This window comes from Centrocercus urophasianus, unplaced genomic scaffold (genome assembly GCF_019232065.1).
Source record: "Centrocercus urophasianus isolate 14NV4802_14NV808 unplaced genomic scaffold, USGS_Curo_1.0 seq_12, whole genome shotgun sequence".
Taxonomy (NCBI): Eukaryota; Metazoa; Chordata; class Aves; order Galliformes; family Phasianidae; genus Centrocercus; species Centrocercus urophasianus.
The window spans coordinates 710,650-779,747 of NW_024884364.1; the positions used below are offsets into that span (position 1 = coordinate 710,650).

A 69,098-nucleotide genomic window follows, 5' to 3' on the forward strand; every position below is an offset into this window, starting at 1 on the left:
CTCTTCCTTTCTTTCTTAATCACATAATTCGTCTCTCTGGCCGCGCTCCTTGTGGAACTACAGAACCACAGGCTGGGACTCCGCACTCACTTTGTACATGAGTATGCCTCAGTCGCGCTTCACACAACAGTCTCATCTGACCCCCAGTGTAATACTTTATTTTTCTTACTTTGGTCTGTGCATAGAGTTGCTGGGTCAGTTTCCCAAAACTGTACTGTCTGCTGTGCTTTCTTTCTCTCTACATCATTGTTCATGGATCCTGCCTTTATAACCAGTTCTAGTATTTTTTTTAATTTGTTTTGTTTTGTTTTTTATCAGCTCCCTGCAGAATTGCCACTATTGTAACATATAGGACCACTGAAAATATAGTGGAGTGTCACAGCAGTGAGGACTCCCCACTAGGGTGATGGTATCTGGATGAGCCCCCAATTGCGAGAAACACTTGCAAGCGAACAGGTTAGGCCCAGGCAAGGATCTCAGTAAACAGTATTTTATTTCACGATTGCAGTAGCAGGCATCCTGCAAGCAGAAGAGCCTGCTGTAAGAAAAACAAGCTCTTATATCTGCTATATCCTGACACTGAGTCCGTCCCCTGGTGCGGGTTCACATTCTTTGTGTACACATCCTGTAGGTAGTTGACAAAGTTCCATCTCTCTGTGTTTCTCCAAGTAAGCAGAATCTGCAAAATAGTTGCCAGGCCAGTATCTTCAGGCCAGTATCTCTGGCCATATGTCTTGCCAGAGAAGTTCATTTCTTCTTACATAGTTCTGGATGCAGATGTATGTTTTACAGTCCTTACTGTTGGTCATCCCCTCAATCTCCCATTGTGATTTCCCCAGGGGAGGAGAGACATGAATTAACACACCATACAGACTCTCCTTTTATCTCTCCAGAATGTGCACACCCTATTCTTTAACCACAGACAGAAACTTATCTTGTTTATGGATTTTGAGGTATACCCCTTTGGTACAACATTCTATTATGCAAAAACTACATGTCATCTCTCACACCAGGACACCACATAGTTTCTAGAACATGTTAGGTATCATTTAGGAGTGTTGAACACTGGTGTGCTTTTCTTTGTAGCTTCTTATTTCTCGTAGAGTCTTTAAAAGTAATGTGTGGACCTCAGGCTGGAGATTCAGAACTGAGTTAATGCAGATGGGAAGTAGATCAAACGCAGAAAGTGAAAAATATTTTGGATAGATTGGAAAGTGTCTGGTTGAATAGAATGGTGAACGGAATCATCTGGCTGATGAAGTCCTAAGAGAAAGTTTTTAAATCCAGGCAGACAGCAGAGATGTGCAAGCTTCTTCCAGTGGCAGAGGCAAAGTCATCTGACTGTCAGTGTGTTGGTCTGTCATCAGAGATGGAGATGAGGCTGTAAAACAGCTTTTGCTGATCTTGAGCATTCCCAGCTTTTTGTTATAAGGAGGAATTTCACCAGACTTTTTCATACGTATCATAGGCATGCTAGCTTTTGGGAATTGGATATCAAGAAAGAGAGCTGAATGTTGATACAGAGCTGTTTATATGGAAATTAACTGTAGCACCTGCCTGCTAGAGTGGGTGATCATGTGAATTAGAGGCGTTACTGAACTGAGTTTAAATGACAGTAATTCTTGGTAAGAACAGTTGTCCATCTAGGCCTGAGTTATAGAATAGCTTGGATTGGAAGGGACCCCAAGGATCAAGTTCCAATCTTCCTAACAAAGGTAGGGCCACCAACCTCCAGATCTGGTACTAGACTCAGTTGCTCAGGGCCCCATTCAACCTGGTCTTGAACACCTGCAGGGACAAAGCACCCACGGCCTCTCCAGCACCTCTCCACTTTCTGTAAAGAACTTCCCCGACACCCAATCTGAACCTTCCCTCCTTAAAACCATTCCCTCTTGTCCTGTTGCTATCTACTGAGTTAAAAATTGATTCCTCTCCTGTTTATAATCTCCTTTTAAATACTGAAAAGCTGCAGTGAGGTCTCCTCACAGCCTTCTCGTCTCAGGCTGAACAAGCCCAGCTCCCTCAGCCTGTCTGCATAGGGGAGACCAGAACCTGTAAACTTTTGCTTCATAGCAGTTCTAGAAAACCATGGTATAGGCCTAGAAATGTATGTAAGATTTTTTTAATGAGTAGGGAGACTGTCTTAGGTGAGTTAGTCAGCTATTCAGGAAATATTTTTGAGGGGATGTAAGACATGCGGGAATTTAAGAGCACTTTCACAGTTTTACACGTGATTCTTAATACATGATGGTATTTTTTTTCTACTACATAAACAGCAAAGCACTGCATTCTCTGCAACTCTCATCTGGTGTAGATTTGAAGAGGAGGCATGAACAGTATTTCCCGTTCTTATTCATAGACTTCCATGGGTAAGGAAGGCTTGGTATATACGTGAAGGGAGGAAAGGACAAGTTCCTCGCTCTGGAGGAGAAATGGATTATGGCTTAGGTTGCTAGAAAATTTATCATTTACAATGAACTTAAGCAAGACCATTTTGGGGACATTTCTGCATTTCCCTTATGTGCCATTTAAGAAATGGTCTGAATGTTACTAGAATATACATTCTGGATAGTAGTATGTCAGCATACTAAACTCTGTCTAGGTTGTGGTGGAGAAAGGGCTCATGATATGTAAATTTCTGCTTGTCTGCTTTATTATTTGGAGGCATTAGCTAGATGCAGTTAAATGTAGTAGTCTGTCTCAGCAATAGATTTGGGTTTTCGTTTGGAAAGAAATGCATTTGGGGAGTTAAATATGTCTTTCTGTTGTCCATTCCTATGGGAAGCAGAATTGTTAAGGAAAAGCAGTCAAAATACGTAGGAACTACAAGACTGTATTCAAAGTCAGGTCTCAGTTGAACACTTGTTGATGTTGCTGGGAGGAAGTGAAGAAAAGGGAACTTTGAAAGTACTGCACACAAAGGAACCTTTTTTGTTGCTTTCAGAACTCTTTGATGTTCTTCTGTATGCATAACTTACTAAAAGGAGTGCTGCTAAAATGGTTCTTAGAGCTGAGGTCGTTTGAATAGGAATACTCTTTAATCTACAGTGTTTGTTGCTGAGAAGCTCACCGTGAGCCAGTGCAGCCCAGAAATCCAGCATCTTTGGCTGCATCAAAAGCAGCATGGCTAGCAGAGCAAAGGAGGTGATGATTTGCCTATACACTGCCCGCATGAGGCCTGGAGTAGGGCCTCTTAAGGTAAGAAGGACACAGACCTGTCAGAATGGATCGAGAAAAGGGCAATTAGGATGATCAGAGAGCTGTGGTTTAGCATGTACAACGTGTGCAAATCAAGGACTGATTTTTTGTTTTAGGCGGATTGCAATACAATTATATTTTAATATAGGATTGGAACAGGAATGGAGTTTTGTTAGGGGTCATTGGAATTTTTGGGATTAAAGTATTGTAATCAGAAAAAAAAATATTGGTAATTTACTACATCAATAGTTTTTGGGGGATAGAATTATATACAAAGAATTATATAGATGATAATATAGAATTATATGTAAAGAATTAATGAAGATAATATCTCATGTACAAAATGGCACTTGTTGGAGACAAAAACAATAATCCAGTTATTGTTGCTCTTTTGTCTGTGACATGTATTTGCTATGTGTTTTTCTTATGTATGGTGGACTAAGCTTCCTTGATACTTAGTTTAATCAGTGTCATTGAATACTTACAACTTGGGGAGAAAGGAACTGGACAGGTGAGTACTGCACAGAGTGTTACATGGATGGAACAGGAAGGTGCCATGAAGCAGGGAGAGAAAACTGAGCAGAAGTTATGTACAGGTTCTATATAGTGTATAGTGTATACGTCCATTCAACTCTGTCTAATCAATGTAGTGGGAGTCCAGGAATCGAGATGACTCAGTTATACCAAGATGATGAATGGGACTGTTGCATTGACTGTGCAGCTACAAATTTAAGAAGTGTGGTTTGCTCAAGGACACGTGTATAGTTTTTTTTTTTCTTTTCCTTTTCCTCACTAATACTGTGCAAAGTACTGTCTGCTGGTAATTATTGTCTGGATTATGTCTGCTGAATGGCATTGTGTATTAAGAAAAAAAAAAAAAAAAAAAGTATTTTTTGAATGTCAAGAGAAAACTTTGAATGTTTATATTTTCCCATTAATCTAACAGTCAGAAGGCCAACAGTAACAACACAAGTATTTGTTGCTTTCCCCACCCATTCTGACAGCAACATATGGGAGGAGTAGTGCAACTGTAATATGTAGGAATTTTTGTGCATGCCTGAGTGGAAATGTTTGTTTACCAAATGACAAATATGAAAGTGTTATCTCATGAGATAGTAGACAGAAAAAGCTGCAGTTTTACTTTGCTAAACTTTTGCACATTTTTTCCTCCACATGAAATATTTCCACAGGAATGTAACGCTTGTGAAAGATACTGGATCAACAGTTGCAGAGACTGAACTCCTCTACCTGAAAGAAAGGTAACAGTATCTAGATTCCAGCTTTAGAACACTGCATCTTGCTTCCTGATCTGGAAAGGCATTTCCCAAAGTCAGAAGATGAGTTTGGCACCCATGACTAAGTTTTCAGTGTGTCTATAATGCAAATATTAAGGAAGCTAGATAGATGTTAGTTGCAGAGATTTTTATTATGATGACTGCTTGAATTTCTGCTACTCAATTTTGGGAAAAAGCAACTAACATTTCAGTGATTTGTTTCTCTAGGTTGTTTTTTCTTTTTTTCACCAGTAAGAGACATATTCTCCCTCTTTTGGGGACACTTGTTTCTTGATAATGTCTCTTCTGTAGTGGAAGAAAGAAAGGATTAACCAGCAGCAATGTAGAATGGGATGATGTCCAGGCTTGGACTAACAGTCATAATGAGCACCATCTCACTAACTTCAAGATCTGAATAAAAGTTACGTGTTCTAATTCATGAGAGTGTCCAGTTCTTCATGTTGTCTTCTGTGATAGCCTTTCTTCAAGTGCTGCTTAACTTCAAAAGTCTGTTAATCTTGCACTTTTTATTCAGCTGAGCCAGAACCTGTTGGATATTTGCCATTACCCTTCTACCCCATTCTATTCCTTCAGAGAATTCCTAAGAATTCTGAAATCCTTTCTATTAGCAATTTTCCCAGATGCCTTGGAAGCCCTGGATCAGGCCTTTGATTTTGTCAGTCGTATTGCTGAGAGTACAAGTCTTTTGTGAGTTTTTAAAGGAAAACCATTCTATCCTGATAACATTGGTGACTGCTAGGGAAAAACAGATCTGCACCTCTATTAACATATTAGAGATTCTTTGTTAAGGTAATGTATGTTTGGATTTGAGCTGTTTGGCAGTTATGGACATGAGCATGTAAATTAAAAATACTTTTTCTGAAATGAGCTAATCTTTAAAACTATGGGCTATAGATCTTGTATGTATCCCTTTACGTTTGTTGTTAGTGAAACACTGTAAAGAATTAGACGTCTATCAATACTAGTTCTATAATGTAATTACTTGAAGCATGTATTTTAAAAAAAATCAGTAAGTTCTTGGCTCCTGCGGTCATTTAATCTATCTCTTCAGTAAGAGGGATTTGTCTCCTTACAGTCCATCTCGTCATGTATCTTGGTTAAGAGCTCTCTTTAATAAGAGCAGTGGTCAAGAATGTGCGAATAACATGCTAAATTTTACTACTTTTTGTCTTTCCCTTGTTCCTTTGAATTATCAGTTGGACTTGTATACTAGATATCAATACCTTGATATTCATAATTTGTATATTACTTTTTGAGTGTTAAACAGTACAGTGGAAACTGCATGTTAATATGTCTTTGATGTTAGCACTGACTTGTGCTGTGATTGTTAGGAAGAGCTGGTACTAACAGTTCACTTTGCACTTTTGTTGAATTTCCTCTTAAGTGGAATTGTGTTTTTATGCTGGCTACAGAAATTGAGCATTTGCAAAACTCTGATATGCTTAGGGTAATGAAGTTTTGTAGTGGAGTATGTTTGTATCAGCATCATGCAGGGAGAAAGGTTGTAAATTTGTTTGCTATAAGCCTTTGAAAACCTCTGTAACTTGGGCATTCTCAGTTGTGCAAGATTTAAGCTGACAGCTGTACTTTTATGACAATCTTTTGTATTTTCCTGGTCATTTCCCTTATTTTTTGTTTTATCACCTCGATTGCTTCTCCAATGCATACTTTCCACCTCTGTACAGCTTGGTTTATTACTCTGTTTATCTCTAGGTTATCTCAAGCTCTAGGTATCAGACTAGAACTACTCATCATCAAATCATCTTCCCTTCAACTTTCTCATCCCATGCAGACATCACTTGAACATTTTTCCAGACATACTACTTTGGAGGGCTCCCTCTGTTGAGGTGGTAATGACATTGAGAGAAGGAAGAGTGTGCAATACAGTGACAAAGCTGACTCAAAAATCTCAAAGGTGGAATCCATGGGCAAATAGACTGCTGTTCTCTACTCTCTCCGCACCTCCCCAGTTTAGCTGTTGGTGTACACGTATGTACATGTTGGTGTACAGTGTGAAATGTGAAATAGCCATTTGATTCCTTCTTGTTTTGCCCAGTCCTGTACTTCCTTGCATGAGAAATGGGAGTCACTGTCACTTTGGATGACATCAGGGGTAGATAAATTTTTAAACTCAGATGTTAATCCTCCAATTGTATTTTGCCCATGTGCTTTCTGATGCTTGGTTGCTACAAGGAAACCAGAAGCTATTTTCACTTCTGTAAGGTCATACCAATAGCCTGCTGAGGATATGACTGGTCCAGTGTTAGTCATGATTAGCCACGTGGACCATAAGGTTTTCCCTCATAGATGTGTAGGGTTGGTGCCTTAGCAGGATGATTTGTTTGCAGTTTCAATCTACACTGGGGTCATTCTGTAAGAATGACTTCACAAGTTTTCCTGTTTATAGGTTTGCCTCTACTCTGTGCAGCTATGTGCTTCCTTGCCTGTGTGACCTCAGTTCTGATGTAACCATTCTACCAACTGATATCATTTAGGATCTAAAACAATTTTTCTAACTCTTGTTAACTCATCCACTGTTACATTCTATTTTGTGGCTGGCTGATTATCCTTAGCATGGGCTTTTACCCATCTAATATTAAAAGGTGTTTTCCTGGCCATGTCTAGTAATAATTGCCAATTCTTTTTCCTGCATACTAGGGATCTATTTACTTCCCAGTTCAGGGCTTCCCATTGACAGAGACACTATGTGTCACAAGCCCACATAGTATAAGAATCTACATGTATGATTTTTGCTCCACTGTGTGCTGCTTGGACAGCTGCTCTTATTTTTCCTATTTGTGTGCTACCTTCACATTCCTCTATTTCTTGCTTGCCAATGGTAATATCCAATGCAGCAGCTTTATATTGCTGTTTGCCATTTTTCCTATTGACTGAGGCCACTTGTTTTCTGTTGGTATGTCTCAGTAAGGTGCATTTCAATTGGTGAAGGCTTAAAGATAGCTGTAATGCTAAAGATACGTGTTTATATGCATCTATCATTTGAAAACTTTACTGTGTCTTTCAGCTAATTTCTGGATGGTATGTTTTTGTGCAATTCCTTTTCAGGGAGCAGTCCCCTTCAGGATTACTTCCATTCTGATTTGTACAGGCTGTTCCTTACATATTTTCTCAACTTGCTTAACTGCTCAGACTAAAGATGATAGAAATCTTTTTTTTTCCTGTTCAGAATATTGTTGTTCTGTTTCTTTAAATGTGGTTGAACAAAACAGTCAAGATCTTTTTCACCCCCTGGGGCCAGTTTGGAACAGTAAGTAGCATGTTCAACAAAACTCCATTCAGCTATAGCAGTGTTGAAGGGTTGTATTGACCTAGTGACTGATATATTTTTAACTCTTCAGTTAGAGTTTTAACTGCCTCTCTATGTTCTGATTTCCACTCCCATGGCTTGCCTTTCCGTAGGGGTGAGTATGATGGATAGGAAGTGATAGAAAATCCAGGTACGTTTCCTCTAATACCCTAAAGTTCCCATTAACTGTTGTAATTCCTTCCTTGATTGAGCTCTACAATTTTTCATAGAGTATCTGGAGGAATCACTGCATTATTATCAATCAAATATCTTAAATTTTTACTTCTTTACTTGGTCCCTTACATTTTCCAGGTGGAATCTCAACTCCTGCTTTATCTAGTGTTTGCCATACTACTGCTGCCACTTCGAAGTCCCTTCTATTATCATCTATATATCATTTTGAGGAAGTGAGATTGTCTATAGAAGTTCAGTGAGTCCAGCATGAGCAATTGTGGGAGAATGCTTGTACTCCTGTGTGAATCTGTAAAAGATATATTGTATTCCCTCCCAAGTGAAAACAAACTTTTATTAATCTTCCTGCAAAGGAGCTGTAAAAAACATATTCTTTACATCAAAAGCTGTCATCCATGGTTGTGTGTCTGGTTGCAAAGTAGCTGTTAAGTTTGTGGTGCTTGAGATAGCAGCAGCTAGGAGGGCTGTATTAGCATTTAGGTGCCAATAATTGATTGTTAATTGCCCCCTCCCATCTGCTTTCTGGACTGGCCAGACAGAGGAGTTATATGGGAAGGGAGTTCTGGAGGGAATTTGTCTTTTCTTCGAATCTGCTTTAACTTCAGAAACTGCATTTCATACTGCAGTAGAAATAAAGTATTGCAATCCATTAGTGATCTTAGATTCAGGGAGTGCAGGGGCTGTGTGAACCGTACACACTGCAGCACCCCTATCCCTTTGGGGTTCAAGATTGTTATTTGAGCCAAAAGATGTACGCTGCCTTTTGGCTGGCATTAGATTCACCCATCGAGGACATCAAATCCTAAAATATTTTCATGATGGTTTTTAATTGCAAAGTGAGTAGGTGATGCACATTTCTCACCTGGGAGTTATAAGTTGACCCTAGTGGATTGACAACAGCACTCGTGCCATTCACGCCAGTAATCTTAACCCTTTGTTATCCAGATTACACTTCTTGGCATGTTGCTATGTTAGTATTGAAATTTGGACTCCCGTGTCTATTAGAAATGTCACCAATTGTCTTTGAGGACTGATTGGTCTCAATATGTATGAGCCATCATAGTTTATTCATTGATATGTCTCCACTTGTCAGACAAGCAGACCCAATTGCTAGCCGGCCATTACTAGTCTTTTTTTTCTTCATGACCTTTGATTCCTCTTAGGGAATGAAGAGATTATCTCACTTTCTCTGAACTGGTGTTGAAGAAGCTGACATACATTCCTTTCTTTCACTACTACTCAATCTGTATCACTATGCCCGTGTCATTTCTGAAATGCTTCAGTCAGACCCAAGATAATGCTAGTAGGCTCACTATGCATTGCAGCTCTGGGAATGCCCAGAGCTAATGCCCTTTTCCATAAGTCGGTTTTCTATCCTCAAGATCTTGTTAGCACATTTTCAAATTTATTTCCTTTTGGTTTACCCACTGTTCCTTGTTCCACAGATCCCACCTTATGATCTCCACCCCAGAACTTTAAACTTTGTCTGCCAGTGCATCCTCCCAGCCCATGACTGTAGTTAACTGTGCCATGCATTAATTCTTCCCATGTAGGGAGTTGATTAAAGGTATTGTGTGCATTGTTATTTTGTACTGAATTATGTTCTGTGTCTCTTGATCACATTCTGTTTTGCAGCTAGATGGGATTTAAGGATAGCTGAGGCTCCTCTAATTAGTGATTTAAGCACTGTTAAATCTAATGAACAGATAATGGCACATCATGGGCCCCTCCTTCTTGTAATACTTTTTTGCAAGTTACTTTTGTGAAGACTGTGAGGAGCTCACTTAAGAGATTTAATGGGAATTACCAGGGGTTCACTTCACTCCATGGGGCCTATTCCCCCAGCCCTATAAGCTACATGGCTGGTGATAGGGTGAAGTGTATCTGCAGGCCCAGGTCTTAATTTAAGAAAACTCATGGTGCGTAGTAGTTATTTGCTTCATTCTGACTCTTCGTAATATGGTCTCCATCACTTAAGCATACTTGCCACAAGTATTCTGTTTTTTTCTGCTATATCTCTATTGGAACTTTGTCAATTGTAATGGATCCTAGGGGCAGTTCTCATAGTATATTGTGGCTGACCACCTCGGGGTGATGTAGATTGGTTTGCTTAGCAACAGGGATTAGAACATTAGTTTAAGAACCAATGTATTAGTTTAACAGAAGGAATTCGTAAATTGATAGTTCTGAAACTTTCCATTTCAGCTCTAGTGGGTGAACTGTCTTGTTTTTCCTAAATAATTTTGCACTGGGGACATAATAGAATATACGTTTATCTTCTGCCTCAATGATTTTGCCTCATGAGAAGTGCTGGAATCACAACAGAATACTTTTATTTTTTGCCTCAAAACGTGCAAGGGCATTTTGATTGTGTTCTACATAGATTGTTTTAAAAAGTGGCTCACTATGGCCTAATAAGCAATGGAAATTATCCGAACTGGGGATAAGTGCATGGAAATGAGTCAAAGGTTTCAGTGATGAAGCTGGTGGTAGAAAAAAGTGGAAGTAGGTGGGCACTCGACTACTGTAAATACCACTGAGCATACCCAAAGGGACATGTGCACACATCTATGAGACCTTGAAAAAGAATGCATGTGTATTGCAGTGTACTGCATGTGTATGTCTTAACTGTATAAATAGAACCTGAACTCTGAAAGGGTATGCTTGCTTGTCAAGTTGCCCGATGTGCATCATGAGGAATAAAAGGAATGTTGCTTTCTAACACCACATAGGAGTTAGAGAGTTTTCTTCCTGGATTTCGGATGACAATTTTAGCAACCCAGATGGGACAGTGAGACTGAAATCTCATGGACCAAAGGGGCCTCTGTTCAGCACACATCCTGAGTGATTCTCTGGGAGATCCTGCAAATCCCAGCTCTGTCAGGACCAGCCACAAGTTCCCTGGAATAGGGTAAGGCATTCCTTTTTATTGCCTCGGGTAAAGCATGACAGGAGTCTGTATCACGTATGGAGAGCAAGGGTAAGGGGATCCCCAGGTAGGTACCCCACACGCAAGCGGGGAGATCTCCCAAGTGTGTGACAGGTTCCGCGTTTCCTGGAAGTAACACAGTGAGAGGGAGCTTGAGACCAGCCCTCCAAGAGAAGTAGAGTCCAAGTCCCTGTTAAAGGGGGTACTTGAGAGATTCAAGACCCTCTGGGTTCTACGTTTCCTGGAAGTAACATGAAGAGGGGGTGCTTGAGACCAGCCCCCCAGTAGAAATGGGGTTTGAGTCCCTGTTAAAAGGGGTGCTTGAGAGATTCAAGACCCTTCATGTTCTACATTTTCCTAAAAGTGGTTTATTGATAATTGCGTTGCATTACAGTTGCTGACATTGTGATTTTGTATGTGAACATGGGTATGTGACTATTATTGTAGCAAAGCCAAGCTTTTTATTTCTTTTCTCCATGGTGTGTGTATGTGGTGGATCTGCAGACTGTGTTAAGCTTTGCTTTTTACTTTCATAGCTGCAGCAGTGTGTGTGTGTGTGTGTGTGTGTGTGTGTGCGTGTGTTAGAGTGTGTGAAGGCAATTTGCACATTCCGGACATTCCAGACATGGTGTAGTCGGTTGTGGAAATTGCAGAGGAAACTTGTTGAAAATTGTAATAATTGTTGGATTGGAGAAATGATTAAAATTACTCATGTAAACCTGGGGTCTGTGGAAAAATGACAAGTTCCCATCTTGCTGAAGGATATTGATCATGGCTCTCCCAGGAGGAATTCAGTGTACAACTATGCCTTGAGGGACTGGCAGACACAGTCACCTAGTAATTTGGGAAAGGACAATTGTCCAGAATGAAGTGTATTTATATTCAAGTGTATTTAGATTGTTGTGATCGGTTGCAGTTTGTGCTGGGCCAAAATAGATGGGTACTGGAACAAGAAACAACCTGCCAACCCCACCACGAGACTCGCATAGTGCTCTGAGAAAGAGCCAGGGGAGAAACACTTGCAAACTCTTGTTGTAAAATAGTATGTTACCTCAAGGATGGGGAGGAATACACTGGAAGTTGGAATGTCCTTATCTGCAGAAATCTAGGAAACCTCAGTGTTAGCATTGAAAATCTCCGTGGCTGGAGATGAGACTGAAATAGAATATTTGGTAGTCACAATTGGTTTCTGTATTCACAGAATATATGTTTTATACAGATATGTATTTTAAGGGTACCAAAGCCCTTAATTGGTCAAGATTGGTTGGAGGAATTAGAGGGGAAAATAAAATTTTAAAATTGGGTCTTTTATAAACAGGAGAGTTGCCTGGAAGATCAGAGGCAGTTTGTAATGAAAGTTTTGAGAGATTAAAAAAAAAGGGGGGGGGGAAGAAAAGAAAAAGAGAGACGGGAGAGGCATAGGCCATGGAAGGCACAGGAGGGAACAGAGAGGAAATTGAGAAAGGAAAGAAAGGAGAAGGATAGAGACAGAAGATTATTGGCATTGATCGTAGTGCAGGGAACTGAAAGGGGGATGAAGAGGGGAAAAAAGGTGTAAGAGCAGTGCTAGAACCAAGAAGAGAGAATACAAGGCCAGAGATCAGAGTACTGATGGATGTAGAAAATGTTAGAGGTTTGGATTGTTAAAGCGATTGGATTGCCACAAAAAACAGCAGCAAAGATCCAGATCAAAACCGCTCACTCAAAAGCCACAGATATAATGGCAGTAAATACCGAATGAAGGGGACCAGGGGTGAGACGTCAGCCAAACCCCTAGTTACAATAAGGCTACAGAATGAAGATGTAAAATTTCTTGTAGATGCTGTTGCAATGTATTCAGTTATCAATACTTGTAAGGCACAGTTAAGCAATCAGACAACATCAATAATTGGAGCCACTGGGAAAGCTGGAGTGCAACCATTCTTCCATCAGCCAAAATTGGAAAATGTATACATATCAATTTCTATACATCCCTGATTGCCTGGTGCCATTAATGGGGAGAGATATCATAAACAAACTTCAGGCCCAAATCATGTTTGGTAAAGGACAATTCGTAATGCATTCTTCAGAAAATAAAACTGTGGAGACTCAAGTTCTTATATTACAGAGATCATTCCCTACTGACCAGACAGTACCAAAGGACTTGGAAAATGCTGTAATACCATGGATCGAATCATCAGAGACACCCAGACAACCGAGATGAGCTGAACCAGCAACGGTAACTATCTAGCTGATGCCAGGAACAGCACCGGTAAGATGAAATGTTTTCTTGCGAACTAAAGACCCTAGAGCCTTTGACAGAGTATTTTAACTTGCTAAACAGCTGCATGAAGACTTAAAAGGAGAAATGGAAAACCTAATGTGGACGCTGGAATGTGGAAGTCCTTCAGAGTCCTTAAGTTAAAAAGCCCTTGTTTAAAAACTGTAGCAGCTACAATCTTGCTTGTACAGGAGGCCAGAAAATTGACTCTGGGAAACAGAATAACTTTGTATATTCCCAGTATGGTTACTGCAGTACTGAATCAATCTAAAGAAAAGTTGTTGGCCATCTCTGAGCAGGATCATGAAGTACAAAGTGTTCCTGGTAGAATGAGATTAAAGATATGAAAATGTTTGTCGATGATAGCAGTTTTGTGTGAGATGGCTTAGGAAGGCCAAGTATGCTGTAACAACCAGAGATAAAATAATAGGCTGGTTCTCTGGCACTACCACCTCAGCAGAGAAAGCAGAACTCGCAGCCTTGTTAAGAGCACTGGAGTTAGCAAAAGGGAATAAGTGCCAATATTTGGACAGACTTAAAATTTGCATTTGGGATTGTGCATATGGATGGTGCTATCTGGAAAGAACAGAGGCCATTAATCTCCCAAGGAATACCTGTAAAATATGGAGAAACAATAATAAAACTGTTAGACCAAAGGAAATAGCTATAAAACAGTGCAAAGCCCACCAGTCAAACATTAGTGATATCAATATGGGCAACAGTAGTTCAGATACAGCTGCCAAAAATGCAGCAGAAGGAGCTTTCCTCCAACTCATAACCCTGAGATATCAAAGACTGATGAATGAACATCCGAAGTACCAGACAGAAGCTGAAAAACTAGCTTTCTTGCTAAAAGCTGAGAAAAACAAAGCAGGATCATAGAATCATAGAATCACCAAGGTTGGAAAAGACCTAAAAGATCACCCAGTCCAACCGTTCACCTATTCCCAATAGCTCCCACTAAACCACGTCCCTCAACACAACATCCAACCTTTCCTTGAACACCCCCAGGCTCGGTGACTCCACCACCTCCCTGGGCAGTCCATTCCAGTGCCTGACCACCCTTTCTGAAAAGTAATACTTCCTAATGTCCAGCCTGAATCTCCCCTGCCGTAGCTTGAAGCCATTCCCCCTGGTCCTATCACTAATGACACGAGAGAAGAGGCCGACCCCCAGCTCACTACAACCTCCCTTCAGGAAGTTATAGAGAGCAATGAGGTCTCCCCTGAGCCTTCTCTTCTCCAGGCTGAACATTCCCAGCTCCTTCAGCCTCTCCTCATATGGCCTGTGTTCCAGACCCCTCACCAGCTTTGTTGCCCTCCTTTGAACACGTTCCAGGGCCTCAATATCTTTCTTGCAGTGAGGGGCCCAAAACTGGACACAGCACTCGAGGTGCGGCCTCACCAGTGCTGAATACAGGGGAACAATCACCTCTCTGCTCCTGCTTGCAACACTGTTTCTGATGCAAGCCAGGATGCCATTGGCCTTCTTGGCCACCTGGGCACACTGTCGGCTCATGTTCAGCCGAGCATCAATCAATACCCCCAGGTCCATTTCCTCTACGCAGTCCTCCAGCCACACCGCCCCAAGCCTGTAGCGTCGCCTGGGGTTGTTGTGGCCGAAGTGCAGGACCCGGCATTTGGCCTTGTTGAAACTCATCCCATTGGCTTCAGCCCAGCTCTCCAGCCTGTCCAGATCCCTCTGTAGGGCCTCGCTACCCCCAGGCAGATCCACACTTCCAGCCAATTTGGTGTCATCTGTGAATTTACTGAGGGTGCACTCAATGCCCTCATCGAGGTCATCAATAAAGATATTGAAGAGGATGGTGGGCAACTCCAAACAACCAAGTAATAGTTCCCCAACCAGTAAGGAGGAAAATAGTAGAGGATAATCAAACTATATGCTGGGCATCAGATGCTATCATCAATAGTCTAAGACTCAAATTTTAAGTGTGTGAATGGGAGAAATTGTGAAAAGCATGGTGAGCAAAGTGTGAAGTATGCCTGAAATATAATCCACACTATACAAAAAGACCACCTCCTGGAGTTACAAGGAGAGGATGCAGCCCAGGAAACTATTGGCAGATAGACTATTCTGAGCTACCATGAAAAGCTGGCTACAGGTACTTACTGGTATTAGTTGATACTTTTTCAGGACGACCAGAGGCTGATTGCTGTCACACCAATGAAGCAAGAGAAGTAGTAAAGGTTATGCTAAAAGATGTTATCTCTAATTTGGGGTACTAAAATGGATATCATCAGATAGAGGTTCATATTTTGTAGCTGAAATTGTTCAAAACCTAGGAAAAATCATTGGAATAGAATGAGGTTTGCATACTCTTTAAAGGCTGCAGTCTAGTGAAAAGATGGAAAAAATGAATAATAATAATAATAAAAAAATTAGTAAAATCTATTAAGAAACTGACTTGAAAAGGCCTGAGGCTCAACCTCTCACCTTACTATATGTTCTGATAAAACAGCATGCTGAAGAGAAAATTAGTCCTTATGAAATTATGTATGGAAGACCATTTCAGGTATTGGTGGATAGTATTGATGTAAACCAATTAGGTGAACTAAAGCTAAGAGAATGTCATCTCTTTGGGAAAAGTCCTATCTTCTATCCACAGGTTTGTGGCTCCAGTAGCACCAGCACCTCTGGAAGTCATAGCACATCCATTCCAACTTGGTGAGTGGGTGTATCTATGGACTTGGAGCTCCGAACCACTACAGGAGAAGTGGAAAGGACCATATCAAATACTACTGGCAATGCACACTGCTATCAAAGTAGCAGGAGTAGACTCTTGAATTCATTACAGAAAAACAGAAAGTGCACAACCCACAGTGGCAAGTAGAACAGACTGCACTGATGAAACTGAAATTTTCATGTATATGAATACAACTTGTAAACGGGGAAATGAAAAATCATTTTATGAACTTGAATATAGTTATTGAGATACAGTTACTTTTAGAGTAACTAAATTGTTTGTCTTATATTAACTGCATTAATTGTTTGCTTATATTAATTGTTTGGGGAAAAAAACACCTCTTTTGCAATTCTTAAGGGATGTATATTTTGTTTGTCTAAAACGATAACAATAATTTTTGCAATATGTACTTATGCTTATCAATTGCATGCATGGGATCAAAATAAGCACATGAAATTGATGAAAAAGGGGGCTGACGCTAACAGTTCTGGTTCTTGTTGGATATGCTCAGAATTGCCAAAATATGAGACAAACCCATACCCATTATGAGGATTACCACTACCAAAACTACCAAAACAGAGTTGGGACACAGTATTTGTTAACATCCATAGCGTACTTTGCAGATAGATATGAAGAATTACAAACATGGATTGTAGGAATTCAGCCTATGAATGATACCATTTGTCTGACAGATGCAGAGACTAGTCAAGTAGGGAAGGCTCCAGTAGGAAAATACCCACACTATAAATGCACTATAAATGATAAATAAGTATTTTGGGAAAAAACAAACAAACAAACAAACAAACAAAAACAGGAATAAATGTTGGATCTCAGCTAAAAGGAAAGATACTGGCTATGTGGAGATCGAGCTTGGAGGGTATTAACTTCATGGTAAATCATAACTTGTACCCTAGGAATGGTAATACCATAGATGATAGTAACAAATCAGTTATCTGGGGTAATACAGGCCTGAGTACTCTCCGAAGTCAAGAGAGAAGTCCTTAATCCGCTAATAGAAAAACCTAGTAGTTTTCATTCATTCGTTAAGTGCTTTATTCCCTCTTTAGAAGTTGCAGAAAGGGCCATCAGTACATATCTATGAGAAAAATCTTTTCTTGAAAAAGAATGAATGTGTATGCCAATGTACTGCATTGTACTTCCAGGCCCCCCTACTTCTTCCTCAAGGGGATCTCTGGGTCTCGGGCCCTTTTCCAGTGCTGCAACAGTAACAGCTGCTATTGTTCTTTCCAATTTCCTTGCTCCTCAATCAATTTTCCAGGTCCCTCACCTCTCTTCTGGGTCCTGACATCCCTGTTACACTTCGCTCATCTCTGCGTTCCTCAGCCCGTGTCTTTCCGAAACCTTTTTCACTTTCCAAACTTTCATAATTACAAAAACATATCATTAACAGTTACACTTTCATATACCATCAAAACAGTTTGTCCCCCTCCCTTCAAAATCATGAGTCAAGCAATTCAGTTCTTCAACTTAGTCTCTCAATTAGGATACTCAGTTATAAGAACTGGTTCTGTTACTTAATTTATGTTCTCAGTTTCTTTCTCAGGGTCTTCCCTGGCTCACCAGCGATGTCCTTCTAGTGAGCTAAAATACAACTCAGAGGGGTGTTTTTTGGAATTTTCTTAGATGCTCTCTATCCAGTGATAACCTTTTATATTTGTCCAGTTCTAATTGCAGATGAAAGTCCTTCATGCGTGGCTGGGTAATGGAGTCTACCTGCTTCCCCAGGGTACGGTATCAGATCGAATTCATTATCCAAGAGCCATAACCAACATCCCCCAGCAAGACAGGAATTTTTCAATGAGGAATGTATTTCCACAACTATCACTTTCACAGCACAAGCATTTAACAATCTGCAGGACAATAACAAAAATCAATATAGTTGCCACAACCAAGAAAACCAGTTCAGACATTTACTCTTTCCACGTGTTTCCACCTGTCACATATGTGCAGTGACACATTTTATTCCAGACTGTAAATGTCCTACCAAATACAGCTGCTGTGCCAGGGCCTTACCCAGTTAACTTTCAGAGAGATTGATGATCTGTGTCCCATGCCAAAAAATTATGGTTTTGTGCCTTCAGGACTGATACATGGTTTTATGGCTGTGCACTATGTGGTGCCCACCAGGCTTATGTGTACATCTCTAAGGCTTTATTCAGAAAAAATAATCCAGACTTCAGGAATATCTTTGTCCAGAGGGTCTTGTCAGTTCCCATAGTGATCCACCTTAGAGTTGGAGTTCTTTCTGGACAAGCTGCCAGCAGGCCCAAGGAGTCTGCCTCTCAGAGGGTCCCACAGCTAAGCTGAGTCTCTTGCCTGGCTTATCAATTGAAGCTGAGAAATCCAACATTAACTTGACACAACAATGAGTTATGTTAAGCAGGTATTCCTTCGTTACAGTGCTGGGTGCATGGGGGATCACTCCACCAAACATGCACAGTGAGGAAATTGGCGACTACACATTTGTGGGTATAGCATGTATGTATTCATTACATTTCTGAGAAATTGGTTACGTATGCATTGGATTTCTGAGTACTCGTTAACATGTTGTCCTACTCTTCTGAGCATGTGTCATAAAATGTGGGGAAGATCTACGAGCCCCATCTGGTGGTTGTTGGATGAAGACTAGTAGTCATCCTCGCTGTGAACTTCTTACCTTCGGGGGGTGTTGCAGCCCCGACTGGTTTCTGCTGGTACTGTACTGAGGCATCTGTTCTGCTTTCTTATCTTTACTTGACCGCAGGTTCTCTTGGCCTCTGCATTCTGTCCTTAAGCCTATATTTATAAGTGTTCTGTCCTTCAGCTAATGTCTGCACAAGTTACGTGATAAAATTGTTCATTGTTCCTGATTCACCTAACACTGCACTTCTTTTTTACATTGAAAGAGTGTTCAGGATGGAGATGGCACTGAACTGATGCATGAGAAGTATTCTTAGAGCTTGCCTATTGTGTTTGTTCATGCTGTTTCTTTTTTTGCAGAAATGGTTTTATCACAAGCATCTAGTGCTGTAGTGACTTATGTTTGAATGACGTATTTAAAGAAAGATGTGTGCAGAAGTCACTTCTAACTATGCTTGCTTGCTTTGGATCATATTTTGCTAAGTGCATTCTAGATCCATTAACTACACGTAAAGTGGAAGCACTTGACAATTAAAAAAAATATATATAGACAAAGATATCTTAGTCATATATTAACAAATGCAATACAAATCAGAGATCCTTTTTTTTAGGGTTTTTTTTTTTTTTTTTTTTTAATTTCTGTTGATATACATAGAATAACAGGATAGAAGATGACATATCTTACCACATTTTAATAGAGCTAATTCATCTGTAAGTAAATAAGTCAGTTTTGATGGTGAAAACATATCCAAAAGGTTTGAGTTAGTTTTCTTGAGTTTCTGTTTCCCTCTGCTGGACTGTAGTTAGAACTGCCAACTTTTTTTTTTTTTTTTTTTTCTTCTCACAATCAATCTTCTAAGGTTACTGCTTCCTTGTACTTTCAGGTGAAACACTTGAACAGTCTTCTTTGGTGGCCACATCAATAGGGCTGATCAACTTATTTTGTAATAATATCTTTAAATAAATACCGCAAATAAATACAAGTTTGAAACAGTAAGGAAAAGACACAAAGACACTTAGAAATATTTTAAGATGAAACTAAAATATTTCCTTGAAATATTAAATATTAAAATGAATGATTCCAATATAATTATCAACTGAAATAAAATTGATGTAATTGATTTTATTCTCCATGGTGTCAAGTATTAGCTGGAGTTTTTCTTTTAGGTGGAAGTTACAACTACAACGACAGCTAGGAAAATATGAACTGGACGTGGGAAGAAACTGTGAAAGTAACGTAGCACAGGAGCAGGTATCTGAAGGGAGTGTGGAATCTCCAGGCCCAGACAATGTTGAGATTTAGCTGGTCTGGAGTAACCTGCACCAGATATCAAGTTGGCTCTGCTTTAAAGCAGTACAATGGACTAGAATGACTTGCCTGTTTTACTGTGTGTGATATGCAGGCTAACTGATCTGGAGTGTGGGCAGGCTGAAGAGATGAAATAACAAAACTTTCAAAGTCTCCTGCTTTTATTCAACCAGGGTAAGATAGTAATACTTTGCTAAAGCTCCAAATAATAATACTTTTTGAAAATTCATATTACTGTCTGGCGTGATTAGCTAGTGTGGTTTATAAAACATGTCTGAACATTTATTATACTCATATGCATGCTAAGATTAAAAAAGTAATCATGAAATTACAAGTGTTGCTATTTTGTAAGTCTCTCTTATGAATTTTAATTTGTAGCATTGCTATAGATTAAAAATAAAAAGGAAGCCAAGGTCCTGGGTTGCATAGATTTAGTAACAGTACTGATTTCCTGAAACTTGGGTGAAGTTACTGCACAAGTATGTTTACATAATTGGAAACTAACATGATCCTTCGCATCTTCCTTAGAGGCAGCAATGGCTAGTAACTGTGTTGTCCTCATGTAAGATTCTAAGATTATGTAGTCTGAGTAGGCAACATAAAATCTTTAAAATTTGTTCACAAGAACTTTAAAGTGTGCTTTTTCTATCTTAGCTAGATTTTTATGTTTACAGTGAAACTTAGATCAGTTTTGCAGGTGTAAGTTTAAACTTGTAGCTGAAAAAGAGTTGGAACAAAGCTATTTAAAAGCTATTTGAAATACCACCGAAATTTTAAGTACAGTCCAGTTTTAAGCCCTTACAGCTTCCCTGCTAGATGTTCCTAATCTGTGTATGTGACTTAGATGAAATTGCGGTCTAGGTATAGTGAACGGATCTGCAAAAGTTATGCTTCATGCCTGAGATGCTCAAGAGGATGAAGTCATGGGAATGAATGCCAGATACTTGTCACCAGAAGTTTTGTTGTGCTATGTTGAGCATCTTGCTATTTATCTTAATAGGACAAGAGTGTAAGATTTGCTAACTAAGACCCATGATTAAGACCTCATGTGGCCCAGCAACACTTCTTATTCCAAAATTGCCGAATGGTGGAGGAAAAGGAAGTGGTGTTACTCCCTTTCAAGATGGGACACTTGCTGTGAACCTTCATCTCTGTTTACACCTTCGGGGGGGGTGAGGGAGGGGGGAAGATTTGAGAAAGTGTCTTTGTTGGATCTACTATCGCATGGAGAGAAGAAATGTAAAAGAAGAAACAAATAGGAGTTCCTAGGATGAGGACACTTCCTTATTGCAAATAATAAAGCTCTGAATTTATCTAAATTTCTCTTAGAATGCCCTCCTTAACAGGTTACAGAGTCATGCTTTTTCTTCGCCGTAACAAATTTTGCATTCTTTTTTTCCCCACTTACTAGTTATCTTCATGGAGATTATCTTTTTGGGCTGGTAGCTCATGGGAGATTCCTTTTGCCTTTTCCTTCAGAGGATGTTCTTCAAGCCATTTATTGCTAGTTAATAGCAAAAACAACCTTAGAAAGTATTTTGGATTCAGAAAAAGGATGTGGTATCAGAAATGCAACAGACTCTTGGAATGAACCAGGACCTTGGATAGACTTGGATCTTTGTGGCTTTGATGGTTTCTTACACTCCAGGAGTGCTGTAGAGATTGTCCCTTCAAGAGCTTGGGGTTTTGTATCTGAATTATGAAGAACCTTCCTTTCTAACATCCACAAGCTTTCAAATAATAGGACTTGCAAACTGATAGAAGTTAAGAAGAAATTAAAATAGTCCTTTAGGATATCCAGCAGCTTTCACATTTGTGACAGTTCACTTGATCATACATTAGGCAGTTTCAGATATCAGTACAGTCAGATTATTAAAAGTACCAGTCTTCTAGTAGGAATCTGCAGTTCTTTCTTATCCTTTCTGCAGTGAAATATACAGTAACATTTTAATCTATAAAGTACATTGAAGCCTACTAATCTTATGGTCATCACTGCCTCAATTAGTATCATTTTCTAAATCGTGGAGTTATAATCAAAATCCATTTCCAACCTTTACAAAGCTGTTTGTGAACTGAAAACCATGGTGGCTGCTGTATAAATCTTTTACTCCATTTGAAAAGCAAATATTTTGTGAAAGAGCTTAGACTATGTAAGAGCTTCAGACAAAGCAAGGGGAATGCAACAATTTGTGTTACAAAGTTAATCTGTTTTGAGAACTGAACATTCTAAATCAAGTAAATTCTCTGGCTGTGCATCTCTTCAGGGAGTGCTAGCGGTTGGCAGACTGAGGAAAAGGTCATTTGTTTCCCACAATTGTGTCTGCAGATATATGTTGATCATCAGTTTAATGTTATTAAGAATCATTAAAAGGGTTTATTCTACTAAATTCAGCCATAGGACAGCCTGAAATAAATTTAAAATGGTTTTTAAGTGGATCCTTACTACCACAAATACACCATAGAAAATCTGTGTCTGAAGTGAACCTCCTTGCAACCAAAGACAAGACCAGAGAGCATACACTCTTGTTTAATTTCATGCAGTTGGTGATGGTCCAGTTCTCTAATTTGTCTAGACCTGTCTGCAAGGCTTCTCCACCATCAAGGGAGTCGGCAGCTTCTCCAAATTTATTATAATCAGCAAATATTCTAAACAGCTTCTAGTCCTACATCCAAGTCATTTATGAAAACATTAAGGAGAACTGGCCCTAAAACGGAGCCCAAAGAAGCCCTGCTTGTGACTGGCTGCCAGCCTGACACAACTCCATTTACTATAGCCCTTTCAGCCCAATCCATCTGTCCGTTGCTCACCCATCACATTATGTTTTTATCTAGCTTTATGCTGGACCTTTTGTCCAGAAGGATGTTGTGAGAAATAGTATCAAATGGTTTACTGAAATCCAAAAAGATAACATCAGTTGGCTTCCCCTGGTCAACCGGATGGGCAACTCTGTCATAAAACAAAATTAACTTAATTAGACAGGGCTTTCTCCTCATGAAACTGTGTTGGCTGTGACCAATGACCATATAGTTCTTCAGGTGTTTTTCAGTAACTCCCACCATAATTTTCTCCATAATTTTACTGGGCACTGAAATGAAACTGACAGGCCTATAATTAACAGGGTCTTCTTTCTTGCCCTTCTTGAAAATTGGAATTTTTGCCAGCTTTCGGTCAAATGGGATCTCTCCAGATTCCCAAGACCACCGAAAAATAATTGAGAGGCTCACAGTGTCATTGGAAGACTCTTTAATTAACCTGAGATGAGTCCCATTGGTCACATAGACTTATATGCATCAAGGTAAAGCAAGGTAAATCCTGCACAAGTTTGAGGTTGGCTGGAAGCTGATTGTTCCTGCAGTCACAGTCTTCCAACATGGGACACCTGGGTGTCAGACCCCATCATTAGTGCTGAAGATGGCATTTAATGCCAAGAAGGCATTAAATGTATCTGCTTTGTCTATGTCCCTGTTTGTAAAGTGATGATTCTCATCAACTAATGAACAGCTCTAACTGAGCTTTGGCCACACAATTTTTCACCGTGCGAAGACAAACAGCATTTCTGTAGTCTTCCCATGTTCCCTGACCTTGTTTCCAGAGACCATACGCTTTCTTTCTCTGCCTGAGCTCTAGAAGAAAATCTTTGTTCATCCAAGCCATCTTTCTGCTCTGCCTGCTTGGCTTCTGATGTTTCAGAATTGCCTGTTTCTGTCCTCTCTGGAAGTGATACTTAGAAAATAACCAGTACTGTTAGACTCCAATGCCTTCAAAAATAGTTTCCCAGGGGACCTTGCTAACCAGTTTCATGAATAGCCTAAAACCTGCTCTCCCTGTATCCAGGGTTCAGGTTTTGGTGGCACTTTTCTTCCTGTCATCAAAGATTTTTAATTCAACCATATCTTGATCGCTATGGCCAAGACAGACGTCAATCGCCACCACAGCCACAAGATTTTCTCTGTTTACAAGCAACAGGTCTAGGAGAGCACCATTCCTCCTTGTCTCCCTTAGACCAGGAAGTTGTCATCAACATCAAGAGTCTCCTGGGCCTGTTTCTATCAGCTGTGTGACATTCCTACTTAATGTCTGGCAAATTAAAGACAAGGGCAGTTGATCTAGAGGTCTCTCTTAGTTCGTTTAAGAGTAATTCATTGGTATCATCATCCTGGATGAGTGGTCTACTCCCACAATGACATCTGCCTTATTTACTTGTCCTTTGTCTTTACCCAGAGGCTCTCAACTATGTCATAACCAACTGACAGCTCTGTGCCGTCCAACCCTCCATTACATACATGCCCCACCTCTCCTGCTCTGCCTGTCTCTTCCAAAAAGCCTGTAACCATCCATCACAGCATGGAATCCTGTGAAAAAGTATACAAAACAATGCTCAGCTAATAGCATTACTTTCCACTTAACTTCTGTAGTTCTTTTTTTAAATATTCTGTTCACACAGTCACTAGAAGTCAGTATTACTACCCCAATTAATGGCATATTGCAGCATTTGGAATTGCTGCTCCATCAAGGTGAATACTCCTCAGCTCATGGTATGGAGTATATCTCAACAACATCTTCTGAAACTGCTTGTTTTTCAGGTCTCTTGAGAAAGCTACTTGCAAATTTTTTTTGTTGCCAAAACTTAACGGCTGTTAAGTGGAAATAGTTGTCAGAACCAAAAAGCATGTGTCTTAAACAATCTTCACTTTAGTAACTCTGGAGTGTTTGGCAATGTCAGAACAGCTGAATGTATTTTGAAATAGAACAGAGGGTCTAACTATTGTCTTCAAATCAATGAAATATTGTCCCACATTTATTAAAAAAGTAAAAAAAATAAAATAAAATTGGTGCCTGATTTTCATTATGAAGAAGACTTAAAAACACCTTTGATTTTTAGTGATTTTTTTTTCCTCCTGCTTAGTCATGCTCAAATAAAGCAAAACTGTTTCATTGGTGTAGTGATATTCTAAGCCCACATAACTCACCAGAATAACATCCCTAAGCAGGTTTCTTTATATACCTTATTCTAACAGCATAGAAAAAGTGGATTGAAAACTAAAATGGACTGTAAATTGAAATGATTTGTGCTATAAGTAAGCAGGATCTTCCACAATATGGCCCCCAAAGCAGTGCAAAGAGCTGCTGCAAACCCTTACAAAATGGTTTAGGGAGGGTAGACTGGGGTGTTTGCTCACTACTGCACGTTGCATCCACGCTTACAGACACTTAAGAAAAAACAACAAAAGGTCAACAAAAGGTCCCATAACACATTCTCCTCAGCCACAGTCTATTACATTAGCATTAGGATTCTAAAAAATCAAATGGAGACAAATGAAGTCTTCTACTACATGTCCTTTAAGTGTGTTCCACACTTACAGGTATATAAATTGTCCTTGATGTGGATGGCTACAGAAACCTTAAGAAATTATTGTGCAGGGAACTCCTGTGCAGCTGCAGATGCTCAAAAATCAGCAGCTGAATATTCAGACATTTCCTTTTAGAGTGATCATTTTTCTATTCCCACTGGTTTCCAGGCTAGGAGCTCCCCCATACTCTACATTGTTCCCCACCTTCATATGCTTTTCCCTTTTTTGACTTCTGGACGTATGTTAAAATTCTCAGCAATTCCTTGCCCTGCTTTAATTTCAGACCCACTGTTCTGTTTTTTATCCACTTCTGTGGCCTAGTTCTTACCCTCCACTTTCAGGCTAAGCTCCTGTACTCTTTGCGTACTTTAGGATGGTGTTTTTGATTGCAAATTGAATGACATTTTCCATTCATATACCATGTGTATGGTAATGTAAAGAAATAAATGTTCAGAACAGACAAGGCCAACACCTTGCTAAACACTAGTGTTTACTTCTTGATATTGAAACTGCATCTATCTGCAGTTCAGAACACAAAAGAGATTTTGTAAGTTGCTGAATGGGAATTGTACAAATGATGTGTTTGCACTAGCAGAGAGGCTTCACCAAGTTTCCAAACTGCAGACCTAATCATAGAATCATAGAATGGCTTAAATGGGAAACTGCCTTCAGAGACTAAGGAGCAAATGAGAGCAGGGAATATATACAAACATTTTTCTTAGGATGCAGGCACTCAATCCCATCATACAAGATTTTGAGCAGTGGGTGCTGATAAAATTACTGGTCCTTAGGAATATTTATCATCACAAGAGATACCAGTTAGAAATGATTATTAATGATTATTAATGATACTCCATCATTTAGCTATAGTTGCTGACATGTATGTGTGCATAAATGCTCTCTAAGAATGGTCTGTGTGTCTTTTTTCCTCCCCTTTTTGAGTGTCTCAATTCGTGGAAACTAGGTATCAAACACAAGTAGCTACTTTTTAAGTGGCAAATGTTTTCCATTCCCTCTTACAGCAATTACAATGGCTATGAGCAGAGTTTCAGAGCAAAGACCACCTGGAGATCTTGGTACTGAACATGCCAGATGAAGATCTGTCACTGGGTCACATATCCCTGCACAAACTGGGAATCCTCCCTTAATGCTTTACTTTAGTGGATCCAGAGATAAAGAGATGATATTTTGGAGGAGACAGAAATAAGAGAAAACGTTATCGGGAACAGTGGGATTGCCTCCTAAGGATCTGATGGATCAAGATTATCAAAATAAATAACTGAGAAGGTCTTTGTTTAGAACATTGACAGCAGCATTTTTGTGTAAACTGACAAGCCCATTTACATGCCAGGACAAGAAGGTAATTCTGAGTACACATATAAGCTGTGGCAGCATTTGTGGAGATGCTCCTTGCAGTGTGCAGATCATTGTATGTGCCCACTAAGATAATATAGTCTTTCATGTGGATTTCCCAGCAGGTATAGTAATTAGTCCAGGATTAGTCCAGGATTTTAGCAAAGAAATCACACTTGATTAATAGTTCATATTTCTACCATTACTTCAGGCTTATTCCTGAAAAAAATAAAATAAAATAAAATAAAATTGTACCAACCAACTCTACAGCTACCTTGATGCAGACTTGTCAGGTCTATAATCATTGGTTTTAAGTCATCGCCAGGAAACTCTATCCTGGACATTCTCCAAGACCTTTCAAAGATGATAGAGAGCAGTTTGGCAATCATTTCTGCCAGCTTCCTCAGCACTCATGGGTGCCTCCTGTCAGGACCCAAGGATTTGTGTCCATTTTGCTTAGATGATCTCTGATCAGATCCTTCTTAACCAAGGGTAAGCCATATTTTCTCCAGACTCTCTTACCTCCAGGGTATGGGGTTTCCTGTGATTTCTCAGCCTTATAAGTAAAGACTTAAGCAGAGAAGGTATTCATCATCTCCATCTTCTCAGCATCCACTGTTACCAGGACACTCACCTCATTAAGCAGCAGAACAATATTTTTCCTTGTCCTCCTTTTTCTGTTGACATACTTTAAAAAAGCTTTACTTGTTGTTCTTGACCAGGTTAAATTAAACCAGGTATAATTTATACACCAGGTTTAATTCCAAAGGTGCCTTAGCTTTCCTCGTTATGTCCCTGCAGGCTCTGATAGTATTGCTATATTCCTCCCAAGCGACCAGGCCTTTTTTCCACATTTTGTAAACTTTCTTCTCTTTGAGTTTATCCATGAGCTCCTTGTTCATGCATGCAGATCTCCTGCCATTTTTGCTTGATTTTTTACTCTTAGGATGCACCAATCTTGAGCTTGGAAAAAGTTGACCAAAACTTCTCTTAACATTTGTAATTCTCCTGATGTCTACATCTGACAAATAAGTTGGACTGCCATGACCCCTTCTTTTCCATCTGTGCATTTGTTTTAAGCGTCTTTGTGAATCTGACCATGAGATCATCCCTCTATTCAATTTCAGGATCAGCCACATGTTTTCCTTTCCCCAGGAAATCCATTCATAAAGCAAGTCACATCCCCTTCAGCCTGCTCCATAAGCCCTGAATGTAAGACCTATTCCAGAGTGAGTAAGTCCAATTTAATTTGCTCTGTGTGATTTGGGGACTCTTTTTTGGGACCCAGTACTCCAGTCTGTGAGAGATAAATACTTCTGGAGAAAATGGCTGTTTGGCCTTGAGCATTGGAGTTGTCTGCTTGGACCCAGTTCTGAGTCACTGTGCAGCTCTGAGGAAGGCCTTTTATTTTTATTGTTTGTGCCTATATTGTCCTTATGTGGAATGGTTTGGGTAGAGGGGGAGCTGCAGGGGTGGCCCCTGTGAGCAAAGCCCATCAGCTTCCCCTCATCAGATTAGAGCCAGCTCTTGCTGGCCAGAGCTGACTGCACCTTCATTTCCCATTCCTCTGTGCTGCTCAGGAGGAAGATGTAGAAGGGGATGGATGGGAGGGGGGAGATAATATTATTAGCTTGCTTTTAGTTCTCACTGCTCTAGTCTATTTTTAGCAGCAGGCATTACATTAATCTCACTTATGCTTGAGTCTATTTTGTCTATGATGGTAACAGGTGAATGATCTTCCTCTTCTTACCTCAACACATGACCTTTTTTTCCATTGTATTTTTCCCCATCTTTCTGAGGAGAGGAAGTGAGAATGAGAGTGAGAATGTGCTGTGGTGGAGCTTAGCTACCTGCCAATGTGAAACCACCACAATGCCTCTGTTTCTTCAAAGTCTGTGTAGTTCATCTGTCTTCTCTTTGGCATTGTAAATCTTAAAAAAACACAGATGTAAGTTCTACAGTTATTCAGTTAATCTAAATACTGGTATTTCTCCTCTGGTGGTTTTTTTTTTTTTTTTTTTTTTTTCTTTCCCTGTTTTTTATTATTATTATTATTATTATTATCATTATTTTAATGGCCATCCCTCTTCTTCTATGCTAGGATCTGCTTTCCTTTCAGGGGCTCAGGAGAGAAGCAAGTTCAAGTCAGTGTCTCTGATACTGTTTGAGAATTGAAAGTCAACATTGTAAATTTCAGACAGTGATGATTTTGGGATGTCTCCCACAGTAGTGCCCATGTAAAAGGTTGCTCTCCATTTTGTTTTGAGCTCTTTTTAAGTAATGAAAAAAGGCTTCTGCATTTGTCTTCAAATTGCAGTTCTTTGGATGGTCTCAATGTAGAAGCCAAGCAGTGAGAAAAACATGGAGCAATTTACTGTATGTTACCTTCAGGCTTTCTGACCCTGCCAGTTTCTGCTCCTTTTGATGTGTTTGTCCAGGTGTGCTGTCAGTTCCATGCCTGGCTGTAGTGTAGTGGACAAATTCTACTGTCAAAGCAGCAGAAAGTGCTTCACCTTGGTATTAGACACAAATTCTTCTGAGGACTCCCTAGTGAGGTTGCATAAACATGGCCTCTGGCCTCACAGGTTTTACAAACCCTGCAAGGATTGTGAAAAATTCTTAATGCAAAAGTATATATTTTACTGTTGGAATACAATGCTATCAAATTCTTTTGTCTTCAAAGAAAATGCTACACTGTAGGTATAGATGATGTGTGTGTGTAAGAAGTGAGCTTGGAATGTCAGTGATCTGGATATTGTGTTTGTGGTTGCAAATGAACGGATGCAACAATGCAAGAGGCCCCAAGCCTGTTTGAAGATGATGATGAGTACAGAGGAAACTGAAGAGTGATTCAGTTTCTTTGATAGCTGATTCTGTAGTACTGACTCTGTAACAGATGTAGTTCTTTAAAGAAAATGATAGAATCAAATTCATAGAATGATTTGAGTTGGAAGGGACCTTAAAGGCTATCTAGTTCCAAATCCCCTTGCCATGGGCAGGGTCTGGCTCCAAGTCCCATAATACCTAGCCTTGAATCCTCCCAGGAATGGGTCAATGATAAGTTTCTATTCTCTGCTCAGTCTCCTGCCAAAGTAGTATGCAAGACATCTGTGCTTTTCCAGTGCTCTTCTCATAGAGACCATTAATATTATTGCCTCTGTAATTTCTTAAATTAATCATATTAATTATTAATATTACTATAATGTTAAATTAATTAGATTAATACACTGGAGTGATTTACAAGGTACCATCTCACCTGGTTCTTATTGTGAACCATGAGTTTTCTTCCTTGATCATATGCTTGGCCTTTACTAACTTTTTGCTTTTCCCTTCTATTTTTTATTCTGGTAATCTATGGAGGGCAGGTGTCAGGGTTAGCGTTGCTACTATGTATGTCCCTTGCTCTAGATGAATATAGTGTATTTTCGTGAAGGATAGATCCTTTCCAGAACTAGAAACTGTGTACAATCTTGCTACTCTCTGCTTTTCAGAGACTTTGGTCATGTCTGTGCAGATGTCAGTCACTTCCTTCAATACATGTCCTTCAAATGTATGTTGCTGTGACCAAGAGCCAGATTTGCCTAAGTCAAGAAAGGAACAGAGAATGCACCTGAGCAAACACTGTAGGAGGAACACGATGGGACAGGGTCAGAAAGCTCTCCCCAGTGCTGGCTTTTGGACAGCTCCTGTCAGAAGTCTGCCAACATGTGACCCTCTCTGGCTATGATTTGCTGTTTTGTGGCAGACACGACTGGTGTTTATTAAAATGCCAGATTTTTGCCAAAGGGTGATTTTAAAAGTTTATCTGCTGTTCTCAGTGGAATAACCTTCCTTCACAAGGATGGAGATAATGAGTTCGTTGAAACAGAAAAGATGATAGCCTTTCTTGCCTAGGAACCTAGCACTCATTTAGGCTGTCTGAAAGCTGATTTCTGAGATCTGTTGAGAGAACTGATTAAGCTAACTGGCAAGAGTCCAGGTGAGCCATGAAATGCACCTGAGACTAAGATAGTGCTAGCACCAACTGCTTCTGTGCATAACAGATAGTCCACTTGATGCAATAGTTGCTCTCAGGTGGAGACAGAATAAAATGGAGATCAGTTAAAAGGAGATCAGTTCTCCAAACCTCAGCTGGAAAAAGAGTATAAAAGAGACTTGGGAACAGGTATCCCAGATAAGCAGGAAATCTGGAAAGCCCGATTGTGCCAGACAAAAAGATCCTAACTGCCTGCTTATGTAATGTCATGTTAGAACCTACATAAGTAAAGATTATGCTGCATTATTTGACACTGCTGGGAAGTATTTCCAGGCACAGAACCACAGCTGTCTGACTATAAGGACTGTTCCTGTTCCTATACTACTTAATACTACTACTTTATGTTGTCTCAAACAAGCCAGAAATGTAGTTCATGAGTTAATGCAATCAGTGTATGACCCACAACAGACACTTTACATTGTGACAGTGCTCTCCTGGAAGCCAGGATGGTTACACAGCACAATTGTCTACACTTCTGTAGAGGTTGTCATCAGTGCGAGAAAACAGCCCCCTTGTTTAATCCATGAGTTATAAAGTGATTCATGTATTCAGAAACAGAGCAAAACTAGATGGCATAGAGACACTTTAGCCCTCCAGTGCTAATTATGAACACTGAAGAACTTGCACTATTTCCTGAGACACCTTCTTTGTGGTTGGTACTACTGCAAATGAATGTTGCAGAAAAGCTAGTGGAGATCTCTTTTTCAGTGAATGTTTTCATTTTACTTATTTGCAGAGAGAGGAAAGGCAAAGTCACTAAGCTAATTAGTGGTTGAGGGCTGATGGTGATGTTGATACAGTTGTTCTTCATGTACATGCAAGGAGTTGCTCCATGTTCTCAAGCTAAACAGCCTGTGGAGATACACATGCTCATAAACAGAGCCCCTATCCTAAATAACAACATTGCCTAGGGTGTGCAGGGGTGAGCTCTTGCTGTTGGCTGCACAGCAGCAATCTATTTCCAGCTGAAACAAAGGGACGTAAGTCACAGGTGATCAGGACCTGTCCTGGGTCACTGATCAGTGAAGTTCTGTGGCTCATTTATTTATTTATTTATTTATTTATATGAAATGTGCATTTGGTCAAATATCTACAAGGTGGCCTTGCAGGGTTGGGGGGGAATGTTCCAAACTGGTGGAAGATAGCCAAAGCATCTGTTATTGGCTAAGGGACACTTGGTAGAGTACGCCCATTCTACTGCTGAATGTATATAATCTCTGGAGAGAGAAAGAGGTGGGGAGAAGCTAGCTCCTCCCCAAATCCATATCTCCATTCAGGCTGTCCTAGAAAGAAGTTAGCCCCTGAACAGAAACTTGGTGATTTCAGAGAAAGATTGTCTGGAGTCTGGACAGGCAGAGCTCTCAAGATGCTGACATCCATCTTCCTGAGCCTTCTGTTCCACACTGCAACTTCTTTTCACCAACTGTGAGTGATGCTGAATTTTTGTTTCAGTTTCCTTCAGTCTCTAGCACTCTAGGTAGACTTGTTGAATTCCATACCATCAGCTATTCTTCCTGCTCTTTCAAATCACTCCAAAAGGCAACAGAGTCATTCATGTTGTCTCTCATGGCTGTGAGTTAAAATACGAATAATCTTTTTTGGGGGGGTCTACTAGGAAGAGGTATGTTAAAGGTATGTTTTCCAGGTATGTTTTCTCTCTGAGCCTTCAATCTGATGTAATCTCTGATGTCTTCTTTCCTCTGTCCCAGACATTACCTGGTGGTTATCCCTGCAGATCTCCGTTACCCATCCGTTCAAGTTGCCTGCCTCCATATCACCTGTTATGAAGCAAAGATTCAAGTAAAGCTGATCCTGGAGCGCTTTGCAGGACGTGATCTTATAGTGCAAAAAAACATCCAAAAGGAGAAAACTTTCATGTGCACTAAGTTCTGGGTGAGCTACCCTAGGCAAATGCCATCTCTTCAGGAACTGTAAAACCAGGAATTGTAAAAGCCAGTGTTGTTAAGGAGAGGCTCTACTTTGCCTTGGAGCGAGTCTGCTAGGAATGAGAATAGATTATTCTTACAGATGTGGAGTGGACAGCACTTGGTCAGCACTGAATTGCCCTTCTGAATCTAACTTTTCATTTGAAGTCACATTTGTTAAAAAACTACCACACTACTTGTTTCCTTCTCCTCTATTCCAGACCAGAGCAGCTTTAGCTCATCTTCCAGGCTTGATAAATCCCTTGATAATCTGATCTAGTGGGTCACAACCCTTTCATGGGAGGGGAATTGGAACTAGATGATCATTAAGGTCTCTTCCAATCCATGATACTCTGAAATACTCATGCAGCTCCAGGGATAAAGCTTGAGGAAATGAAGGTTTGCACAACATAATCTACAGTTTCTGTAGGAACTGCAGTCAGGAAGCAGCTCAGCTCTTGAGCTACTGACCAGCAGTTGGATGGAAGTAGATATGCTTGTTATTTCTAAACAGCATCTTACAGCTCATTCATTGCTGGGGAGAATTTGGTTAAGATCTATAATAGGACAATCACACCTAAGTAATATTTCTTCTATTATATACTGTATTCTGTTCTGTGGCTGCTGTGGTATTTTGTTGCATGAGCCAGGAAGAGCCCGTGGTTAGCTCTGGCATTCTGATCTGGCTTTCTTACTTATACGTGTTACAGAGTCTTGAAAGTCTAGCATTTGAAGCTATGCCAAATAGCTCAGTGTCTGTCCTTTGATTCCATGCTGCTATCTCCCATATTTCTGGCATTTTCTTATTTTCCTGACACTCCCTTTCCTATCTCCAGAGATGAAGTTACTTAGGCAGTGGGAAAAATTATGGATTTCATGAGATGCAAAGCCTCCTGGTTGAGTGTAGAATTCAGTGAGATTATAATACCATCTGAATTCAGGTATTGAAAGGGATGACCTGGCATGGGTGGAGAGTGACAGGTTAGCTTTTTTCATTTCCACTTTACTGTCAATTCCTGCTATGGGCCCCTAGAAGTAATATTACTTGGTGGCTGCATTCTTTTCTCTCTTTGTAAAGGTTGCACCTCCAGCTGATGGCCCAGAGGAGATTGCCACTGTCAGACTGATTATTACTGGTCAAGGGGTCAATATTGAGGAGAAGAAAAAGGTCCTGATCCGCAAGGCGAGCAGTGGCACCTTCATTCAAATGGACAAGCCCATCTATAAACCAGGGCAGACAGGTGAGAGCTGCATATGAGAGCAAGAATAGATCCTAGACTTTTTGCTAGTAAAATCATATGAAAAGACTGCAATTGCTTGAAAATCACGGAAGGCCTTAGCAGAAGTTTTTGAGAAGACATTTCTTATTGGAATGATATTTTCAGTGCTTGTGATGTCCATCCTGTGCTGACTGTGTAGCTGTAGGAGACAGTAGGTCATTACCCATGTTATCTTTCTTGGGAGAATGCCCATGTGAATTTTATCAGATGTGTACAGTGGAGACAGGACCTGAGGAGACAGAAAGAATAGGGGTCTGCAGGGAAGGACTGAGAAGTGACAAATATATTCCCTGATTTCCTTGCTTTCAGTGAAATTTCGTATTGTGACTCTGGATGAGGACTTCATTGTGCTTAATGATTCGGTAAGTCAGCCCTGCAATCTGTGGAAGAGGCTCCGTGTTCTATGCATTAATCCTACTTCCTTTCTCCTCTGCATATCTGCTAAAGTTCTAACTGCTCCTTGTCCCCTGCATTCATTCTGATGAATGTCTATAGGAGAATAGTAACTCAGGGAGCTGGAGACGTAATTCAGGAAGATGGGAAAGATGTTCTTGCTCCTGTTAGTAAAATAGTCCTTCAAGCACAAGCATGGCGCATACTGATTTACATGGTGATGTTGTCATATGAGGAGTGAGTAGTTTGGAAGTTGGAACGTCTGATTAGACATTAAGAAAAAACTCTTTCATTTCAAAGAATATCAGATATCGAAACAGATACTCAGAGAAGGCATTTTTTTTCCTTGGAGATGTTCAACACTTAACAAGAGAAGTCTGAGAGCAACCTGTTCTAATAAGATAAACTTTACCCAGGGCATTGGACTAGATGACATCCAGAGGTTTCTCCCAAGCTACAAGATCATGTACCTCTGTGACTCCACTGAGATACTGCAGATGAGCCAAATCTATATTGGTTTTAGCAATCTAGAGGTTTTCCTGATAGAGAACTCTGTCAGGATGTAATTAGCATGTGCTAGGTGACCTTCGGATTGATTTTCCCTTTCTCTCTTTCCAGACATTACTGTAATGAATCCACACTGTATTTCTCCTTTTTGGTGACATCTGTGTTCTTTATACTGTTTGTCAGTGTTCTAAATATCCAAGTTGCTATTTTCACAGCCTTCACAGAAGTCTCTGCATCTGAAGTACCTTGTATGTGTTGCTGGCACTTATTTCTCTCTTTTAATGTTTTAACTTTTCTTTCCCTCCCAGATTTCCCTGTTTCTCCAGGTGAGTGATGCTGAAATCTGATGTTACATTACTGTTGATGGCAGCCATTTCACTGGGCTATTCATTTACAGTTCATGGTAGATTTTATGGATCTGTAAGTAGAATGGTAGAACATCAAGATTACTTAATCTAATATACTACACACAACCTCTGTGCCTGTTTTTGCACTTGATGTTATGCTCTTAGTTACTGGAATGGAAATCTGAGTTGCTCCTGAAGCACAAAACTATAGACAGATCAATTTAGACCTTTATGTTAACAGGTTAGAACTGTAAAGGATATTTCCTTGAGATCAGCATTTAGAGAAGTGTAGAAGGGGATTCAGCTGCTGACAGCAGAATGTAGCATATTACCTTCAAAATTTCTTGACTGTACTGTGCCAAACCTTGTCCCGTAGCTATTTTTCTAACTAGCACTGAAATCTTGAAGATGGTTTTCTAGAGACTGTGGATCACTGAGATGCTAGAACAATTGCTTCTTTCTCTCTTGTGGGTGTAGGACCCCAAGAACAACCGGATAGAGCAGTGGCTGAATGTGGTGCCGCAGGAAGGCATTGTGGATCTGTCTTTCCAACTAAGTGATGAGCCTCTGCTGGGGACATATGTTATCAATGTAACCAACAGGAAAACATATGGCAGCTTCACCGTTGAGGACTATGGTATGAGTGCATGAGGGATATGTATGAAGTGAGAGATGACTTCACTCTCTATTCCATGAATCTGGGTTTTTATTTCATTATAACCATCCTGCGAGCAAATGAAGAAAGTAAAAACATCATAGAAAAGAGTCTGAGCTGATGCTCAGGAGAGAGATTGCATTTGAGACCTTTGGTTATTGTATAGGAGCAACTCTGCAAGGCCCTAGACTTTTGACACAACTGATTCCTGAAGATGGCTGTATCAGACAAAATAAGGTCACTGGAATGGGCTTTTCAAAAGAATATGAAGCCCAGTGCCACTTATTTTATCATTCCCTAATTAACTCTGCTGGGAAGTTACTGCAAATAGCTGTCTGAACTTGAGGGATATGGACATAGAGTTATAGAATTACTGTAGAATTATGGAATCATTAAGGTTGGAAAAGACCTTTAAGATCATCCAGTCCAGCTATTCACCTGCCACCAAGATTTCCCACTAACCAATGCCCTTCAGTGTCACACCCACGCTTTTCTTGAACACCTTCAGGAACGGTGACTCCACCACCTCCCTGAACAGTCTGTTCCAATGCTCAAACAATATTTTGGAGAAGTTTTTCATAACATCCAACTTGAAAATCCCCTAACATGTTTGAATTTTAATTTGGAAAGGAGCCATGGACTAGATTCGAATTTGTTAAAGAAATAATGGAAATATTCCCTTTCATGTTTTAACTTCCTTTCTTCTCAGTTTCCTGTCTCTTATTCCAGCACAGTCTGTCTTCATGTTGATTCCCTGGAAAGGCTGTCCTTGGCCAGTGTTTCCTACAGTTGTCTGTTTTTTTCTTTTTCCTTACAGCGCTGCCAAAATTTGAAGTGATCTTTGCGACACCAGTGGTGATTTATGCACTAGATAAAACTTTTCCACTTCGGGTATGTGGCAGGTAAGGGTTCTACTTGGAGAAGTGGGCCCTATGCTAAATTCTGACCAGAGGCAAGTACATTTCCGTGCAGGTATCATGAGACTCAGAGGAAATTTACTGCACTTAAGTTACAGCAGGTCAGAATATTCCACGGTATGTCTCTGAACCTTAATGCAAAACAAAACATTCCTAAAATTATCTTTCTTGTAATTTGATTTCCCAGAATAGTCTGATACTAATTTTATCACAAGGCTTTTGATCTTATATCATTGCAGTGTTCTAGTTTGATCTTATTAAATGCATCAGGTCTCTTGGGCCTGTACATCTGCCATATTTGTGATATATTGTGAATAGCCATGAATAAGTATACCTAGGCACACAAAGCAAGCACTAGTGTTTTCACACTTTGTTTGAATATCTCTTCTTTTCCCTGCTTTCTTAAACAGATACAGCTATGGGAAAGCTGTCCAGGGGATGGTTTATGTGAGCCTTTGTCAGAAAATATCCCAGTTCTTGCCCAGTGCTTCGAAACCTGATCTCTGTCAGGAATTCAAGAGCAGGGTGAGTTGCATAGCAGGAGCTGAAAACAGTGAAAGTTGTGGTGAGCCCCAGGCTAACACAAGGCTGCTGGAGCTAGCTGAAAAAGCAGTGGTGTCACAACTTGGTTTTGGCTACTTGATCACAAGACTGCTGGTGCTGCCTCTTAGTAGCTGTATCTGCTATGACACTGTGTGTATCAAGTGCCTGCTCCACATTCTTGACTGCTATCTGTACCCAGCCTTATTCTCCTATGAATGGGTCTTCTCAAGTTATATATAATAGCATCTAGAAGACTAAATCCATAGAATTGAGGGCACTTCTCTGAAGAAGTCTTCCTCTTACATGGGCAACATTCTGGTGATGCTGATTCCTTTGTCAGACACAAGAGCTGGTGGGAAGCCCCTATCTTGCAAATCTTCATAACACTGCAGGAGCTGAGACTTTGCCGTGCTGAAAGCCATGAATGTCACAGAATTTGTGCAGCCTGCTTGGACCTTCTCTCTTGCTAGGTGATTTGAAGAAAAACAAACAAACAAACAAACAAACAAACAAAAAATCTGCAGCCGTAGACAGATAAGCCTCAAAATAGCAAGATCTCAAGACCATTAGAGTGACACATTTGTATATTCCTTTAGCCTTAGTCATCATCCTTTCCCTTTCTCATTTTCCGTTTCCTGCCTCAGGACTTAAATTCTCTGTTACGTTTCATACCTTCCATGGACCTAGATGTCTTTGATCTGGTGCTTATTTTCTTATTTGAGCCTTGCATTGCTATTCCTGCCCCATTTGGATAATATCTGACATAAATGCCTTGATCAGACCACTCTTCCTCTCTCTGGGATTTCAGACAGACAAGATGGGTTGCTTCTTCACAAACGTGACCTTATCCTTCAGCCAAGACTTGAGGTACTATCGGGACAGCATAGTTGCAGAGGCCTCACTGCTGGAGGATGGCACAGGTAATTATGGAAATATCTCTGGGAAGAGGCATGGGAAGATACACTAATCGTAGCAAGAATGCCACAGACTTTCAGACTAGCAAGAGCTCTGAGGTTTTTGAGCCCATTGAGGCCTGCCGTCTAACCTCATGGATATTGTTAGAGCCAAAAATTCCTGAAGGCATGACACACTCAGAATGTCTGTGGTCTAATCTCATGTAGCAAAGCTTAGGGGCCTTTCTAAGGGATAGAAGATAATGTGAAGGAGACCAGATACCCAGAGCCTTGGACAAGTCATCTCCTTGGTATGAAATATATATGCGCACGTACATTGGTATTACTGATTATATTATTCTACAGACAACTTGCTGACAGGCTCATGGTTTCCCTGATTTCCTCCCTTATGTTTCTTTCTTACTGATGTCATTCAGAGATACAGGTCAATGCTTCCCACAAGTTACTCATCTCCAAGATTGGCGGGATGGCCTTGTTTGATGATGTGAATTCTTACTATCACACTGGAGAGATGTACAGAGGGAAGGTAATTCCCAGTTATGGTCTTTTTATGGTCTTTTGGAGAAGACAGCATGAGAAATGCCTTCACAGAGTCTGCTTTTCCGACCCCATCTCTAGCAAGGGCTGGAATATTCAGAAGTGAGAAAAACAACCAAGACCTTAATTTGCCAAATAAACCTTGAGTAGTAGCAGCTCTGGGCATGCACTGGGGGATGTAAACCCAAGCACTGGGAATTTCAGTAGCCAGGAGGCCTTTGCAATAAAGGGGTATTGGGATTTTGTCTGTGCCTAAATGTGCTAATGGGAGGTTACTGGTAGCAGAATTGTTAGGGATTGGAGGGGTGACCTTCCAGCTAAAATAGTGCAGAAATTCTGCTACTGGCTTGGAGGAGATTATGTCCACTGAACAGTCTTCTATGCTTGTATCAATCACCATGGTATTCTCAGATCAAAGTCATTGACTACAAAGGCGAGACGCTGAAGCACAAAAATGTCCTCCTTGTAGTAAGTTTTGGTGAGCAGCAGTTTCAGCAAAAGTACATCACTGAAGACACTGGAAGAGTTTCATTTAGCCTAAACACAACTACTTGGAACAGCACCCCAGCCTCCCTGGAGGTAAGTGAAGAAAATTCTGTGTCATTGACTATGAAAGTAAGGGGTAAGCATGCTTCTCAGTGTGTACTGTCTCAAAGAAAGTTCCGTTCTGAGGGACTAAAACTCCAACTCAAAACACCTCAGTATGTTGTGGGTCTTGATGCTTATTCTTTGAATCCCAACAGCTTTCCTCATGAACTCTTCACACAGAAATGTGTGTGACAGTGTTGTCAAGAAGTGGCCTGAGCTTTCTAACATGCAACAGCTGGATTGATTTGCAACTGACCTGCTTAACTAAAGAAATAATCTGCTGTTTGTGTTTTGTGGTTGTTTTTTTTTCCTTTTTTTTTCCTTTTTCTCTCTTACCAGGCGAGTGTCCTGCATCAGGATTTGGGTGGGGAGCCTGGGACAGTTGATTTGAATTACCAGAGAGCCTCTCATTTCATACATCCATTCTACAGCACCAGCAGGAGTTTTCTCAGTATTGTCCGTGTGCCAGAAATGATGCCTTGTGGTAAAAAGCAGGCTATCCAGGTGGACTTCAGAATTTACAAGGAAGACCTGGAACATGGGCCCAAGCGTGTAATTTTCTCCTACCTTGTAAGTTCTTGAAGAAGTGCTAGTACTGATGTCTCAAGACACCATATCAGAATCCTCCACAGGTTCAAGCCTGATACTGGATAGCTTTGGCTTGGCAGTTTGACAGGTAGCTCAACTAGCCATCATGGGGCTGGATCCTGGTTTTAATTCTGGGACTGCAGAGCAGAATGAAAGGCAGCACCTTTCTTTTGGGCTCTGCACAGATGCAGGACAGGTATTGACCTTTTCTATCCTCCAGCAAGTCCCCTGAACTTTTCATGTTACCTAAGTGTGAGAAAAGCTCCTATTCCCCTCACATACCCCGTTTAACTTCCAGTCTCAGAAATACATGGGTCTGCATAGTGGTCTCAAAGACAACATGATTGGCATTCCCTTCCCTTTTTTTATTCTTTCATAGGTCACGGGGAAAAGTGGAATAGTTCAGGCAGGTCAGAAGACTGTTTGGGTTGGGCTGCCAAGAAGTAAGTGCACTCCCCTGTTATATGTCTAGAAAGCATTCAATGTTCTGTGGCATCCCTTTCTATCTAGATATGTGGTATAAGCGTCTGCAAATTAGAGCAATTTGCAACTTGATCATCCTTCTTCTATCATTTCCACACAGCTTGTATTTCTAGCTTTCACATTTCCCTTTTGTTTGGTGCGAAGAAAACAGTCCTCAACATTACTTGACCTGCAGGCTCATATGCCGTTGCTTTCATTTTCAAATAAGTCTCCCTTAGCTGCCCTTCCAAAGGACATGAAAAATAGCTTTTCCCTCTATCAAAACTCTATTGCTTTGATTTGCAATTGTGACTACAAATAACCTTTGAGTAGATAGGATGCCACATCTTATCATTTTGATGGTTGCAGACTGTTGATTGACTGTTGTGTTTTATCTTTGACATAATTATAATCTAAATTATATGTGCTTTGAGGCAAATACGACCTCTTTGATGATAAGATGGAAGGCTTTGAAAGATACCTGAGACTCTCATTCTTTGTATAGCTAATCTTGAACTCCAAATAATTCATTCATCTCCTAAAGGCAATAAACAGAACCAGTACAAGGCAATAAACAGAACCATCTTTTGCAGATCTTGAATACTAAGTCTAGAGATGGTTTCAATGGTCTTCAGAAATTGCTGTGGTCCTGAAGTAGCTGAGGAAAGGAATTAAACAGACATGTACAGAAGGACAAAAGCTAATCAGAGTCCCTTTCCATTATCGAATTTACTAATTTCTCTTGTTCCCTCTCTCCTCCATCTAGTGCTGAAAGGCTTCTTCTCCATCCCTGTTACCTTCAGCTCAGTCTATGCTCCAGCTCCAACACTTATTGTTTATGTTATCTTCCCTAATGGAAAAATCATTGCTGATTCTGCCATCTTCAGTGTCTCCTTGTGTTTCAGAAATAAGGTAGGATTTTTGTTGGAAGCTATGACTAAATGTGAGAGGGTAAGTGTGGCTGCTGCAATCAAAAAAGAGACTGAAGAATACATAATTTGTATAGCTCTATGTGGCTGACACCATGTCTTGTTAACTGCCATACATGTACAGTGAAGGGAGTTGCAATGTCCTGAGCACTGTGGGAGCTGCTGTGGGATGCAAGACAAGTGCTGAGGGAGTTGACAGATGTGATTGTGAAACTACTCACTATAATCTTACTTGATTAGGACAACTGGAAAAATTGTCCAAAGACTAGAGGAAAGCAAATGTCAGTGTTATTTTCAGAAAAGAAAGGAGAACACAGAAAACTATTCACTTTAATCCCTGGTAAGGTGGTGGAACAAGTATGCCATAAAACAATTTCTGGACACATGAAGGAGAAGAAAAATTGTCAGGAGTAGTCAGCATGGATTCAGCAAGGAAAAGTCATTCTTGACCATCATAAGCAGCTTCTACAGTGAAAGCACCAGCCTGATGTTTGGGAGTAGAGGAGTGAACATTGTCTTCTTGGACTTCAGTAAGGCCTTTGACTGCCTCCCATAAGATCCTCATAGAGAAACTGTTAAAGTATGAGCTGGATGAGTAGACAGTGAGGCAAGACTGCTGGATAGTGGTCAGTGGTGCAAAATCTGATCAGTACTTTTGGCTACATTAGGCAAATTATTGCCAGCAGGTCAAGAGAGCTGATACTTCTTCTAGAGGGAGGATGCAAAGAGGACAGAAACTGGCTTTTTTCAGTGGTGCCCAGTGCCAGGACAATTGCCAAATGGCACTAACTATAATAATTAATAACTATAATAACTATCTAAATATCAGGAAGCATATATTTACTGTGCAGGTGATTGCACTCCAAAGGCTAACTTCTGAGGACTAGCATTTCTTGTGCTCCACAACTTTGTATCTTTCAGGGACAGTCAGATTCAAGCTAGGACACAGACTGCTGCAGGAAACTGACACCAACTCCACAAAAAGCCTGGAGATAAATACTAGGCTTATTTTTAATGTGGAGCTCCAAAAGGAGCAGAAAGCAAGCTGTGTGAGGTGTGTCAGTTTGCTGAACAAGGAGTGCTGTGTGATGTCTCCAGTGCTGTCACCTGTTCACCAGTACCTGTGATGGTAGAAAAGATGGTTCTCCCTGTCTTTCATGTGACCTGTCATCTTTCCTCTCAGAATCTCAACATGATGTTTTCTTAAATACCTTTTAGGAGTCCTTAGGAAATTCATTGATTTTTCATTCAAATCGTGTCCTTGGGAATTCTTTTCATGTAGGGACCTTCTCTGCTCAAGAAGTGGTAGAGAGGCCAGCAGCAGAAATGTTGCATGTGTTTTACCTATGTTTGCATGTTCTTCACATCCAGGCAGAGCTGAGCTTCTCAGTACCCAAGACTCTTCCTGGTTCAGAGGTTGATCTCCGCCTGCAGGCACCACCTGGATCTACATGTGCTGTCTGGGCTGTGGATCAGACTGCCTTTTTGCTGAAGCTAGAAAAAGAACTCAGCCACTCCATGGTGAGTCTGCTGTAACTTTTTCTCCTTCCTTTGCACTGACAAGAAGAGAGATGGGAGAAAGAGAGGTTTTCAGAGATTGTCTCTCAGAGAACTCAAAGCACCAACTAGAAGGATCAAGGTTTTCTTAGTGTGGCACAGGTAAGGATTAGGAGGCACCAGTTAAAGAGATTGAATGCCTGTCAGTGCACCAGTAGTAAATCCAGACCCAGCTTTGTTTGCTCTGTCTCATATTCATTTTAGCAGACTGTGCTGGCTCTGTTGGAGAAGAGATAACTTTGAGCCTGTTCTTTCTGACATACATCTATGCATGATAGCCAGGAGCAAACTAGCCTTGGATATACTACACAAAGTGAATGCCAAGTATCATTTGTGCTGACTTTTTTCTTTTGCTTTTCTTGCTTTCCCAGATTTATGGGCTCTTTCCATCTATTTATAACTCCGGATATCCTCATCAAGTGTCTGAAGATGACAATTCATGCAAGTTCCAAAATTCTGATCAGCCTGATGTGTTTACAGCATTTAGGGTAAAAATAGTTAACTTGTAATTCATGAATTGAGGAAAGTATGGCCCTCTGACTTTATCAGTAATGTAGAAATGTCATCACAGATAGTAGAGGAAATAAGCTCCATTTATGCACTTATAATCCATTTGTTCTTTGAATAAACTACTTGAAATTGTTGACCAATGGGAAATTGTTGTGTGATTACTGCATTTTTATTGCATGATTTAGGATGCCAAGTATTATTGGTTACTTTAATTGGATTTCACATAGTATGTGTAATCTCCATATCATGAGCAACTTGGGTTGCCCAAGATTAATCTGTTGGAATTTCACTTTGCAAGCTGAGAAGGCACAGTGCATAAATAAACTTGCATTTGAAAAAGAAGAAACTTTTCTACTTTGGCCTGATGAATTAACTTGGATGACTTTGTTTGCTCTTTACTGATGATCTGAGTGACTCTGTCCTAAATCTAAGCCAGAGGATAGCTGAGTTCCTATGCATAAGGGGAGAATAAGGCACAGGATAAAAGGCAGAGAAGATAGGAGAAGAATCTAGTGCTTCAGTTTTTTCTTTTTTCTTTTTTTCCTACAGGAAATGGGATTGAAAATTATGTCCAACATCAATATCAGGAAACCAAGACTGTGTCTAACTAATCAGTCAACAACTACGATGAAGAAAAGAGGGATGTTCACTTCCAGTCCCATGTTGATGTTTGCTCAGCCCCATAAGGAATCTAACAGTAAGCACCTTACAACTATTTCTTCTCACATGGGATGTAAAAAAGGTGAAAGCAGTCCTGAGTTTGAGCTAAGAGGCAGTACTTCCTGTAATTGCAGGAAGATTGCAGGAATTGGAGGAGAGACACTTCTCTGACTTTAAACCTGTTATGCTTAGCTGTCTGTCTGGCCTTACGGCTTCTGGTTCTGAAATATTAATAAGCTGAATGGATCTCAGGTCTAACTTCTGAGGTGAGGGAATATTTGCCCTTGCTGTGGTGCCTATGAACACAATTAAGGCATAAAGAGGCTCCATTGTATCAAGTAAGACAAGAGGTTGTAAAATTTGGGCTTCAGCATCTTTAGTTCCAGTGCAGTGCTTCCCATGACCTGACTGGATGACTCGCAGCCTGAGGTAGTATGGAGGCCCTCTACTCTAAATCAGGGCCTGAGGACATTGTGGTAACTGGGTGTTTGTTACTTCCAGCAGGACATCTGATGACATCTACCTATCAGCCCACTGTGTTTTCACCTGTTTCTTCAGCTGAAGAGAAAGTGCACAAGTATTTCACAAAAACCTGGCTATGGGATTTGTATTCTGTTGGGTGAGTAGACTGAGTAGTGGGAGTCTAGTTTGGGTGACCTGGAATGACAGCAAGATACAACCAGATTTAAATCATAAGCTACCAAAGAAGACACCAAAATACATATATTATGGGTTTCATACCTACCAGATTTTTCCTTGTTGGAGCTGATGTTTGCATCAAATATATTTTCCTGTATTAGGTGACCATGCAGAGAAAGTATCCATCCAAAGGATGTGGCTGTCATGAAAATAGAAGAAAGTAAGCACAGTGTGATAAAGCAGCTTGTTTTACTTCCTGCAGTCTGCCTGTTCTGGCTCTGTGAATCAGCAGTTCACAAAGTAGGCTCATGGAATGTATCCTGGGATAAAGGAGAAGCTGATCTCCACAGAAGCTCTGCACAGGACTTGGGATTGTGTCCTGTGAGAAAGGCTGAGGGTTCAGTGAGTATGCAGGTAGCCTTGCTAACACAAATGAGGCAGAGAAAGTGTTTGGGTCTGGATTGAGTGGAAGATGAGGGACTGAACAGGCAAACGCTATATGAATTCCAGGTGCTCTGGTGAAGAAGTTTATACTCAGAATCTATATTGTCCTTTCTCCATGATGCTTTCAGGACTCCCCACTGACCAGGAAACAAATCAGTGTTTTCCAGACAGGAAGAGGGAGCGGAATGGTGGTGTGGGAAGCCATTTTCTGCTGAGCTTCAGGAGAAAGACAGGATAAACTTTTGGAGACTTTTCTTCTCTGGACTTCACAATTTATTGTTTGATGTCTGGAGACTGGCATCTGCTTAGGCCAGATCCCTCCCCCCGCCTCTGCTTTCTCTCACCTTCCATCTCCTTCCAGCTATATTCATCTTTTCACTCGCTATCAGCAGATATTTCATATGTGATTTGCCCACTAGACTGATCTGAGCAACCAAAGTTCTCTCATATTTGTCTATGCCTGGCAAAAGTGGATTCTTTAGAGGAAAACAAATGTTTCCAATTCTTGGAGTCAAATAATATCATAAGCTTTAATGAGGAATGCTTTTTTAATGGGTGGGAGCAGCCGCGGAATACTCTGATGCTCTTAGAAGTTGTGATGTGAGCATAGACCAAGTGTCCGCCATGTCTTTCTATTAGACTTCAAGATGTCAGTTTTTCATGGAAAGGTGAATGGCAAAATCTGTTTCTTTTGATAAGTTCTGCTTGTCTCGGACCACTCCTATTGCTCTTCTGGTTCCTGGTTCTCCATCCCTAGGCCAAGAGAAACAAAACTGCTGACAGCTGTAAAGTATTTTCATATGTGCAGAGGCAAGTGTTAACTTAGAAAAGTGCTGAGTATGATAATGGTATCTTTCAGCCATATAACTTACTGTCAAACCTACTGCTGTTGATATAAGCATCTGAGGCAGCAGTCCCTGCCTTTTCTAGGTAAGGTCCTCATGAAATAGAGAAAAATCTAAAGAAAGGCATTATTTCCATCAGAAACAGTGAATGCCTATAGCAAGATATTCCAGGCTAGTCTGGGGACTTCATATTGGACTGCAGGGAGAGTCTGCTAATGGATGGAAGGTAGTAGCAAGGCAGTAATGCACTGGGTATTAATTCAGAGACTATTGGTGAAGGCATTGTGAAGTTAGATCAGTGATGATGAAAGAGTGAAATGCCAAGGGGAGCTTACCTTTCACAAGGGACTGCATGGGGGACAAAGCTGCCAAAATCAAATACCTGAAATAGATATTTTTAATACCTCTTCCCTCAGCTGCTCATGATGTACATATTTTGCTCTGAAAGTAATACTTTCTGCCTCCTGTTTATTTCCATGAAAATTGCAACAGACACAAAGAGCATCATGACAGCATTTGATAGATCAAATTCTCTGTTACAAAATGCTATTTTCCAACATAATCACCACCATTAGCTCTGTGTTTTTGCTAGCAATGAAAAAGAGCCTGCATGCCACCCGTAAAAATCTGCACCAGTAATACTGACCCATTGCTACTATTGCCACTGATGGAACAAACAACCTACCTCCTCACTGTGCTCGGATCCACTCTTTGGTCTCCATAAATGCTCAGCAAGTATCACTGAATGTCAGTGGGTGCATTTTTTTTCTGCATAGAGGAGCTCTGTGATACGCCTTTGCTACATATGCATGTCCATATCAGATACCATTTTGCCAGATTGCCCCTCTGCTTGCCATATATGGCAGCAAGATATAATGGAATATTGGTGCGAAAGTTCAGCCTCTACTGCTACACCACCAACATCTGCCTCTGACATTGTAGGCAGCCATCATAAAATAGGAGGCATTACTGTCACAACAGCCCTCCTCGTGTTGGCATGCCTGTTTCATCTGAATGATGTGTCCCATGCCTCTATGCCTGTATTCCAAGGGCTACAAATTCAGCAGAAGTTAGCTGTTAGACTGAGGTCAGGGAATGGAGCGTACTGTGGTCAAGGGCATAGACTAGGTCATTTGTTGCTCCATACAACAAGATTCTATTAAATGCTTCTGTTGCTATCTACTTCTCTTCAGTCCTAGTGGAAACCAAGCTGTCACTGTCACTGTGCCTAATACCATCACAAGATGGGAAGCTGGGATGTTCTGCACAGGACGTAATGGCTTCGGACTAGCTTCTGCCTCCAGTCTGCTTGTTTTCAAGCCCTTTTTCGTGGAGCTCACACTTCCATCTTCTGTGATCCAGGGTGAAACCTTCATCTTGAAGGCCACAGTCTTCAACTACCTACAGCAATGTATGAAGGTTGGTGAGCCCTGACAGTCTTTGCAAGAAAAAGAGGGTATGTTTAGATAAGAGATGGCTGAAGCCCATGCCTTATTTTAGAAAATGTGTGACATTTGTCTTGTTACCTTCTGTCATCCCTGCTGCCCTGTTAGATCCAAATGACTATGGAGGAGTTCCCACATTTCCAGCTGAAGTCATGTGAGGGTTGTGTCTACAGCAGCTGCTTATGTGCTGGAGAAGTAAAGACGTTTCTTTGGAGTGTCACAGCTGAGCGACTGGGTGAGGAGAAGAAGGAGGTGGGGCTGAGGAGTTGGGATGGAATGGGGCCAAGGCGAGGATGCTTTGTAAGGGCTGAGTGAGGAGGTTGGGTTATGTGCCCTGTTATCCTAGGCTACTCATGTGCATTTCTCCTAAAGTCATGGATATTCAGTTTAGTGCTAGGAGGTACAGAACCTCCTGTAAGTAGGGATCTAATCGAAATTTTTGCTGCAAACAAGTGACTTCTGTTATATTAATGGGAAGCAATGTTTACTGCACTAAATGTGTCTTATTTTCAGGGCTCATGAACATCACTCTCAGCACAGAGGCCATTGCCACCAAAGAGCTCTGTGGCAAAGAGATACCGTTTGTCCCAAACCAAGGACAGAAAGATACAATCACCAAACTCCTTTTAGTCCGGGTCAGACAACCTCTTCTGTTACTTAGACCTTAAAATGGACTTTGTGCAACTCCTGGTTTGGTGCAGAGTAATTGTAGGGGTTGTCCCTTGCTATTCAAGGTGTAAAATTAGAATCTAATGGCCTGAGCTGGGGCCTTGAAATTTAGGAATTATGTGGGTCTCCTCTATTTCATGCCAACTTCTGTTCTTCTGTTTGTGGTCAGGCCTCTAAATACAAAATCTTAAGTATTTATACCCCTTTATGTTCTTCCTACTTAACTCTCTGCTGAATCTTGCAACATTTGTTTCACAAGCATTCACAAGCTAAAATATTCTGAAAATTTCTTATCTGAAATTAAAATGATTGATTGTAATTTTTTTATTTTTTATTAATGATGATAAAAAGCAGAATCTTAGGCTTGGACCAAAATTTTGTCTGTGTCTGTTTCTAATCCACTTTTTCTCTCCTATGTGCTCATTACTGCTATTACTAAATGCTCAACAGCCAGAAGGAGTGCTAGTAGAAAAGGCTCACAGCTCCATCCTGTGTCCCAAAAAAGGTAAAGAGATTGTTTTCTTCTTTTACTCTGCTCATCTCACCATTCCTGGCAATCTCCTGGGTCTTTGCAGTTGCAGAAGAGTTTTTCTTTGTCAAACATGATCAAGGTACAGAAGCCCACTCTAATTATGTTGCCATCAGGAGCTTCCTGGATAAGAGTGAGAAGGGATGTCAAAGCTTTTAGCATCTACATTCCTGACACTAATATGACAGCCTAATATGACAGGACTTTTTTTGCCTGCAGTACTAACCGTATTACAGAACAGGGTGAGGCTGGAAGGTGTGACTTTGGACTGCTGCTCCTGTTTTCAAATTTTATGGTGTATTGTGGGTTTATTTGCAGCTTTTTTTGTGACCACTAGGTGCACTAAAACATACCAGCAACTGATATTTAGAATCATAAAATCCTTAGAGTTGGAAGGGACCTCTGAAGGTCATCTAGTCCAATGCCCCTGCAATGAACAGGGATACCACTGCTAGATCAGGATACCCAGGGCATGATCCAGCGTTGCCTTGAAGGTCTCCAGGGACAGGGCATCAAGCACATCACTAGGTAATGTGTGTTACCTCACACGTGTGTTCAGTGCCTTACTACCCTCACTGCAAAACATTTTTCCCTTATATCTAACCTAAATCTACCCTCTCAGAGCTTGAAGACATTTCCCCTTGTTCTATCACCACAGACCCTGCTAAAGAGTCTGACCCCTTCTTTCCTGTAGCTCCCCTTTAGATTCTGAAAGGCCTCTCACCTCGCAACTGTCTCTTCTCCAGGCTGAAGAGCCCCAGCTCTCTCAGCTTGTCCTCATATGAGAGGTGTTCTGTCTGTGGATCATTTTTGTGGCCCTTCTCTGGACCTGCCCCTACAGGTCTGTGTCTCTCCTGTACTGAGGACACCACATCTGGACACAGCACTCCAGATGAGGCCTCACCAGCGCAGAGTAGAGGGGCAGGATCACCTCCCTAAACTTGCTGGCCATGCTTCTTTTGATGCAGCCCAAAATAAAGTTAACTTTCTGGGCTGCAAGGGTACACTGTTGGCACACGTCCAGCTTGACATCCACCAGTATCCCTTGTTTTTTTTGGCAGGGCTATGCTCAATCCTTTCATCTCCCAGTTTGTATTGGCAATGAGTATTGCCTCGACCAAAGTGCAAGGACTTGCATTTAGCTTTGTTGAACTTCACGAGGTTCACCTGGGCCTGCTGCTCAAGCCTATCTAGGTGTCTCTGGATGGCATCCCATCCTTCCGGTGTGTTGGCCACACCCTACAGCTTGGTGTCATCAGTAAACTTGTTGAGGGTGCACTCAAGCCCACTGTCAATGTCACTGATGAAGATATTAAAGAGTATCAGACCCAGAACTGACCTCTGGGAGACACCACTCAGCACCAGTCTCCATCCAGACATCGAGCCATTGACCACCACTCTCTGGACTCAATCCTGCAGCCAGTTCTTCGTCCATTGAACAGTCCACCCATTAAATCCATATCTTTGCAATTTGAGGAGCAGGATACTGTAGGGTACCATATCAAAAGCCTTACTGAAGTCAAGGTAGATTACATCAATGGCTCTTCCCTTGTCCATTGATGCAATGACACCACCATAGAAGGCTACTAGGTTGGCTAAGCAGGATTTGCCTTTGGTGAAACCATGCTTGTTCTCCCATATCACCTTCCTGCCATCCGTGAGCCTTAGCATAGCTTCCAGGAGGATCTGCTCCATTCTCTTCCCTGGCACAGAGGTGAGACTGACAAGTTGATACTTCCCAGGATCATCTTTTTTACCCATTTCTAAAAATTGGTATGATATTACCTTTCTTTTGTGTCACCAGGGACATGAGCTGATTGCTATGACTTTTCAAATATCATAGAGTAGCTTGGCAAGCACATGAGCCAATTCCCTTAGGACCCTGGGATGCAACTTATTGGGACCCATAGCCTTGTGGATGTTCAGGTTCCTCACTTAGTCACAAACCCAATCTTCACTTACATTGGGAGGGATGTTGACTCCCCAACCCCCTCCTACCATACCAAATGTTTGAGGGCTGTGCAGTGAGCAGTTATCAGGGAAGACCAAAGCAAAAAAATTGTTAAGTGTCTCAGCCTTCTTCTTGTCTGTTGTTACTAGCCTACCTGTGTCACTCCCTAGGGGTGGACTATGCCCTTCTGGACTTTCCTTTTCTGGTTGAGGTAGTTGTAGAAGCCTTTCTTGTTCTTGGCATCCCTAGCCAAGTTCAGTTCAAGCAGCGTCTTGGCTTTCCTGACCCCATCCCTACACAGTCTTGCAGTTTTGTTATATTCTTCCTATGATACCTGTCCCTGTTTCCACTACCTGTACATTTTCTTGCTCTTCAGTTTGATCAGCAGGTCCTGGTTTAGCCACACCAGTCTCTTGCCTTCTTTTCCTGACTTGCTATACCTGGGGATGGAGTGCTCTTGAGCCCTGAAGAAAGCCTCCTTTAAGATGTGCCAGCTTTGCTCTGCACCCTTGCCCATAAGGGCAGTTTCCCAGTTCATTGGCTAACTCCCTGAAGAGCTGGAATTTAGCTTTCCTTAAGTTTAGCTTCCTAATTTTATTCTTCACCTGTCTCATGTCCCTTCAGAGTGCGAACTCAACCATCAAATGGTCACCATAGCCCAGGCAGCCTCCAATCCTGTTGTCATCAATCAGTTCATTTACCTGTGAGCACAAGGTCCAGTATTGCATCACCCCTTGTGGAGCTGTCAATTACTTGACTCAGGAAATTATCCTCAATGCACTCCGGGAGCCTCCTGGATTCCCTACAGCTCACTGTGCTACTTTTCTAGCAGATGTCTGAGTGGTTGAAGTCCCCCAGGAGGATGAGTGCTTGCGATTGCAATGCCTCCTTTAGCTGGAAGTAGAAGACCTTATCCACAGGGTCCGTTTGATTGGATGACCTATAGTAAACATTGATCACAAGACTCCCTTTGCTGCTTCAATCTCTAACTGGTGCCCAGGCTGTAGACTTGCTCGTGACTGCTCTTCACATTCTATTCCTTACCTTGTGTAGATAGTAACATCTCCACCCTTCCTTCCTTGCCTGTCCCTTCTGAACTGGCTTGTAGCCATCAATAGCCACACTCCAGTTGTGGGAATCATCTCACCAGGTTTTGGTGATGACAGCTATATCGTGTTTTTCAAGAGGCACAGGAGCTTCCAGCTCCTCCTGTTTGTTTCCAAAGCTGTGTGTGTTGTTGTACAGGTACTTCATCTGAACAGCTGGTCTTGTCACTTTCTTAAAGGATAACTCCTTAGTTACTTTTAGTTATGTACCTTGAATTTCCCCATTGCCTTTTCCTGTTGCCCCAGCAGTCACAGTCTTACCATCATAGAGTTCTGTATGCACTGCATTGCTGCTAGCACCTCTCAGTGCAGCAGGTCCTTCAAGGCCCCTGCCAGCACCCTGTCTCTCTATTATAGTTATGCCTTTCCACACTTTATCATGGAAAGTCTCACTATCCTCCCCAGTCCTCCTTCACACCTAGTTTAAATCCCTCCCAACCTCCCAAGCCTCGTTAGCTTTTCTCCTAGCTTTTCCCCTTAGCTTTTCCTTTGAATCAAGTTGGCGTAATTTACAAAGAGGAAAGCAGGTAGGTGGTTTTGACCACAGAGAATTCCTTGAAGATGCCCTTACCCCTTTCGTAAGGCTGTTAGGATAGCACAGTCACAATGGAGTTAGATGGACAGAGCTGAGGATGGAATGGGATAGGGTTTGTGAAGTGATATGCAACATTTGTGACAAGAAAATGGGATGTTAGCAACATCTTGAACAACTTCTGCAGATTTTTAAAGCTATTTTTGTAAGCATCTCTCTTTTTTTTTTTTTTTTTTTTTTTTTTTTTTTTTTTTTTTGTCATTTTTGTCATATCTTACACCCTCTGGTATCAGGGAGTCCAGCAGAGGAGTCTGTGTCCTTAATGTTGCCTCTAAATGTGGTTGAAGGTTCAGTGAGAGCTACTGTCTCGATCACTGGTAAGGAATTTAGTTATGATAATACTTTTCCAACAACTATTTCTCTGAGTATAGCCCTAAGAAAGCCCAAGCCCAGAATACTCAATTCTCCTTCTGAGGTTTTCGAGGCTCCACTGCCTTGATCTTTCCATGTATGTAGCTGAGATTCCTGGTTCCGCATATAACCAAAAACACTAAGAAAGGGAAAGCTTGTTCTATTTATGAGCTTCCTGTGGCAAGATGGGAGTGTGTACAGGCCATAAAGAGGGTGCAGTGAAACTGATAAGCTGACTGATCATAGCTGCCTGCACACTGTTGTGCTGGGGCTATCTTATTTAGTGCAGTACCGGGAACTGGTCACAGGTTGGAGAATATAAATATTGAGCCCCACCTGCCACCTATGAGTGGTCAGAGTGTCTATGTTCTGCCCCAGGTGACCTCATGGGGACAGCACTGCAAAACTTGGACCACCTGGTGCAGATGCCCCATGGCTGTGGAGAGCAGAACATGGTACTGTTTGCCCCTATTGTCTATGTGCTGCAGTACCTGGAGAAGACAAGGCAGCTGACTCCTGAGATTAAGGAGAGGGCAACAGGATTCTTGCGCAATGGCAAGTACAACAGATCCACCTTGCTCTTCTGCCTTCCTCTGTACTCAACTTAGGTCCCTAGTGCCTTACATCCCTTATTCCTTGAGTACTCCATGACTTTTAATGTTAACACCACTCCCTTTCCTTGACCAATGAGCTCATTGAAAATACCAGTCTGAACACTGTCATCCTAACCTACTTCTCAGGGTACCAGATACAGCTGCAGTATCAACATCCTGATGGTTCTTTCAGTGAATTTGGTACCAGGGATGAGTACGGTAATACTTGGTAAGCCTTGGGTTCTCTCCTTTCTGTCCTTCTGCTGTCTGAGAGCTTTCTGCTTCCAGCATGGAATCCCTTTTTGTCCTATTGGACACAAAGTCTTCCAAATGTTTTTTTGTGCAACCTATCAATATCTTACTTCTTTTGAGATGAAGGATGACACTGAACTGATAAACTAAGAATAGCCCAACAGTAGGTGAGGAGGGACTTGAAAGTTTCAATCTCCCACTTTTGTCTTCTTCATTTACTGCTTATTTTCTTTCTTTCTTTTTTTTTTTTTTTCCTTATTCTTCCTTCTTGCTCATTCGCTCAATCTCTTTCTGTTCCTCTTTTCCCTCTCTCATGCCTTTTTTCTGCTCTCTCCCTAATCAGGCTGACTGCGTTTGTGGTCAAATGCTTTTCCCAAGCCAAGCCATACATTTTCCTGGACAACAGGAGCATCCAAGCTGCTTTCAAATGGCTGGAGTTCCACCAGCTTCCGAATGGCTGCTTCAGAGATGTGGGCCAACTTTTCCACAGAGCCATGAAGGTAGGACCCAGAGAATTTTGAAAAAAAATTCAAAGCAGTTCTTAATGGTAATTGATTTATCTCACTTTTCTGTTGTGTTCTGCTTTCTTGCATGGGAGAAAACCAGAGGTAGGTGTGATGTTTCCTGAATAATTTCAGGTATTTGTGTATCACTTTTCCCATCTTTTGGATATTTATGCTTTTTGTAGGGAGGTATGGATGGGGAAGTTCTCTTGACTGCCTACATCTCTGCTGCATACATGGAGAGAGGAGATACACCAGAGGTAAATACAAGAATTCTTTGCTATGCTTTTGCTTGAATTCTGGAGAGATTAGTGGAGTCATTGAAGCAGGAAATAGATTACCTTAGAGAGGTTTGTGAACAAAGTAATTGACCAGGAGATGATGAACTTACCACTTCTCAGGAAGAAGACTCAACTACCCCTCAAGGAGGATTCTGTTGGCAGGGGAGAATATGAGGTTAGACTGCTACAGGGGAAGAGCCACTGTTACCACCTGTGTGAACTTCAGTAAGCCTTTGTCAGTCTCCCAGAGTATATCCTTCTCTCCATATTGGAAAGATATGGATTTGATGAGTGGATGTCTGATGGATGAGGAACTGGTTACAAGATCATACCCAGAGAGTGGTGGTCAATGGCTCCTGCCTCTCTATTCTGCACTGGTGAGAGCTCACCTAGAGTACTGTGTACAGATGTGGAGTACAGAAGAGACATAGACCTGTTGGAGCACATTCAGAAGAAAAATGATCCAAGGGATGAAACATCTCCTGCACAAGGACAGGCTGAGAGCTGGGGCTGTTCAACTTGAAGAAGACTGCCTTTCAGCATCTAAAGGGGAGTTACACAAAATAAGGAGACAGACTATTTAGCAGGGGATGATAGAACAAGTGGAAATGGTTTCAAACTAAAGAAGGGAAGAGTTAGAGTGGAAATAAGGAAGAATTTTTTGCAGTAGGAATGGTGAGGCAGTGGAACAGTTTGCCCAGAGATGTAGTGGATATTCTGTCCTTGGAGACATTCAAGATGAGGGTGGGGCGGGCTCTGAGCTACTTAATCTAGCTGTGGATGTCCCTGTTCATTGCAGGAGAATTGGACTAGATGACCTTTTAGGGTCCCTTCAAACTCAAATGATTCTATGATTCTACCTGGAGCTACTGGTGCTCATGTCTAAATACCATGCCTATTTCCCAGACTTGTGCTGCTCAGTCCTGCTCCCCTCAATAACTTCACAATCTCTTGCTACTCACTGCTCTGTTTCTGCTTAAAGCTAGGAATAAGGAATTATGGAGGAGAGAGAGGTAGGTGTGACTGCCACAGCTAAGTGAATAAACATGACATTTGTAATGTGTTTCATCTTCCCAGAAACTGGAAATCTGGGAAAGGAGTGCTAGAGAGAACATGCTGTAAAGTAGGGCAGTTGGAATTGTACATCTAGTTAATAATAATAAGGGGGAAGTCTTGCGAGATCATAACTAATTACTAGGCAGTGGTACTGGCAGTTAAAATATATAATCAAATTGATTATAGCACTGCTATAGACTTGGAGAAGCAAAGTTCTCTGGAAATAAGTGAAAGACAGCTGGAAATTAATTGTCTTCCTGACAAGTGTCTCTCAGGCCACCTTTTTCATTTAAAGGCACTCAAGGATTGGTAGAGATCGATTAGAATACTTAGTCGTCTCCATCATTGGAGGTTTTGAAGACCTGACTGGATAAACCTCTGAACAACCTTGTCTTATCTCACAGCTAACCTTGCTTTGAATAGATGTTAGATTGCAGACCTTCCAATATTCCTCATAATTTGAATTATCTGTCATTCGGTAATTCCATGAAGTGTCTTTGGCTGACTTGCATAGAGGTGACTTTTCATGAAACTGGATCACAAATATTTGAAATGTACTGTCAAATGTAGCAGAATGAAATACAAATATAAGGACCTTCATTCTGGTAGAAAACTGAAGAGGGGAAATCAGTAAGTGCTGTAGATATACAAATACTAAACAGGCAACCACTCCAAGTGTTTGACTCAATGGAATGGTGCACTGAATGCTGGAATGAATTCTGTGTCCTGCCAACAGTACAGTATTTCAAGGGAAGCTTTAAGTCCCACTGATGTAGAGAAACTGAAGAGCTGAATTGAACCCAGTAATCTTGCAAGCATTTGCAACTGTGTGCTGTTGCACTGTTGTTCAAAGTAAGATGTGGTGGTGCTATTCTAGTAGTAAGGGAATTCATTTCATTGAGAGAAATCCATGATCATCTGTGGGGGAAACCTCTGTCAGGCGCCTTGCACTGCGGGCTGGAGATGCTGCTTGGGGATGCTGAAGTGATACAAAGAGAAAGTGCCAACTCAAGTACAAGGATATAAGGGTGAATATATGGGTTGCTTTCTATGCTAGCGCATACTAATGCATTCTTCTGCTTGTGTAACTCAGCATTTGCACGCCTCATGTGTTTGCACGTGACCAATATCAACGTAACTCTTCTCTGTAGAGTACAGTGGTACGCAAGGCTCTGGGATGTATCATTCCTTCCCTTCCCAAAGCTGCCAGCACTTACACACAGGCCCTGCTGGCCTACACCTTCGCCCTGGCTAAGGACTCTCAACGCACACAAGAGCTTCTTGACATACTTGATCAAAGCGCAATCAGAGAAGGTATGGGAGCCTTAGTGCCAGACAAACATCAGAAAAAGGATAGGTGACCTTTCTGAGCCCCTTGGTTACATGCAACATGAAAAGACTGGTTACTTTCCACTCTTTTGGTCTTAATTTCTGTCCTTCATCAAAGATAGTTTTTTAGACAGTCTGCTAGCCTAAGGTATGTTTTGGCCATATTGTGCTGTGGGTGCTAATTTCTTTCAAAGCTTTTGACCTTTCCTGGCACCCAGAGTGGAGGTTGTGCTCTGAAAAAAGTTGACTTTCTTAAGCAGGACTGCAAAGTGCAAAGTGCTAAGCAAAGCAGATTGGCAAACTGCCTGACTTCTTGTTATTCCCTGACTGTCAGGACCAGCTAGTGGGTAGCTAGCTAGTATCAGTCAGCTAGCGTACCTGGCAAACAGGAAAATGGAAAAATCAAATGCTGATTATTGGCAAGTTACTTTTTTGCTATCACTTTTATGAATGAGTCTTCAATGTGTAATACATAGTATTGGGTATGGTCCTTGCACACAATCTCTGTGCCTTTTAGGCCTCAAGATTTCTTCCCTAGTATCCCTCAATGTCATCTACCTCCTTCCTTTTCCCAGGTGGGCAGATCCATTGGAGTCAGACTCCATCCAAGACACACAGCACTAGCCTTTGGTCACAGCCACTATCTGTGGATGTGGAGTTAACAGCTTATGTCCTTCTGGCCCTGCTCTCCAAGCCAAATGTCACAGAGGCTGACTTCACCACAGCCTCTGCCATTGTGGTCTGGCTCACTAGACAACAAAATGCCTATGGAGGATTTGCCTCAACACAGGTAACTCGGGTGGTAACAGTAACAGTGTCTGAGAAAAAAAAAAGTAACAGTGTCTGAGAAAGATCTCTGCAGAATCTAGTGTGAAAAAAAACCAGAGTGAACACTTCGAGGAGAAGAACCCTTGTATACAAAGGTTCTCAGGATGGTGAATTCAAATGTCTTTGGTCCTCAGAGCTGTGGAGCAAAAGTGCACACCTATTTCTTCCTTTTCAGGATACAGTAGTTGCCCTGCAGGCCTTGGCTAAGTATGCAGCACTGACACACAACACAAAAGGAGTTGCAGAAGTGAGGGTGAGGTCCCAGAGAGGCTCTGGGAGGAAGTTCCAAGTTTCCTATCAGAATCGGCTTTTGGTGCAGGAGATGGCACTGACAGAAGTCCCGGGAAAGTTCTCAGTGCAAGCCCATGGCAGCTGTTGCGTCTTTACCCGGGTAGGTTACCCACTTCCCATGAACCTTTCTGTGTCAGCCCTCTGCTCATCATCAAAATTAATAGTCTCAGTTGCAGCTCTATACAAGGAGATGAGCTTTAACAATGATTTACTTCCAGCTTGTTGCCAATGCAGCAAACCTGTGAGACTGAGACATAATGTGTCAAGAAGTGTTGCTTTTGTGACTCCTGGAGTATTGGAGGATGGAAATCTTGCATAGTGGTTCCCTGTTGTATGCTGAATGTTGTATGCTGAATGCTGTATGCTCACTTGGTCTCAAGGGGAAGAGAGAGGACAAGTAGTCTCAATTGGAAGGACCATGGAATTTTTCAATCCTGAATGACCTTTATTTCTGGTACTGGACTGAGTGTGCTCACTGCATCTATTTTATCCAGTTAGCATGGTCCATACCTTGAGGATTACTATAGTTAGTGAAAAGGTATGACAGATGATATGAAACTTATTATCCATGTCTTACTCTGTCTTTTTGTCTCTCTCTGCAGACGGTGCTGAGATACAACATTCCCTCCCCGCAGGTTTCCAAATCCTTTGCCTTACAAGTGAAAACCAAGCCAGACAATTGCACCGAGAATGATGCATACTCTGTTACTCTCTATGTCAATGTCAGGTGACTTTGAAGACACAGGCTCATAGCCACACTTGGGGCTAGGTATGGCTGGAGAGCGGAGTGGTACTTGGCTGCAATGGAGGAACCCAACAGTTGCAGCAGAAGGGCCATATGGCAGATGGAAGGTGTGGGAAAGAAAGATAAGGTGTCTCTGAGGAAGGGGAAATGGGGAAAAGTTCCAAAGTCTTGCCAGGGAGAGGAACGGAAGTAAACACCTCAGATTAGGGGTGCTCACAGCAGTGCAGCCACTGTCTACCCCATATGAGCTACTGCCTGGCCACAGTTCTAGCTGTGCTGCCTGGTTCAGGGTCCTGCATGCAGGGTAGTATGATGGAGGCAAGGGAGAACTGGAACTGGGTGAGACCCTTCATTTGATCTTCTCCCTCAGGTACACTGGAAAGAGAGCCATTTCCAATATGGTGATTGTGGAAGTGTCCCTACTCTCTGGATTTGTCCTCGCAGCAAGATCTGGGATATCTGTAAGAAGCCTGAAATCAGGATGATGATGTTGTGTCAGTTGGACCATCCACACACCCAATGGGAGGGGAGATTGCATAGGAATGTGTTGCTTGTCTCTATCTTGAGCAATTTCGCCGTCTCTTCCCTTCTGTCACACAGAAACATGAATACTTACTATTGTCTCTTACCTTGATCCTTGAGGATGGTGATCCTTCTGGCTCAATTGTATCCTTGACAGCCACATAGCCTAGACTTATGTCCTTGGGTTTTGCAGGAGGTAAGGGGCCCAGCAGAGAGATCAACCTGAAGGGGTAAAAGCCCCAAATAAATTCACAAGTATGTGAATAAGAATCTGCTTACACAGGCTTAGATAAACCCTACTGGGATTTCTCACACTTCCTTTTCCAAAAGAACCAACTAAATTGCCACACCTGCTCTCCTATTCTAGCCACATCATTGGTATCCTGTGAGAAGAACAGAGAAAACCCAAGCAGGTGTTGCCATCTACTTGGACAAGGTATGTGTGTGCTACTAGAGAAGTTGCAGGAGTGGAGGACTCTGGAAGAGCTGTGTGGGGAATCCTGGCCTGGGCTAGCAGAGTAGAATTCATCTTGAAGCCTTGCATTTGGTTCCACAGAGTTTTTTGCCTATCTTCAGAGTCAAATTTAGGTGAGGAATCAAAAGAGCAGCTCAAAAGTGAACTGTCATTTGCCTTTCTCCCTCAGCTGAGCCATATGTCTGAGACATATGTTCTGCATCTGGAAAGGGAAATTGGAGTGACCAACCTGAAGCCAGGACATGTCAGGGTCTATGACTACTACCATCCAGGTGAGTGTGGTATTATGGGCTGCCAGGGCTCTCTGGGTATTTATGCTTGGCTTTGTACAAAGATAAATTCTGTCTTTCCTGTCCTGTTGCAGAGGAGCAGGCCCTTACTGATTATAATGTTTTCTGCATCTGAGGTAGGTGTGTACTCCACAAAGATTTTTTACTGTTCCCTTCCTCAACCACTATACAGATCTAGTAGCCTCATTATGTTTCTTCTCTTGCTGCCTGAGAAGAGCCTTGCAAACCACTGATTCAGCATGTTCCCTTTATTTAGAACTTCATCTGGAATTTCCTGAGCCTCTGGGGATTTTATCACCTGTCCTCTGTTTTCTGGATTTTGTCATTGCTATATTGCTCTGTAGGTGGGACATGAAATGATTAACATGTGCTCTTGCTATGAAGGACTAGTCATGCATTTTAAGGATTCTCCAAAGGATACCTGGGCTGGTAGTAGTGCATGGGCCAGCTAAGTGACAGTGCTTGCAGTTTGCACTGTGACAGAAGAAAGTCCAAGCAGAATTCAAGGTATTAGTTTTAGTTGACACTATTTGGGTATGGAATAGAATCATAGAATATTCCAAGTTGGAAGGGACCGTGACAGTCATCAAGTCCAACTCCTGACACTGCTGAACGTCCCACCTTTTTTTCTGGGAAAAGCTGAATTAAGACAAGGGCACTTAATTAAGCCAGAGAAACACTGTCCGTGAGAGTCCTTACTGAGGATCTGCTCTCCATAGCTGCTAGCATCCCAGAAATAATAACTTTGGTTATGCTATTTTCTCTCTGATATGATTCCTCTTTTTACTATCATTTCTCCAGGGACATAGCCTGCTTTCTTACTGTCCACTGTTTCAGCCCACAGGAGTTCTACTAGTGGGACATGCCCTAGGATGGAAATTACAGTTACTGGTATGCTGGGGCCGGTGTCACCTGGAAAGTCACATCTCAGTGGACTTTGATACTGGTGCTGAGGATGATCTCAAATTGGATTTCAGGATGAAACCCAGCCCATGCCATGCTGCTCATCTTGACAGCCATTTTTGGGGGTGTTTTTTTGGGTGTCTGATTAATTCTGATTGCTTTAATCCAGGGATTTTCTTGCTTGTAAAAAGAAGGAAAATAAAATATAAATCATAAATCTGGGTACTGTGGTGTGTATTTGTATTTTATAACAGAGCATATATAAACTTTACTTTGGAGGAGAGTGCATAAGCAAACTTATGCAGAGACAGTGTAGGTGAAATGTGTACTTGGCATTTATTTCTTCCAGCACTTGTTTGGGCCCCAGCAACATCATGCAGACACCAATATGGGTTGAGGACTCTAGCCCTCCTTCAAGACCGATCCCACTAAATATCGTGTACTACACACAGATGTAGCTCAGTAGTAAGGTCTTGCTGATAAAAAAACCAAGAACTGCAGTTCGTGAAGTCTGTTCTTTATATTAGTATGTAAAGAGCACCACTGGCTACAGCTTTGGCTATTGTGGAGAGGGAAAGACTCAGCACTGCCAATGCCACAATGTTCTAATTATGTGTTTTATGGTATTTAGCAAAGCACAGGCAATGGATATGATAAAAGTCCTTGTAATATGGAATAGAGTCTTATTGGCAAAGCAACTACTGTAGTGGTCATACATATGTGTATATTGTACCTACTCCTTATTAAGCGTAGGAGGTAGTTCATGATTGAATAGGAGGAGTTCGCACCAAACAAACACATCTAGAATGTAAAAATTGCAGGTAGTGACATTTTTTACTTGCTATCCTTTGTGATTTCTACACCCACTTTATTAAGAACTCTTCCACTTCCTTCAGAATGTTCTTTTTCAGACTTAAACTGTAAACTTAATCCTGTAGTGTCTGGCTCCTATGGAGCATTTAGAGGGAGGTGGCTGTGTTTCAGCAAGAAAAAATTAAATACAAAGAAAAAAAGGAAAAAACTATTGACAAAAATACACTATTTTCTCTATGGCCTAGCCTTTACCTTCCTCGCTTAGAGCTGCAGATATCAAGCACTGCACTCATTTGTTTATCCTTCACAAAATTGGGAGGTTTAAATGATTCATCTTGGAGACTTACTGCATGCTTCCACCTCCCCTGTGATCAGCTCTACTCTACCTCCAGAGACACAAATCCAAGCCTTGTCCAAAGGAGAATTACCAAGATGGTAGCAGGGCTGGAAGGCATATCCTGTGAGGAGAGGCTGAGGACACCTGAGATGCCCAGTCTGGAGAAAGCTGAGAGATGACCTCACTGCTCTCTGCAGCATCTTGAGGAGGGGAGGCAGAGCGAGGTGCTCCTGGGAATGGACTACAAGCCAGGAGAGACACAGAGCTGCACGAGGGGAGGTCAGACTAGATATAAGGAAACAATTCAGAAGCAATCACTTCCTGGGTGCCTCGTGGCCAGGAGTAGTGATGGTATTGGTAATGGGAGATGGAGTCGGGGCTGAGTTGGATGAATGTGCAGAATAAGACTGCGACTTTGTTTTTGCTGCTCCAGCATTTGTTTCATGCTACTTTCATTGTCTGTGAGTTAGATTGGGTTGTTTGTTCAGTATATGAGTTTCCAATCAGTAATAAGTCCAAAACTTCAAAAATATTTGAACTCCACTCACATAAAAGAGTAGGAGCCAGGACTCCTGGCTTTGACATAGTGAAGCCGTATGCTGTCGAAAGGGATCTGGCTGTACCCTGAAACAATTGTGGGTCTACTGTGAACTAACAAATGTCATCTGAGATTGTTCAGCAGGTACTGTCTGTACTTTTTAAGAACCATGGAAACAAATTAAAGGCAGTCCAGTGTCAAGAGTGATTCGCTTTCTTGCTCTGGTTCCTGTTGATTTGTTTATCCAGGTGCACTTTCACCTTTTTTTTTTTCTCTACCATTGGCACCAGAATCACTTAGCTGAAAAAAGTTCTCAAAAGAAAATAAATATATTAATAAACAACTTAAGTTTTATTTCTGCCCACTTTGTGAAGAAAATAAACATCTTTTTTCCCCCCTTTTAATGCACCAGTCTTTCCAAAATAAAAACAATATTCCTAGGACCTAAGTATTTAAGAGCTTAGTGTGACAACTGAGAACAAATCAGTGATGCATTTTGATATAAACATGAAGAAATTCCTTAATTTAGGAAGTGTTTCAAGAAGCAGAATTTATTTTGAATCGTGGTTTCATATTCAGGTAGAAGTTCAGTACAAACAACAGCAGGTTTAAAATCGGCATGTGGAAGAAGTTCCCAAACTATACATAATATTGGAGCTGTTGGAGCAGGTCCAGAGGGGTGCCACAAAGTTGATCAGAGGACTGGAGCACCTCCACTACAAGGACAGGCTGAAAGAGTTGCAGCTTTTCAACCCTCAGAAGAGAAGGCTGCAGGGGGAACTTACAGTGGCCTGAGACCACTGAGACCTGCCTGAGGATATGCAAACTTAAAAAGCTTGGGGACAGCATGACCAAAGGAGTACACCTTGAGCTCCAACTGAGGGCACATTGCCAAGGAGTCGTGCAACAATCTGTCTCATGGCAAAACAATGGAATAGAGGCTGCAGCAGGAACAAGGAGCAGGGTCAGAGCAGTGAACAGGAAACAGACTATTGCTTAGCAAAATTAAAAGCAAACTGCTCTGAGTGATGCTAGTGCATCCACGGGGGAGTAGGAAAGCAGAGAGTTTGGATGCCAGAAAGACTTGGATTGGCTGGGGAACATTCAGAATGGTACAACCCTGCGCCTGGAACACTATAAACATAGGAATGAGGCACAAGGAATGAAACTTTGGGGCTTCTGTCTGCTTCCCTGGAGAAACGGCAACAGCAGCAGGTGGAGTCCTTGGAAGGAGAGAAGCTGCACACCATCTTCTCTCCTGACCTGCCCTCCACACAGATCTACCTCCCTGGAAGTCTCCCAAGAAAATGTGGATTCCCTTCCTCCTCAGCTGCCTGGGCTACACCTTGGGGATAGTGGCACAACCGTAAGTGCCATTTCAAGATCTAGAGATTGATAGTTCAGATACTGAGGGAGGGACCAGGATAGCAGGGAAAGAGCATGGGACACTATGAGGCAACTCCTACGAGAGACAGATACAGGGTGGTATGCAGTGTGCCACAAGCCCTGTTATGAACAGAATGCTCCTGAAAGTGACAGCCTTTCTTTTGGATATTGCTGCAAGAACTGAAAGTGTAAGGAGTGTTAGTGGGAACAAGAAGAGAAATAACTTCTGTCTGAAGAAAACCGAAGGGAAAGGAAGGGAAAGCATAAAAAGTAGCACAAAGATCTAGAATTGCAGGGCTTGGGACAATTAAGCAGGAACCAGACTGCTGCCAAAGTAACTGAGGAACCTTCTTGAAGCAAGGAAGGTGGATCCTTTCCTATTGAGGGTCTGGAGTACAGCTGTAGAGGATCTTGCACTTCTGATGTAAGGTCAAAACAGACCCAGAGTCATACAGAGCTTTGAGATCAGAGTTAGACAGCTGCAGCCTGCTGAATAAACACAGCAGGTTTGGTTTTGGATCCCAATCTGAACTTTGCAGTTTGTTCCATCTCTCAGTCCCATAGCACTGTTCCCTTTTCCATGTGTACTGAGAACCCCTAAAAAGAGTTCCCTTTGCAGAGGTAGAGATAGACTCAACTGTATTTGTTTCCTTGTGTTACTGTAGCATACTCCAAAATTCCATACACACCTCTGTAACACGAAGTCATCTAAGAAATTCCTCATGTATTTACCTGAAATGTACTGTAGCTGTTCCATCACTTCTATGAGTGTTTTGGATTCTCACTTCTAATCATTTCTACCTCTCCCTCCAGCAGAACAGCTGCTCCTAGAAAAGAGGTAAACCCTGCTGCTTCCTCAGGTCATGGATTATTAATATCGAGACAGAGTGAGACTAGCTAGATATCTTATTTTCCCATTGCAGGATGTACCTGATCATCCTTCCAGCTGAACTGTCCTTCCCCTCTTCCCAGAGAGTGTGCTTGGACCTCCGTGGTGTGGAGAAGAGTATTCATGTGGTCTTAACACTTGTACATGGATCTGGCAACCTCAGCCTCTACAGCAAGGTTGTCCAGAACAATTGGATCTTTGAGTGCTCCAGATTTCAAGTAAGGACTGTTCTCAGCAGGGGCTTGTAGCTGACACCTCCCAGAGTTCTGTTATGGCTCATGACTACTTTTGCCAGAGAAATGAAGAAAGAGGACGATGGGAAGAGAGAGGGCATGGGAAGGAGTTAAAGAAAAATTAGGTGGAGTGTAAGTGGAAGCTTAGTGTTTTTCCTTCTTGCCACTGCATGATATTTTTCCTGTTGGATAACTCACAATCCTCCTTGGTTCATCAGTTCATCAAGAGAAGGGCTGCCTGGATATTCACCAAAGGTCCAAATCAGACAGAGGAGCATAGAAACACTCAAGTGACAGCTGTGTGTCTCATTCTCCCCACTGAGAAAGAAGCATTGTCACAGGGTGATATCTGTGAGCTGTGATACAGTAAGAACCAGACATTTTGTCTCAGATAGTGTCCCACCACACCTCTTGAAGCACTGTAAAATATGCTTGAGGACTAGGAAGAGCGTAGAAGCATGTCTACACAGGCTCAGCACAAGGCTTTTTGCACTGCCAAACTCATGAGCCTTATTTTCTTTGTGTGAACTAACGGAACATGCTGTGCTTGCCTCCAGAGTAGGGTGGAGAGGAGGATGGCATCGAAGTTCAGGAGATGGAAGAAGAGCACCTACTATGATGCCTTCTTGTCCTCCTTGACTGTTCCCTCCTAACCTGGTCACTTCCCTTTCCTAGGTCCCCAAGCCTGCAGGTAGTGAGGAGGTGGGCACTGTCCAGCTGCGCATCTCCAATGGACAGTACTTCAGTGCAAGGGAAGAAAAGCAAGTCCTGATCCGCAAGGCTGGCACTGGCACCTTCATCCAGATGGAAAAACCTGTCTATAATCCAGGACAGACAGGTGAGCACTCTGCATGAAGCACCCTGACAGGTTCCCTTGATCTGTCTGGACTTCGTTCCTCTTTTTCCCTGAGGTGCATGTTCAATGCTTTGTGCCATGTAACCTTTGTGGGGACAAAGGAGTAAGATGCCTGCTGTTGAGGCTGCTACTGCCTGCTGGGGCGATGCACTAGTGCACTGTGTTTTAGGGAAGGGGCTTCCCTAAAAGAACAGAGCTGGTTTGGGTGAGTGAACAGTCATAAATATTGCTTTTCCCAAATCATGGGGTTCCAGTGAGGGCCTGGCAGGACTGATCTGCACACATCTGCACATCATGCACACGAAGAATTAGATGAGGAGCTCAGGATACAGCTTTTGCAAAAGACTCTAATTTGTTAGAGTTGTTGTTAGAGACCAGCTGCTGGAAATGCACCTTGCACATACCCCACTTTGTCCTGGCATTACCTTGTCCATGTTTCCAGGCTGGAGACAAAGCAAGACTTCTACATCTCCTCATCAGGCTGTGACTCCATGCACTTATTTGCACTGTGGTTGAGTGGAGCCAGAGGGTGAGAGAGAGTGCCAGAAAGCGCAGCAGGAGCAGGACAGTATATGGAGGGGAGAGACAGCCTGGATGAGCAAGTGCTAAGAGGAGATTGCTGGCAGGCCTGGGGGTGCCAGCAAGCTGTGATTTTGGAGAGATATGTGTGCAATGTAAGCGTCTGCCCGTATGTCCCATGTGTCTGCAACATGCTCTTCTCCCTTTTTCCCCTCAGTGAAATTTCGGATAGTGACACTGACTGAAGACTTTGTTCCTGTTAACAACAAGGTAAAGCCTAAGTGCATGCCTGGAAGCCTGTAGACTTCCTCTGCCAAGTCTGTTGCCTCTGCCAAACCCACAGTGTGATTGCTGGTTGGTCTGTGTGTCTGCAGTACCCAACAAAGCAGACAAGGACCTGTTAAAAGCATTGCAAAGTACAATCTCATGGCTGAGTTGGTAGTCTCAGCTACTGTCTGGTGTGAGCTCTAGCATGGCTGCTGATATTTGAGAAGCATACCAGCACGCTCTGCTAGTTGAGTTAGTGAAGTGCAGCAGAGAAAATTCATGCATTTGTCCCACGACAGAAAAGCATCGGATTTTTGGGGGGGAAATGCAGGCTGCTGGTTGTAAGCATAATTACCAGACAAGTTATGTCTGGTACTTCCTCTCCTGCAGCTTTGTGGAGTGTGTTATACCTACAGGCAGCAGGAGGATTTATAGCAAGACAGGGTCCATTTGCAAAATATTAAGAAATATTGATATGGGAAAGGATGTATATGAACTGATTATTAAAAAGAGAAAAGAGAGAAGAGTGTATAACCAAATTTTACTGACTTGCTTCTGGCAGCAGCACATTCTCCCTAAATCAAGGGAGTGAGAAGTTGCCAAAGACTTGAATAGGTGCTAGCCAGGAAACTGCAAGACTAGCAGCTTCCTACGGTAAGCAATTATACCTTCTGCCAGAAGCTATAAATATTTCATGTTAGTCTGTCCTGAAGCAATTTAAGGAGAGCCAACAAGAATTCATGCCATGACAGATAAATACTGAGGGACATAAATGAGCAGAGTTAAATCAAATCTCTAGTCTGAAATAAAAAGAGAGATTCTTATGTCTTCTTTGGTGCTGACTTCATTTTTCCTTTTTTTGTTTCTTTGTTCATTACTGATGAGAGCCTAGGATCATGCACTCACTTTCTGCCTCAGAAATTGAAGGCATCTATTTTAGATAATAAACAATACCTTTACTTCTATGTCTGCATTGGTTCATGAAGATACTTGGTCATAAATGCTTGTTGCCTATGAATATGAGAAAATGACCACTGTAACTGTTAATAATGCTGTGATGAAAATGCGAGAAGAGGTCATGTTTAACCAAGATTATTATGAGGCTTGAGCGCATAGCAGCATTAAAGCCATAATATCTCATTTGTGAATTAGATGGATTGGTGATAACACAGGTGCTGTTGACTCATGTCTTATTTTAGCACTGACATTATATTCAACTACTATGTAAATAGTTAACCTGTATTTTTTTTTCTTCCTGAGAAAACAAAGCTGCCTATCATAACTTGCATGAAAGCTTAGAATGATGAATAACCTGAATCAAACATGGCCTTCTCTTCACAGACAGGTTTCTTTTTCCAGTCCACTTATGCTCCATTCTCCCTTCTGCCTGCTTCCTGGCTGATAGCTGTGGTATAAGAACAGAGCTAATGTTAATAGACATAGAATGCCTTTCTTTGTGCCTGCTTATTACTGCCAGCTAGAGTTAGCAGCAGGACATATCTCCAAGCCTTAACTGCTAGGCCAGGGGCTTTAGAGGGAAATGTGGAGTTTATTCACTTACAGGCAATGTAGTTTTCTATTTGTGAGAAACTGTATTACAAAATGGATGCCTTTTAATACTCATGAACTTAGAGTGATCGTATTGGTAAGTCTCTTTACTTTTCTCCTTTCTTTATAGTAAATTACAGCTTCCAGGGTCACAGAATTAAACTCGAATACATCTATCAAAGCGCATCTTAAAAATTCAGGAATAAGAAAGGAAAACTCAAAAGCACAGCTTTTCCTGTTACGTTTTATCCTTATTTCAAAACCTTGTAGGATCAAGCTGCTTGTATGCAGTGTTTGGGAATGGCAGTGTTGAAGTAGTACATAGGCTAAGTGGATAGGTTTGTACACAGGTTTTTACATCACACCGGCTTCTGATACTGATGTCTGTTTGCTTTGCAGTACTCCAAGGTGGAAGTCCAGGTGGGTATGTCAGACTCCCCAGGTGTTACGAAGAAGGAGGGTACTTCAAGATGGGTATCTAGGCCATTATCTTAATCTTAAGACAGAGCACATATGCACCCTGTCCACATAACTTGTAGCAAGAACTGAAGAGCTAAATCATTCAGCCTACATTCCTTTCTGCATTTAGAACTCTGGATAGACTTTAGCTAACTCTTAATGCTTATCTTTACATAAGACTATAAAGTCTAGTTGTCAAGACCTTTTATACTTTCTTTTTCAAAGGCAGTACAGAGCAGGTAACCCTTGGTGCATTGGGCTCATCGCTGTTGGAGTTCTGGTGTTTGGGTTGCTTCTGTACCTTTTGTAGAAAACTAGCATGGCCTGTGAAAGACTCTGAAATCTTTCAAACTTTGAATCCAGCGGGCTTTGGTACTGAAAGGCATTAGTGACTACCTCATTTCCTTTCCTCCAATTGCAGGACCCACATCAAAATTGCATTGGCCAATGGCTGGATGTGAGACCAAAACAGGGCATGGCAGATCTTTCTTTCCCGTTAGCTTCTGAAGTCTCTGTGGGGACTTACACAATCAATGTAGCGAACCCAAAAGTGTCCGGTACCTTTCAGGTGGAAGAACACGGTAAGATGCAGTACAGAGAACAAGGAACTGTATGGAAAAAGTGCTTATTTCTGCCTGTATAACAATATTACAGACAAACACTGTAAACTAAGATTTACTATCTAAGATTCAACAGAAATCTATAGAATAATTCACCAGTGGACAGT

General features: G+C 41.6%; 1 protein-coding gene across 1 annotated transcript; it reads left to right on the forward strand.

The window, feature by feature from the left end:
- The first annotated feature begins 32,261 nt into the window (after positions 1-32,261).
- On the forward strand, positions 32,262-60,690 carry LOC122155684 (alpha-2-macroglobulin-like protein 1). Its single transcript, XM_042809754.1, has 35 exons — positions 32,262-32,468; positions 33,579-33,741; positions 34,090-34,142; positions 34,989-35,006; positions 35,505-35,664; positions 36,500-36,584; positions 37,010-37,124; positions 37,951-38,062; positions 38,473-38,582; positions 39,005-39,172; positions 39,521-39,751; positions 40,149-40,212; positions 40,998-41,143; positions 42,532-42,681; positions 43,089-43,205; positions 43,777-43,924; positions 44,389-44,506; positions 47,009-47,234; positions 47,369-47,495; positions 47,774-47,895; positions 48,380-48,434; positions 52,341-52,424; positions 52,837-53,013; positions 53,199-53,280; positions 53,647-53,803; positions 53,992-54,066; positions 56,295-56,457; positions 57,048-57,262; positions 57,476-57,691; positions 58,194-58,318; positions 58,707-58,797; positions 59,226-59,294; positions 59,503-59,605; positions 59,698-59,739; positions 60,461-60,690. Exons 1-34 carry the CDS (start codon positions 32,262-32,264, stop codon positions 59,736-59,738), a joined length of 4,293 nt encoding a protein of 1,430 aa, XP_042665688.1. The 3' UTR covers position 59,739; positions 60,461-60,690.
- Positions 60,691-69,098: the final 8,408 nt, after the last annotated feature.

Bases quoted from the DNA above. Each gene is read 5' to 3' on its own strand.
- LOC122155684 (XM_042809754.1), top strand. From the start codon at position 32,262: ATGTCTTCTTTCCTCTGTCCCAGACATTACCTGGTGGTTATCCCTGCA. The intron at 39,752-40,148 runs GTAAGTTCTTGA...ATTCTTTCATAG, and splicing joins GTGTAATTTTCTCCTACCTT to GTCACGGGGAAAAGTGGAAT. The intron at 59,295-59,502 runs GTATGTGTGTGC...TTTCTCCCTCAG, and splicing joins TTGCCATCTACTTGGACAAG to CTGAGCCATATGTCTGAGAC.